Source organism: Pseudophryne corroboree, chromosome 5 (genome assembly GCF_028390025.1).
Source record: "Pseudophryne corroboree isolate aPseCor3 chromosome 5, aPseCor3.hap2, whole genome shotgun sequence".
In the NCBI taxonomy this organism is placed as follows: domain Eukaryota; kingdom Metazoa; phylum Chordata; class Amphibia; order Anura; family Myobatrachidae; genus Pseudophryne; species Pseudophryne corroboree.
The window spans coordinates 318818135-318890223 of record NC_086448.1 but is presented as its reverse complement, the minus strand read 5'-3'; the positions used below and the strand labels follow the sequence as shown (position 1 = coordinate 318890223).

Here is a 72089-nt window from a genome sequence, read left to right as displayed (position 1 = left end):
TATATGGCCCTTAGTTCCAGGATATTTATATGCAGACAAGTCTCCTGACTTGACCACAGCCCTTGGAAGTTTCTTCCCTGAGTGACTGCCCCCCATCCTCGGAGGCTTGCATCCGTGGTCACCAGGACCCAGTTCTGTATGCCGAACCTGCAGCCCTCGAGAAGGTGAGCACTCTGCAGCCACCACAGAAGAGACACCCTGGCCCTGGGGGATAGGGTGAGCAGCCGATGCATTTGAAGATGCGATCTGGACCACTTGTCCAACAGATCCCATTGAAAGATCCTCGCATGGAACCTGCCGAAGGGAATGGCCTCGTATGATGCCACCATCTTTCCCAGGACTCGCGTGCAGTGATGCACCGACACCTCTTTTGGTTTTAAGAGGTCTCTGACCAGAGTCACGAGCTCCTGAGCCTTCTCCGCCGGGAGAAACACCTTCTTCTGGTCTGTGTCCAGAATCATGCCCAGGAAGGGCAGACGCGTCGTAGGAATCAGCTGCGACTTTGGAATATTCAGAATCCATCCGTGCTGTTGCAACACTTCCTGAGAGTGTGCTACGCTGACCAGCAACTGCTCCCTGGACCTCGCCTTTATGAGGAGATCGTCCAAGTATGGGATAATTGTGACTCCTTGCTTTTAAAGGAGCACCATCATTTCCGCCATTACCTTGGTAAATGTTCTCGGAGCCGTGGACAGACCAAACGGCAACGTCTGGAATTGGTAATGACAGTCCTGTACCACAAATCTGAGGTACTCCTGATGAGGTGGATAAAAGGGATCATGCAGGTAAGCATCCTTTATGTCCAGAGACACCATAAAATCCCCCTCTTCCAGGCTTGCAATGACCGCTCAGAGCGATTCCATCTTGAACTTGAACCTTTTCAGGTAAATGTTCAGGGATTTTAAATTCAATATGGGTCTGACCGAACCGTCCGGTTTCGGTACCACAAACATTGTGGAATAGTAACCCCTTCCCTGTTGAAGGAGGGGAACCTTTACCACCACCTGCTGGAGATATAATTTTTGAATTGGCGCTAACACTACTTCCCTTTCTATGGGGGAAGCTGGCAGGGCCGATTTGAGGTAACGGTGAGGGGGCATCACTTCGAATTCCAGCTTGTATCCCTGAGACACAATCTGTATAGCCCAGGGATCCACCTGTGAGCGAACCCACTGGTGGCTGAAATGACGGACACGCGCCCCCACCGCTCCTGGCTCCACCCGTGGAGCCCCAGCGTCATGCGATGGATTTAGTGGAAGCCGGGGAGGACTTTTGTTCCTGGGAACTAGCTGTATTGTGCAGCTTCTTTCCTCTACCCCTGCCTCTGGCAAGAAAGGACGCACCTCTAACTTTCTTGCTTCTTTGTGATCGAAAGGACTGCATTTGGTAATACGGTGCTTTCTTAGGTTGTGAGGGAATATATGGCAAAAAACTTGACTTCCCAGCTGTAGCTGTGGAAACTAGGTCCGAGAGACCGTCCCCAAACAATTCCTCATTGCATTTATTCTAGAGCCCAGTAGGCAAATGTCTCTCTGGGCATCCCTCTTATATAGGACAGAGTCTTTTATATGCCCCAGGGTAGGTAAAATAGTATCTTTGTCCAAGGTATCCAGTTCCTCAGACAGAGTATCAGTCCATGCTGCTACAGCACTACACATCCAGGCCGACGCAATTGCCGGCCTCAGTAGAGTACCTGAATGTGTATACACAGACTTCAGGATACCTTCCTGCTTCCTATCCGCAGGATCCTTTAGGGAGGCCGTATCCTGTGACGGCAGGGCCACCTTCTTAGATAAGCGTGTCAAAGCTTTGTCTACCCTAGGGGAGGATTCCCAGCGTAACCTGTCCGTTGGTGGGAAAGGATACGCCATAAGTAACCTTTTGGAAATCAGCACTTTCCTATCAGGAGAATCCCACGCTTTTTCACATAACTCATTTAACTCATGTGAAGGGGGAAAAGTCACCTCTTGCTTTTTCTCCCCAAACATATAAACCCTCTTGTCAGGGACAGGGTTTACCTCTGATATGTGCAATACATCCTTCATTGTTATAATCATGTAGCGGATGGCTTTAGCCATTTTAGGCTGCAATTTTGCATCATCGCCATCGACACTGGAATCAGAATCCGTGTGGATATCTGTGTCAACAATTTGGGATAGTGGGCGCTTCTGAGACCCTGACGGCCTCTGCGCTGTAGGAACAGGCATGGGTTGAGACCCCGACTGTCCCAAGGCTTCAGCTTTATCCAACCTTTTATGCAAGGAGTTTACATTATCATTTAACACCTTCCACATATCCATCCAATCAGGTGTCGGCGCCGTCGGCGGAGACACCTCATTCAACTGCACCTGCTCTGCTTCCACATAGCCTTCCTCGTCAAACATGTCGACACAAGCGTACCGACACACCACACACACAGGGGATGCTCTCTATGAGGACAGGACCCCTACAAGGCCTTTTGGAGAGACAGAGAGAGAGTATGCCAGCACACACCTCAGCGCTATATGACCCAGGAATCACACAGTAACTTAGTGTTTACCCAGTAGCTGCTGTATATATTATTATTGCGCTAAATTTATGTGCCCCCCCTCTCTTTTTACCCTCTTTCTACCGTGAGTCTGCAGGGGAGAGCCTGGGGAGCTTCCTCTCAGCGGAGCTGTGGAGAGAAAATGGCGCTGGTGAGTGCTGAGGAAGAAGCCCCGCCCCCTCAGCGGCGGGCTTCTGTCCCACGATTTGGTGTAAAAAATGGAGGGGGCTCATGCATATATACAGTGCCCAGCTGTATATATGCCGCTTTTTGCCAAGAGGTACACAATTGCTGCCCAGGGCGCCCCTCCCTGCGCCCTGCACCCTACAGTGACCGGAGTGTGTGGGTTAGTGTGGGAGCAATGGCGCACAGCTGCAGTGCTGTGCGCTACCTCATATGAAGACGGGAGTCTTCTGCTGCCGATTTTGACGTCTTCTTGTTTTCTGTCTTCTGGCTCTGCGAGGGGGACGGCGGCGCGGCTCCGGGAACGGACGACCAAGGTTAAGATCCTGTGTTCGAACCCTCTGGAGCTAATGGTGTCCAGTAGCCTAAGAAGCGCAACCTAGCCGCAGTTAGTAGGTTTGCTTCTCTCCCCTCAGTCCCACGTAGCAGAGAGTCTGTTGCCAGCAGAAGCTCTCTGAAAATAAAAAACCTAACTAAAATACTTTCTTAATAGCAAGCTCAGGAGAGCTCACTAAAATGCACCCAGCTCCTTCCGGGCACAGATTCTAACTGAGGTCTGGAGGAGGCGCATAGAGGGAGGAGCCAGTGCACACCAGTAGTCCTAATTCTTTATTGGAGTCCCCAGTCTCCTGCGGAGCCCATCTATTCCCCATGGTCCTTACGGAGTCCCCAGCATCCACTAGGACGTTAGAGAAAAGAAAATATCCAAATTAAAGATCATGCAAGTGTTATGTAAGCCCGTATAACCTGCAGCTTTCTGATACAGTATGCCATGTTTAGCATAGATATCTGTTCTTTATGTTATGCAGTGAGGGCCAGTTTATTACGATCACTTACCTTTCCTATTTATTTGACTTCTTAAACAATGACAGTGATGGGGGGGGGGGGGGGGGGGCAGGTGATTGATGAATCGCTTTGTGCACTGTTCCCATACCCAGCTCTAGTGTACCCAATTCCTTTTTCCTTGTTAGCTCACCTCACCTAAAGTTGAAGTAATACCTAAATCATTCCACAGAAAATGTCCTGTCAGAGGTCACAGATACCCATACACATAGCATACACAGAACACACAAATCTGAGAATCTGAACATACAGTATGTTGTGCAAATGGGCAATGCGCCTGAAGTATCACACAGTTAAGAGGGCCTGCACGCATGTTTAAAAACATGGGGGTAAGTGTATCTGATGAATACATAGACCTGGCTCACATGCTACTGGTGCAGACCTGCATGCATCTTGTGATGTTTGTAAATTTCATGAGTTTACTGGTGGGGCCGGCATAGGATGCAGTGCTGTCTTGTTAAGGCACTAATTATTTTAGTAATGAATTTGAATGTAAATGCATTTAAAAACAACATTTGATTCTTTGTAAGACTATGGGGGTCAGACAGATGCGAACGCAGCTGTGCATCTGTACGCAGCGGCTGCATTTGGGTGGTCTGCGAACGTGCACTGGCCGTAGTGCATGTGCACGATCCTACACCTTGCGGCCGTAGGGTGATTGACAGTGGCGGCCATCGGGGGGAGGGCATCTATGCTGAATTTTGCAGGCAGGGCGGGCTGAGAGCATTTTGGGTGCATCTGCACGACATCACACGCAGCCGCTCCAATTAAAAAAAATGGTAGCAAATCCCCAGACAGTGCAGCCAGGCTGCACTGTCAGGTGTTAATTTTAAGTCGATGCGTCCACATTCAATTGGTGATGTGAGGAGATGGACGCAGATCTTGCTGCATATGTAGCGATTTGTGTCCATCTCTGAATCAGGTCATATGTCATTTAGATATTTTACTTGTTTTCATATTATCACATACAGTAGTTTTAGAAAGAAAAAGACACGGGCCCTCATTCCGAGTTGTTCGCTCGCAAGCTGCTTTTAGCAGCTTTGCACACGCTAAGCCGCCGCCTACTGGGAGTGAATCTTAGCTTATCAAAATAGCGAACGAAAGATTCGCAATATTGCGAAAAGACTTCTCTGTGCAGTTTCTGAGTAGCTCGAGACTTACTCTGCCAGTGCGATCAGTTCAGTGCTTGTCGTTCCTGGTTTGACGTCACAAACACACCCAGCGTTCGCCCAGACACTCCTCCGTTTCTCCAGCCACTCCCGCGTTTTTCCCAGAAACGGTAGCGTTTTTTCACACACTCCCATAAAACGGCCAGTTTCCGCCCAGAAACACCCACTTCCTGTCAATCACATTACAATCACCAGAACGAAGAAAAAACCTCGTAATGTCGTGAGTAAAATACCTAACTGCATAGCAAATTTACTTGGCGCAGACGCACTGCGGACATTGCGCATGAGCATTAGCGACTAATCGCTCCGTTGCGAGAAAAAAATAACGAGCGAACAACTCGGAATGACCACCACTGTTTTGTGATAGCTAATTCACTAATTACTAATTTGCATGGAAGTCGCATGTTAAATGCGACTTTGTACTCCAAATCGCGGCAAATCATCATCAGTGAGAACATTATCCAAATAATGGGCCTAATTCAGACCTGATCGCAAAAGCAAAATCTTTCTCTAATGGGCAAAACCATGTGTACTGCAGGGGGAGCAGATATAACATGTGCAGAGAGATTTAGATTTAGGTGGGATATATTGTTTCTGTGCAGGGTGAATACTGTCTGCTTTATTTTTACACTGCAATTTAGATTTGTTTGAACACACCACTCCCAAATCTAACTCTCTTTGCACATGTTATACCTGCCCCCCCCCCCCCCCCCCCCCTGCAGTGCACATGGTTTGACGATTAGAATTTTTTTTTTTAGCTGTTGCGATTAGGTCTGAATTAGGCCCAATATTGGAATTAGAGATGTGTGGCGGGCACTTTTCATATTTTGTGTTTTGGTTTTGGTTTTAGTTCATGTTTTGGATCTGGATTGGTTTTGCCAAAACCACCCTTTCGTGTTTGGTTTTGGATCTGGATGATTTAAAAAAAAAACATAAAAACAGCTAAAATCACAGAATTTGGGGGTAATTTTGATCCTACGGTATTATTAACCTCAATAACATTAATTTCCACTTATTTCCAGTCTATTCTGAACACCTCACAATATCCAAAAGGTTGCACCAAGGTGGCTGTATGACTAAGCTAAGCGACACAAGTGTGCGGCACAAACACCTGGCCCATCTAGGAGTGGCACTGCAGTGTCAGACAGGATGGCACTTAAAAAAAATTACTCCCCAAACAGCACATGATGCAAAGTAGTAAAAGAGGTGCTATGAGGTAGCTGTATGACTAAGTTAAGTGACACAAGTGTGCGGGACAAACACCTGGCCCATCTAGGGTTGGCACTGCAGTCCCACTGCACTAATGGCAGATACCGGATGGACATCTAACACCAACATAGCATCTAACACCAACATAGCTGTCAAGGCCTCAGTTATCAGCTTTGCAAAGGATGTCTGCTGTCATATTTCATCTTCCTCACAAAGGACTGTTTGACAGTCATTTGCTTAGTTAAAGTAGTACAAGTGGTCTTCCGACTTTCCCTCTGGGATGACGATCGACTCCCAGCAGCAACAACAGCAGCGGCAGCAGTAGGAGGAATTGGTTCTTGATCTTTCCCTATTTTATCCTCCTAATTTTTGTTCTCCATTATTTTTCTGGAGTTATACAACAAAATGCAGCAAAGGAGAGTGTACCTCTACACCACACACAGGGCAAACCATGTAAAAATTATTTGGATTAAATATTAATAACTCCTTTATTTGAAGTAAATAATATACAGCACAGGACAGCACCACTGAACTTATATGGCAGCACCACTGGACTGCACTTATACAGCAGTACCACGGGACATATATGACAGTATCACTGGACTTATACGGCAGTACCACTGGACTGGATTTGTATGCCAGTACCACTGGATTTATATGGCAGTACCACTGGACTTATACGGCAGTATCACCGGACACATACGGCAGTATCACTGGATTATATTGGCAGTACCACTGGACATTTAAGGCAGTATCACTGGACTGGACTTATACGGCAGTACCAATTGACATATACAGCAGTATCGCTGGATTTATATGGTAGTATCACTGGACTAATATGGTAGTATCACTGGACTGGATTTATACGCCAGTACCACTGGATTTATACGGCATTACCACAGGATTTATACAGCATTACCACTGGACATATACGGCAGTATCACTGGAATTATATGGCAGTACCACTGGACATATACGGCAGTATCACTGGACTGGACTTATACAGCAGTACCACTGGACATATACGGCAGTATCACTGGATTTATACGGCAGTAATACTGGACTTATATGGTAGTATCACTGGACTGGGTTTACCCGCTCACCTCTAATTGGAATAATTGTAAATTGCAGATTTACTAAGAGTTGTTTTTGTTACATTTATTTATTACCAGTTATTTATTAAGCGCACACACATTCCGCAGGGCTTTACAGAGAATATTTGGCCATTCACATCAAGTGGAGTTAAATCACTCCACTTCACACCAAAATCGCAACAAAGTCACACTTCAATGACCTAAATCAATGCCCTGATTTTTTTGAGCGTGTTGACATAGGAGATCCATTTTTATCATAAGTTCAATCAAAAGCCCCACCAAAATTGCTCATAAATTGCACATCAATGCACCACTTCCAAAAAGCAATATGTGAAAACCTTTATAATTAATGCTTAACCAATCAGAATGCAAACACAAAGCCCACCAAGTTATTTGCAGCACTCACTTTCTGCTCTCAACCATGGCACAGGCAGGTTAGGGTAACCAGTAACCAGGATGGAGGCAGTGATTTCATGTGGCCTGTACCTGCTGACTGACAGGCCCAGTAGCAAGATCCAGAACACAGGAACCAGCTGGTCGGAATGTATTTGGGGACTTTGCTGCTGTTCTGCGACTTGTAGTGCAAATTGAGGCGTGGTTAGCTGGGATGCAATCAATTTACCTCCAATCAAAATGCCGACGGTCGAAATCCCGACAGCAATTGACAGGCGGTCAAAATCCCGACAAGGTCAAAATCCCGACATGGACAAAATACCGACATTTAAAATACAGACAAGGGCAAAATACAGACATTTAAAATGCCGACAGGTCAAAATGCCGACATGATTTTTTTATGATTTTTTCATTGAAACCGACTTGTTCATACTTTACCATCCCAGTGGACCTGGAGGGGGAATATAATAGTGTGCCGAGCGCAACGAGGCACCGTGCCCGAAGCATGGCGAGCGCAGCGAGCCATGTGAGGGGACGCGGTACACTTATATGGTGTCCATGTCGACCTATGTCGACATACACACAAAAAACGATGAAAACGCATGTCGGTATTTTGACGTGTCCGCATTTTACATGTCGGTATTTTGACCTTGTCGGTATTTTAAATGTCGGGATTTTGACCTTGTCGGGAATTTGACCATTGGTCAATTGCTGTCGGGGTTTCGACCGTCGGGATTTTGATTGGAGGTATTTCATACCGATCCCGGTTAGCTTTGTGTTGGGATGTGTCTTCTATATAGGGGTAAGCTTCTGTGCGCTGCACTGCACTCTGCTGTTACTACTGTATTGGCTGAGCTGTGTTATATATAGTCAGTGTAACTGTATACAGGGGCAAGCTGCTACAGTATGTGCTGGACTGTACTCTGCTGTTACTGTATTGGCTTAACTGTGTTATATAGTCTGTATAATTGTATACAGGGGCACACTGCTGTGTAATGTACTCTGCTATTACTACTGTCTTGGCTGAGCTGTGTTATATAGTCTGTGTAATTATATACAGGGGCATACTGCTGTATGTACTCTGCTGTTACTACTGTATTGGCTGAGCTGTGTTATATATGTATATGTATATATATATATATTTATATATATATATATATATATATATATATATATACTAGAGATGTGCACCGGAAATTTTTCGGGTTTTGTGTTTTGGTTTTGGATTCGGTTCCGCGGCCGTGTTTTGGATTCGGACGCGTTTTGGCAAAACCTCCCTGAAATTTTTTTGTCAGATTCGGGTGATTTGGATGGTTCCAGTATGAATGGTCGACAGTCATTAGGTCAACCACTATTGGTCGACATTGACATGGTCGACATGGACACATGGTCGACACATGAAAATGGTCGACACATGAAAGGTCGACATATGAAAAGGTCGACATGAGGTTTTTTTTACTTTTTTTGGTGTCGTTTTTTGCGTAAAAGTGACTGTGAACCCCAATTAGTGCACCGCGTCCCCTCTACCGCTTCGCTCGGCACACTTTACCGTTACAATCGTAGTCCATGTGGATCGTAAAGTATGGAAAAGTTCCCCAAAAGAAAAAAAAGTTAAAAAACTCATGTCGACCTTTTCATGTGTCGACCAATAGTGGTCGACCTAATGACTGTTGACCATAACATGGTCGACCATGTGAACGGATACCGTTTTGGATTCGGGTGTTTTTTTACAAAAAACCCTCAAAAACATCTTAAATCATAGAATTTGGGGGTCATTTTGATCCCATAGTATTGTTAACCTCAATAACCATAATTTACACTCATTTTCAGTCTATTCTGAACACCTCACAATATTATTTTTAGTCCTAAAATTTGCACCGAATTCGCTGGATGGCTAAGCTAATAGACACAAGTGGCCGACACAAACACCTGGCCCATCTAGGAGTGGCACTGCAGTGTCAGGCAGGATGGCACTTCAAAAAAATAGTCCCCAAACAGCACATGATACAAAGAAAAAAAGAGGCGCACCAAGGTCACTGTGTGACTAAGCTAAGCGACACAAGTGGCCGACACAAACACCTGGCCCATCTAGGAGTGGCACTGCAGTGTCAGACAGGATGGCACTTCAAAAAAATAGTTCCCAAACAGCACATGATGCAAAGAAAAATGAAAGAAAAAAGAGGTGCAAGATGGAATTGTCCTTGGGCCCTCCCACCCACCCTTATGTTGTATAAACAGGACATGCACACTTTAACGAACCCATCATTTCAGCGACAGGGTCTGCCACACGACTGTGACTGAAATGACTGGTTGGTTTGGACCCCCACCAAAAAAGAAGCAATCAATCTCTCCTTGCACAAACTGGCTCTACAGAGGCAAGATGTCCACCTCATCATCATCCTCCGATTCCTCACCCCTTTCACTGTGTACATCCCCCTCCTCACAGATTATTAATTCGTCCCCACTGGAATCCACCATCTCAGATCCCTGTGTACTTTCTGGAGGCAATTGCTGGTGAATGTCTCCACGGAGGAATTGATTATAATTCATTTTGATGAACATCATCTTATCCACATTTTCTGGAAGTAACCTCGTACGCCGTCTGCTGACAAGGTGAGCGGCTGCACTAAACACTCTTTCGGAGTACACACTGGAGGGAGGGCAACTTAGGTAAAATAAAGCCAGTTTGTGCAAGGGACTCCAAATTGCCTCTTTTTCCTGCCAGTATACGTACGGACTGTCTGACGTGCCTACTTGGATGCGGTCACTCATATAATCCTCCACCATTCTTTCAATGGTGACAGAATCATATGCAGTGACAGTAGACGACATGTCAGTAATCGTTGGCAGGTCCTTCAGTCGGGACCAGATGTCAGCACTCGCTCCAGACTGCTCTGCATCACCGCCAGCGGATGGGCTCGGAATTCTTAGCCTTTTCCTCGCACCCCCAGTTGCGGGAGAATGTGAAGGAGGATGCATCGGAGGAATCCCGGGCAGGAGAGGACTCGTCAGACTTGCCAGTGACATGGCCTGCAGGACTATTGGCTTTCCTGTGTAAGGTGGAAATTGATACTGAGGGAGTTGGTGGTGTGGTTTGCAGGAGCTTGGTTACAAGAGGAACGGATTTAGTGGTCAGTGGACTGCTTCCGCTGTCATCCAAAGTTTTTGAACTTGTCACTGACTTCTGATGAATGCGCTCCAGGTGACGTATAAGGGAGGATGTTCCTAGGTGGTTAACGTCCTTACCCCTACTTATTACAGCTTGACAAAGGCAACACACGGCTTGACACCTGTTGTCCGCATTTGTGTTGAAATAATTCCACACCGAAGAGGTGATTTTTTTTGTATTTTGACCAGGCATGTCAATGGCCATATTCGTCCCACGGACAACAGGTGTCTCCCCAGGTGCCTGACTTAAACAAACCACCTCACCATCAGAATCCTCCTTGTCAATTTCCTCCCCAGCACCAGCAACACCCATATCCTCATCCTGGTGTACTTTAACAGTGACATCTTCAATTTGACTATCAGGAACTGGACTGCGGGTGCTCCTTCCAGCACTTGCAGGAGGCGTGCAAATGGTGGAAGGCGCAAGCTCTTCCCGTCCAGTGTTGGGAAGGTCAGGCATCGCAACCGACACAATTGGACTCTCCTTGGGCATTTGTGATTTAGAAGAACGCACAGTTCTTTGCTGTGCTTTTGCCAGCTTAAGTCTTTTCATTTTTCTAGCGAGAGGATGAGTGCTTCCATCCTCATGTGAATCTGAACCACTAGCCATGAACATAGGCCAGGGCCTCAGCCGTTCCTTGCCACTCCATGTCGTAAATGGCATATTGGCAAGTTTACGCTTCTCATCAGAAGCTTTCAATTTTGATTTTTGGGTCATTTTACTGAACTTTTGTTTTTTGGATTTTACATGCTCTCTACTATGACATTGGGCATCGGCCTTGGCAGACGACGTTGATGGCATTTCATCATCTTGGCCATGACTAGTGGCAGCAGCTTCAGCACGAGGTGGAAGTGGATCTTGATCTTTCCCTATTTTAACCTCCACATTTTTGTTCTCCATTTTTTAATGTGTGGAATTATATGCCAGTATCAATAGCAATGGCCTACTACTATATATACTGCGCACAACTGAAATGCACCACAGGTATGGATGGATAGTATACTTGACGACACAGAGGTAGGTAGAGCAGTGGCCTTCCGTACCGTACTGCTATATATACTGGTGGTCACTGTCAGCAAACTGCAAAACTAAAATGCACCGCAGGTATATAATCTAGATGGATAGTATACTTGACGACACAGAGGTAGGTAGAGCAGTAGCCTTCCGTACCGTACTGCTATATATACTGGTGGTCACTGTCAGCAAACTGCAAAACTAAAATGCACCACAGGTATAGAATCTAGATGGATAGTATACTTGACGACACAGAGGTAGGTAGAGCAGTGGCCTTCCGTACCGTACTGCTATATATACTGGTGGTCACTGTCAGCAAACTGCAAAACTAAAATGCACCACAGGTATAGAATCTAGATGGATAGTATACTTGATGACACAGAGGTAGGTAGAGCAGTGGCCTTCCGTACTGTACTGCTATATATATACTGGTGGTCACTGTCAGCAAACTGCAAACCTAAAATGCACCACAGGTATAGAATCTAGATGGATAGTATATTTGACGACACAGAGGTAGGTAGAGCAGTGGCCTTCCGTACCGTACTGCTATATATACTGGTAGTCACTGTCAGCAAAACTCTGCACTGTACTCCTCCTATATAATACTGCTGGTCCCCAGTCCCCACAATAAAGCAGTGTGAGCACAGATATATGCAGCACACTGAGCACAGATATGGAGCGTTTTTTCAGGCAGACAACGTATAATACTGGTGGTCACTGGTCAGCAAAACTCTGCACTGTACTCCTCCTATATAATACTGCTGGTCCCCAGTCCCCACAATAAAGCAGTGTGAGCACAGATATATGCAGCACACTGAGAACAGATATGGAGCGTTTTTCAGGCAGACAACGTATAATACTGGTGGTCACTGGTCAGCAAAACTCTGCACTGTACTCCTCCTATATAATACTGCTGGTCCCCAGTCCCCACAATAAAGCAGTGTGAGCACAGATATATGCAGCACACTGAGCACAGATATGGAGCGTTTTTCAGGCAGAGAACGGATAAAACTGGTGGTCACTGATCAGCAAAACTCTGCACTGTACTCCTCCTATATAATACAGCTGCTCCCCAGTCCCCACAATTAAGCAATAAGCACAAATATTTGCAGCAACATTAATAAACGGAGAGGACGCCAGCCACGTCCTCTCCCTAACATTTCCAATGCACGAGTGAAAATGGCGGCGACGCGCGGCTCCTTATAGAATTATAGAATCCGAATCTCGTGAGAATCCGACAGCGGGATGATGACGTTCGGGCGCGCTCGGATTAACCGAGCCATACGGGAGAATCCGAGTATGCCTCGGACCCGTGTAAAATGGGTGAAGTTCGGGGGGGTTCGGTTTCCGAGGAACCGAACCCGCTCATCACTAATATATACATATATATATATATGTCTGTGTAACTGTATACAGGTGCACGCTGCTGTGTGCTGTACTCTCCTGTTACTACTGTATTGGCTAAGCTGTGTTATATAGTCTGTGTAATTGTATAAAGGGGCACGCTGCTGTGTGCTGTGCTGTACTCTGCTGTTACTGTATTGGCTGAGCTATATTATATAGTCTGTGTAATTGTGTACATGGACGTGCTGCTGTGTGCTGTACTCCGCTGCTACTACTACTGTATTTGCTGAGCTGTGTTATATAGTCTGTGTTGTATACAGGGGCATGCTGCTGTGTGCTGTACTCTGCTGTTATTGTATTGGCTGAGCTGTGTTATATTTAGTCAGTGTAGCTCAGGCCTGGCCAACCTGTGGCTCTCCAGCTGTTGTAAAACGGCATGTCCCATCATGCTTTGCCACAGTTTTGCTATTAGGGAATGCTAGAACTGTGGCAGGGCATGCTGGGATGTGTAGTTTCACAACATCTGGAGAGCCACAGGTTGGCCAGGCCTGGTGTAGATCTATAAAGGGGCAAGCTGCTGTGGGCTGTATTCTGATGCTACTACTGTATTGGATGAGCTGTGTTATATAATCAGTGTAACTGTATACTGGGGCACACTGCTGTCTGCTGTACTGTACTCTGCTGTTACTATGGTATTGGCTGAGCTGTGGTATAAAGTCAGTGTAACTGTATGCAGGGGCACGTTGCTGTGTGCTGCCCTGTACGCTTCTGTAAATTGGTTGAGATGTGTGTATAGTCAGTGTATACAAGAGGCATGCTGCTGTGTGCTGCCCTGTACTCTGCTGGCTAAATTGGCTGTGCTGTGTCCATCTAAAGTGGCTGTGTATTCACAAGCAGCACTGCAATGTGTATTGTCATTGGGGGTCATTCCAAGTTGATCGCTAGCATCCGTTGTTCGCTGCGTAGCGATCATTGAAAAAAACGGCTAATCTGTGCATGCGTATGCACCACAATGTGCACGCGCGTCATACGGGCACGAAGCCCTTTGTGGTTTTGCACTGGTTCTAGCAACGATTCCAATGCGCACAGCCGAACGCAAGGAGATTGACAGGAACAGGGCATTTCTGGGTGTCAACTGGTGTCAACTGGTGTCAACCGTTATCTGGGAGTGTTTGGAAAAACGCAGGCGTGGCCGGGTATCTGACGTCATTACCGTGTCACTCGTCGCAGCAATCACCGCACAGGATAACTAACTACAGGGCTGGTCTTGTTTTGCACAAAATGTGTCTGCAGGCGCTCTGCTGCACAGGCGTTCGCACTCCTGCAAAGCGAAAATACATTCTCCCGTGAGCGGCGACTATGCATTTGCACGGCTGCTAAAAACTGCTAGCGAGCGATCAACTCGGAATGTCCGTTGCAAAAAAAAGTTACAAAATGTATTATTTTAAGTTTGCACAACCTGTGTGCGCTGTACCCCTTTTTGTTTATTATTCACGTACATAATGAAATAAAAGCCCTTTGAATTGCTGCAGTCTGAGTTGAGCTGGGCTTGAACATTCTTCCGTTTGTACTGTTTGGTGCACTTTATCCTAATGCGCTTTGTTCAAAGTCCTGTGGCTCCATGCAGTTTGAATTGAGCTGCAAGTAAAAAAAATAAAAATACATGAATAAATAAATATATATATATATATATATATATATATATATATATAAAACACATGTTTGCACACTCCTACTTTTTAAAAGACACAACTTGTGGGGTGCATCCTTAATCCCCTGCTGAATACAGGGATAGATAAGACCAAACACAAGCCGTACTCTCCACTATAGTATTCTTAAAACTCTTTAATCACATCACCTCTCCTTCATTGCAGAGGGCTTATTCATTGACTCACATAAATTTCAATATTATCTCAGCAATACAGATTCTTTTCACATATAAGTTACACTGAACATTGCATGGCTTTTACACATCATATGGCAACAACATGATTAATATGCCTCGCAAAGCAAAGCTTATGCTCATCCGGAACAAAGTCCTTAGTATCCACCCGGGTAACATGTGATATCTGTTGCTGTTTTACAAAAAGTATCCATCACAGTCCATAGTTATGGTGCCTTTAGTTTTATACACCAAGCGGTGTGTGTGTCGGTCGACTTCGGCTGCCATCCGCGCCATTCAAGACAAGATACCTATTCCCAAAAAGACACAAAGTATACATCTCAATGAACAACTTAAAGCCACCATGTCAGGATACAGCCCTCCTACACTACCTGCGCTGCCAGCAACATACCTGTTCAACCTGACCACTGGCGTGCGTTCCACACCACTGCGCATGTCTGTGCTGTCTCACTACAAGCTCCCGGAGTCTTTTAACTCCCCTCGGGACCGCGGGACCGCACTCGTCAACCTGTAGTTCACTTCCTGTCTCCACTAAACTACAATACCCAGTGTATCATGCGCCATCCGGCGCCATTTTACTTACTATTATATGCGTGTCACAGTACGTTCCACTCACTGTAACAACTTATTGATGTACTATCAGGATGTTATTGTGGCTGCGCAATTAGTGTATACTGGCTGGCTCTATCCTCCACAGTGTCCTTTACAAAGTGCATATCATACAAAACATACAATTCAGATAAAATCATTACATATATATTAAAATCCTCGGTAAACACAAAACAAATATATACAGGACTTGGACTAGAATACCCCTTTATTGTCACTGCGCAAGGAACATCAGATTATCCCACTTACAGGCAGCACCTAAAGTTGATATTCTCATTTAACCCTCTAGGGGACACAGTGTCCAATTAAAAAATCCACTGTGCCTCCTTCTTTAAGAGCATTTTGTCACGATCACCACCCCGCATTAACACAGGGATATGATCTATTAACATGCATCTCAACATGGTCACTGAATGCTTCTTCTGCAAAAAATGTCTCGCCACAGGCTTATCACTGGATCCCTCCTGTATTGCCTCCCTTATAGACCGTCTATGATTTGTCACACGCTCCAGAAAATTCCTAATAGTTTTACCTACATAATATAGTCCACAGGGACCTCTCTCAACAAACCGCTCCCTCATTTCTTCAATCTGAATTTGTGCCAGATCTGATTCTGAATTATTACGAATGACCCTAACAAATTGGGACACTGGAAGGCCCTCAATCAAAGCCCTTGGGTGGTGACTAGTCTCAAATAACAATGTATTCCTGTCAGTTAATTTTCTAAACAAGGTGGTACCAAGGGAATGACCCTTCTTGAAAAGTACTATATCCAAAAATTCTATTCTTTCACTTACTAGTGAATCTTATTGGACTATCAATAGAATTTAATTCACTAACCATTCATGAAACGCTTCAGGGTAACATCCCCAAAGGAGCAAAATATCATCAATAAAGCGAAAGTAGTGCAGGATGCTGGAACCATATCTGGGATATACGAACGTCCGTTCGTATCTACTCATAAACAGATTTGCATATGCTGGCACCAAATTTGAACCCATTGTGGTCCCAGCACCCTGCACGAAGTACGCATCACCATACTGAAAATTATTGTTTTCAAGTACACAAGAAATCAGATCACAAATAAACTCAATAGGCGGCCTAATAAAATCCATCTCCTCCAGGGCTCTCCTTATGGTCTCTACCCCCTGTACATGTGAGATCACTGTATACAGCGAGATCACATCTAATGTGGCAAAGTACACATTCTCAAAATTTAGCATTAATTCCTTAAGTTTTGACAAGTGGGGTGTATCCCTAATATAGCTCAAACTTTGTGTTACTATCCGCTGCAGCAGAAAATCAACATACTAAGCAATAGGTTGTAAAACAGTTTTTGGCTGACACTATCGGGCGTCCAGGCGGAGCCTCCAAAGACTTATGCATCTTAGGTATACTATAAAACACAGGGCATACCGGATTGTCCACAGTATATATATATATATATATATATATAGAGAGAGAGAGAGAGAGAGAGGGGGGGGGATCTATTGTTTCCACTGATTGGTGTACTTTTAAAAAAATAAAAAAAATAGATCTATTGTTTGTGTGCTTTGTTCACAGGCACATATAAGGCCTGTGACTCCATGCAGTGATCTGCAAATTATAAAATGGATAATGATCAGTTTGGAGAAGAGCAACCAAATACTAGGGCTGCAGCTGCTGCCACCTGCCATGATGACATGGGGCAGTACGGATGGTGTAATGGTTAGCATTTCTGCCTCACAACACTGAGGTCATGGGTTTGATTCCCTCCACGGCCCTGTGTGGAGTTTGTATATTCTCCTCATACTTGCTGGGTTTTCTCTGGGTAAACCGGTTTCCTCCCACAATCCAAAAATATCCTGGTAGGTTAATTGGCTCCAAACAAAAAATAACTCTAGCTTGAATGTGTCTGCATGTACATGTGATAGGGATTATATATTGTTAGCTCCACTGGGGCAGGGACTGATGTGAATGTCCAAATATTTTCTGTAAAAGCAATATGTGTGAGCTATATAAATAAAGGTAATAAATAAATAAAATAATGATGATAATGCTAGTTCTTTGACATCATCTACTACAGCCAATGCTCAAGGGCATAGAGGTTTTAAGTCAGGGCATCTAAAAAAAACAAAAAAAAACAATATACAGTGGTAAAGAAAAAAACACCTCTAATAAAGGGAAAGCTTGGTGCCAAAAAACATAAAATCACCAACATGCCATGCACCACACGCAGTGGCAAGGAAAGAATTTATTTATGAGTGGTGGCTCTGCAACCGTCAGTGAGGCATCATTTTCTGCCTCTCATGATGATGTAAAACCTTTTCACTCAGATTCTAGAAGGGGAGTATAAATTATTGAAAACCACTAATTCAGTAGAACAAACTGTTTGTTCAGAAACAGAAATATTACAGATCCCTGAGGAGAGTCTAAGTGTGTCCTCGAGTGCTATGTGTGAGACAAACTTTTTTTATACTGATTCTGATTTCTGATTCTGACAAAGAAATTGAGGATGTCAGTGTGGAAGTGAAAAATGATGAGGGGACTATTAGTGTAGCTGATGCTGGTACTAATGAGGATATTCAGAATGAGGATGCTGTTTATGTAAATCAGGCACACGTGGAAGTAGCCCTTGACCATGACAAGAAGAAGGACATTGTCATATCTGGGCATAGGAACAACAAATCCACCTCTTATGTGTGGAATTATTTTTACCCAAATCCTGACAACAATTGTCAAGCCATCTGTAGCATTTGTTAAACCACAGTAAATAGAGATAGGAATGTTAACCATCTTGGAAGCTCCTACCTGTTACGCAATTTGCAGCGAAGGCATGGAAAGTTTTTGACAACATCAGAAAATGGTGCTAAAAAACAAATAATCCAGCATCAGCTAGCTCCCTTCTCTCAACTAGATCCCAGCACCTACAATCTCCTTCATCCTCAATATTCTTAGTAATGATCATCCAATTTGGTCCTGCATCCAATTTGTTAAGGCTAGGTGACTCTTCTCCTATCCAGGATTTCTCAGAAGTATCCCTCAGTGCTAGGCCTGCTACTGCTGGGGATGGATCTTCATCCCAGAAGCAGACCAAGAAGACTACTAGTTAATATTGTAAAAAAAAAAAAAAAAAAATGACTGTGAAACAATCCTTTACAAGGGGAGGCAAGTATGACAGCTCTCACCTAGTTGCACAGCAGATCACGGATGGCATCATGGCTACAGTATGATAGTATTAGCTCTGCATCCATTATCTGCCAATATAATATAATGCAATGCAATCCAATATAATGCAGTGAGTTTTACACAGTTAACTGAGATCCTTTGTCCCCAGTACCAAATTCCATCTTGGTATGATTTTACCTGAAAATCAATTCCTCGCCTGTACAAGGATGTTAAAAAAATATCAACTAATTATTGGCCTACAAAATGCCATTGTAACCACTGTCCACTTAACCACAGACGTGGACACGTGGTTGTGAGCAAAATAAAGATCACATGACTGTGACAGCCCAATGGGTGGGTAAATCACTTTCAGCAGCAGCAGAATCTAACAAATAATGGGGGTAATTCTGAGTTGATCGCAGCAGCAAGTTTGTTAGCAATTGGGCAAAACCATGTGCACTGCAGGGGGGGGGGGCAGATATAACATTTGCAGAGAGAGTTAGATTTGAGTGGGTTATTTTGTTTCTGTGCAGGGTAAATACTGGCTGCTTTATTTTTACACTGCAATTTAGATTTCAGTTTGAACACACCACACCCAAATCTAACTCTCTCTGCACATGTTATATCTGCCCCTCCTGCAGTGCACATGGTTTTGCCCAACTGCAAACTAATTTGATGCTGCGATCAACTCAGAATTAGGCCCAATGCCAGCTCATTTAAATGCAGGCCACTTTGTTTAAAACTAAGAAAAAATAGAAAAACTAAGAGATGTTATACATAGCAAAATGGCTTATCCCACTTGAACTCTTCTCAGGATTTTTTTTATTTCTGATAACAGCACAAATATTGTGAAAGCATTACAGCTGAGTGATTCCCAACACATCCCATGTTTTCTCACACAATCAACTTGGTGGTACAGGTTTTTTTTTTTAAATGACAGGGGAGTGCAGGAGATGCTTTCTGTGGACCAAAAAGTTTGAGACTTCTTTGGCATTCAGCTACAGCATGCAGGTGATTACAGCACTTGTAAGAACAGTTCACTTTGCCCTGGCACTTATGAAGCAAGAGGTGGTAACCAGGTGAAACCCCACCCTTTTTATGATTCAGCAGATGGAGGAACAAAATAAAGCCAACCACAGCTATAAAACAAGCCATGACATTGGGAGAGGAGGAGGAGTGTACCTTAGTCCAGTTCAGTGGAGAATACTTTCTGTCTTCTGCAAGGTACTGAAACCCTTAGAAGTAGCCACCTGTGAAGTGAATTCAGAAACTGCTACTTGAGAAATTGAAGAAGGAGATAAAATGAAATGCTTTCGCTAAGTATGTCGGACTTGTAGATCAAGTCCTTTACTCACTTCACCAGGATACAAGGGTTGCCAATATTTTGAAATCGGATCACTCCAGTTCAGTGGAGAATACGTTCTGTCTACTGCAAGGTGCTGAAATCCTTTGAAGTGGCCAGCTGTGAAGTGAATTCAGAAACTACTAGCTTGAGTCAGGTGATTTCCCTAATTAGGCTTTTGGAAAATCAGCTTAAGAAATTGAAGGAGGAGATGAAATGAAATGCTTTTGCTAAGTATGATGGACTTGTAGATCAAGTCCTTTAGTCATTTCACCAGGATACAAGGGTTGCCAATATCTTGAAATCGAATCACTAAATTTTGGTAACAGTGCTTGATCCTAGTTTTAAGTTGCACGTTGTGTTTTTCTTACCTACTGACACAGATCTTAAGAGATGCAAAGAACTCCTGGTTAGCAAAGTTAGCAGCTCAAGTGGTACTCAACATAACGACATCTCCTCCATCAGTTTCTTTGGCAACTGCCAGGAAAAAACCTCAGCTTTCCTAAAAGACTCATTGGTGATGCAGAGGAGTCAAGACAACATTTTAACATCTTGTCGGGTCTAAAAGAATTGCCTAAAATTAGTGACACATCTACTGTAACCCCATCTGATATGGTCACCATCCAAGAAATGGTGGAGGAATATTTTCATGACACTGTATAAATAGTAAAGCTGCCCCTGGAAGACAGCGAAATGTGTAAGGACCTTCCCGTTGGACCTGTGGACATCATACTACCCAGAATATTTGGACGGTGGACTTCTAATAAGCCTGGAACTCTTTTTCACTACCATCCCATTGCTACAAGGAGGACTTACTTCCCACAACTGGTGCGTTAAAATCTGTACCTTGCTGGATCAGCGCCTAGGAATCTTGCATTGTTACCTCCAGGATTGGTAATTATTTGTGGAAAGACAGTCTCTTGCATTTGGCTTAGGAAAATTGAGGCCCACCAACCACTGGACATTAAATCATCTTGTGTCCATCATCAGGTCCCTATTTGGATACATTACAGTCAGCTATGTTTTTAAAGTATTTTAATTTGCACCATATAACACATTTGCTGTAGCAAATAGCAATTTTTATCATCATTACTTATTTTTATTTAATAAATTGTTGATTAATCTTTTCCACCTGTCTGCATAGATTCACTATTAGCGCTGTTAGTAGTACCTTTAGTACAATTGTTCTTTAGACATGTCACAGAGTCCCTTTGACTACTGAAAAAGAAAAAAAGGCAATTTGGAGGCCCTTGTACAAAATGGCTTTGCATTACTTAAGCTGCTCTCCCTCCAGTGTGTACTTAGAAAGAGTTTTCAGCACAGCCAGGAACTTTATCAGTGATTGGCATATGAACAGGGACATGCAGTCAGGGGAGACAGGGGAAGCAGTGCCTCCCCTGTCATACTACTCCAGTATTTTGACTTTAATAATTAATAGAATAATGCAAACAAGATATTTATAACTTACATATATCTTCTTTGTAGTATTCTAATTGTCATAGTTTCTGCAGGGTGATGAGGCAGGGAGAAGGCAGGCAGAGGCAGTGAGCAGCTCTGCCTCTTCTCCATATGTCAGGAAGTGCCTGGAGCTGGGGGTGGACCGCTGCAGCCAATAATGCTGCATAGACAACGGAGCCTGTGAGGCTCTATCAGATCTACCTCAGGACGGGGGCATGGCCTGTGCTCACACTTCCATGCCTAGCTGCACAGTCTCAGCAGCCTCTCTCCCGTGCTCCTCACCCCCTTCCTATGCTGCCGATGGAAGAGCTGGCCCTGTGGAAAACCCAGCACCACTGTCAGTGGGGGAGGACCAGGCAGTAGCATAGGACACAGAAGCAGCAGCAGCCTCCTGTGTCATGTTTAACCCTGTGCCCCTGTTGCCATGTGTTACCCTATGTTGCCCCATGCCAAAGCAAAACTTCTGCTGCTTACACTCACATGCTGGGGGTCGCTCATCACAGGGCAAGGCAGCCCAGCGATGTGATCGCAAATCAATTGCGGTTGCAAAAATTGTCAGCTTGAAGAAGCCCTCTGCACGTATGCGAGGGCACCGCTGCCATGTTTCTTATCACAGGAAATGTCATTGGGCCACCCCAAAAACGGCCATGACACGCCTGAGTTTCCTTCTCTCCTCCCTCCCAATGCTGCGTCGCCACCCACCAAACGCCCACCACCTGTCACTCAAATTGCGATCACATCCTTCTGGGATGCAGTTGCAATGTGAAAGTCCATGCGTGCTGTGGACTTTGCACATGCACAGATGGCCGAAAAGCATCCATCTGCAATTTTTGCAGTTTTATAACTGCTACTGAATTAGACCCTGTGATTGCTGCCCATTGCTGTGCTGCTTGCAGATTGGATGTACAATATACTGTATAGGGTGGTATATTGAGTAAATATGGCTCTGATACTAGCCAGTGCCTTCCCAGCCATTGACCTCAGCACACATCACTGCTTATGAGGCTACTTTCACAAAATGTGGAAAAGATTACAGTATGTCCATCAAAATTAACTACAAATTCCACGAGGAAGACCTTTACTGACAATCACTGTACATCAAAGTACAGACTTCTGTAATAATGGATTCCAGCAGGGATGGTATACACACTGATGAAGGTGAGGATAAGGTTGATAGTGACGATGATATATTACCACTGCCTTAAGCCCATTGGTTTAGCTGCCTTAAGCCCATTGGTAGCTTGTTTTGTGGGGGCCCAAACAAACCAAGCACTTTAGCCACAGCAGTGGCAGTCCCTGTGGCTGCAGTGCTTGGTTTGTTCGACTGTGCATGTCCTTTTTAATATACATCATAAGGGTGGGTGGGCCCAAGGACAATTCCTTCTTAGTGGGCCCAAGGACAATTCCATCTTGCACTACGATGAAAGGCGTATGCTAATAAACCATGGTGCACCTAGGAACAGCAGAAAAGCCAAGATGAGCGTGGCTCCATCTGTACTTTTCATTTCTGCCACTGCTGAGTGCCAATGTTTCTTAGATGAGCTGTAAACTGCCATGTGTTTGTGCCACTGCTCTGTCACTTAGTAACCAGCCAGCTCGCTGCAGCTTTTGGCCTAAAGCAGATGAAAACAATATTGTGAGCTGTGAGGTGGTCAAAATTGACTGGATATTGTTTTGTTCATAAGTTTGTAAATCCAGTCATCAGGACACAGAGACATGTGAGTTCACTGCTGTGCTGTTTATTCCCTCCAACTCCAGGCACACTGCACACTGGACCACCCACTTTCCAGCATCCCCCTGGTCCCAGGGACCATCACTGAAGATTCAGGCTTACACAGATCAGTAAGGGAGTGTCTACAAATATTAAGCATTCTAATACACTAATATCACATCCTCTTTTCTTTAAAGATAAGCCCTGTACGCTTCAATGCAACAATTAACAACGTCATATTAAGAACATCATCTAACACGTTTCAATGAGTCTCTCAGGTCTGCGTATTTCCCTTTTGGGTCTTTCATACACAGTCTGTGTTTCATCGACCATGTTGGACCTTTCTAGAACCGTGGTTTGTTCACCATTATCAGGATCATCATACATGTCAGATGAAGGGTATTCTTCAGTCATGTTGTCTTCATTATGGTTAGGTTGAGATCTTAAATCCACCCGATTTCTTCTTACTTCCGTTCCACACTCTGTACGTATAGTATAAGATCTTGGTGCTACTTGTGCTTGCACAATACCTTTCTGCACCCAAATACCTTTCTCGTGATCTCTGAGATGGACTTGGTCACCCGATTATAGATCAGATAAGCGTTTTGTTCGTCTGTCATGGAACAGTTTCTGTTTCGCCCTTTTGACGTTCCTTACTCAGTCTGACCAATGCTGAGTTATGTGTATTAAGCAGTTCATCATGTATCGGGAGATTTGCTCTAATCCTCCTTCCCATCAGCATTTGTGCAGGAGAAAGTCCATTCTGTAAAGGTGTACTGCGGTAGATTAAAAGACTTTTGTAGAAATCTTCTTTACCTTCTTGAGCTTTTTTCATGAGACTCTTTACAATTTTTACTGAACTTTCCACCAACCCATTTGAGCGTGGATAGTGGGGACTTGACGTAGTATGGACAAATTCCCACTCATCAGCAAATTGTCTAAATTCAGCACTGGAAAACTGAGGACCATTGTCAGTGAACACTTCAATAGGAACACCATGCCTTGCAAAGATTGACTTCATGCAATTGATTACGGCTTTACTAGTAGTTGTATGTAGTGTCTTCACCTCAGGGTAGTTAGAGTAATAATCAGTCACGACAATGTACGTTTTCCCATTACAATCAAACAAATCTGCGCCAACTTTCTGGTACGGTCTCTCTGGCACTGCATGAGAACTCAGTGGTTCGACTTGTTGTTTCGGTCTATACGCAAGACATAATTCACATGTAGCTGTAGTTTGTGCTATGTCTTGGTTCATTCTTGGCCAATACATAACTTCACGCGCTCTCCGCTTACATTTTTCTTCTCCTAAGTGGCCTTCATGTATCTTGCACAGCATAGTTTTTCTTAGTCGTGCAGGTATGACAAACCTATTGCCTTTGTAAATAATACCATCGACAACTGTAAGGTCACTGCGGTACATCCAATAATCATGGATAGACAGCGGGCACGCATGTTTTTCTGCTGGCCAACCTTTCAGAATGATATCTTTCAACACTTTCATTGTGTCATCTGTCTCAGTTTCTTTCCTAATCTGTTCTTTTTTTGCAAGAGACACTGGTAGAGAAGCTACGATCAAATTAACATAGGCTTCTATCTCTTCATCCATCAGACTTTTGGAACCTTCACCTTTGTCCACAGCACGAGAAAGTGTATCAGCAATGTATATGTATTTGCCGGGACAGTACAGCAAGTGTACATCATATTTCTGTAGTCTGATAAGCATTCGTTGAATTCTCATGGGACAGTCATGTAATGATTTTGTCATGATAGCTATCAATGGCTTGTGGTCAGTTTCCACTGTAAATGTTTGACCATACACAAACTGATGAAATCGCTCACATGCATATGTGATCGCTAGAAGTTCTTTTTCTATCTGAGCATACCTTGTTTCAGCACTTGTCAGTGCTCTTGATGCATAGATTACTGGTTGCCATGTATCCTCATGTTCTTGTAACAGCACTAAGCCTAGGCCAAATTGCGAAGCATCTGCTGAAATTCTTATTCTTTTCGCAGGATCAAAGAATTTTAGCACTGGTTGCTCTGTAATGATCTATTTCAAGTTTTGCCAACTTTCTTCTTGTTCATGTGACCACATCCACTCGTTATCTTTGTCCAACAACCATCTAAGAGAGGCTGTTCGTTCAGAGAGTTGAGAAATAAACTTTCCTAAGTAAGTAATCATTCCTAGGAATCTTCTGACGTCGTCTTTGTTGTTAGGACGTTCCATGTTCACTATGGCTGATATTTTCCTTGGGTCTGGTTGTACACCTTGATCCGAGACCACGTCGCCCATAAAGGTAAGTGTATTCACGCCAAATTCACATTTGTCCTTGTTTAGCTTTAGATTCACTTTCTTGACAAGTTCCATTACTTGTCTCAATCTAGAATCATGTTCTTCCTTTGTAGATCCCCAGACAATAATGTCATCCATCATTGTTTCAACACCTGGAATATGTTAAAAAATCATGTGTATCTTTTTGTGATATACTTCTGGAGCAGACAATATTCCATATGGTAGTCAAAGAAGTCTGAATCGACCTTCTGGTGTATTAAATGTACAAAGCTTTGAGCTGGCCTCATCTAGCTTCATTTGCCAGAATCCTGAAGATGCGTACAATTTACTGAACCATTTTGCTCCCGCAAATTGCGACATGATTTCATCTCTGGTTGGTAGTTTGAATGTTCTCGTTTAATAGCCTTGTTTAAATCTCTGGGGTCTAGACATATTCAGAGTTTTCCATTTTTATTTTCAACAATTACTAGGGAGCTTACCCATTCAGTAGGCTCATCAACTTTCTGTATCACACCCAAGGCTTCCATGCGATTTAACTCTTGTCTCAGTTTTTCTCTCAGCGCAAACAGCACTTTTCTACAGGGGTGTATCACTGAAGAAACTTGCGTGTCTATATTTATTTTATGCTCTCCAGGCAAACAACCTAGACCTTCAAACAAGTCTCTGTATTCTGTAAACATCGATTTGCAGTCATCTTCTACTTGTGATGTCACCATAAAAACTTTCTTTTTCAAGCTTAGTTTCTCACAGGAACTTAATCCAAGAATCGGTTGCACATTTTTATCCACAATCAGTAGAGATGTTTTAAACTGTTGTCCCTTATATTTCAGTGTCACTAAGCATGTACCTTTCACAGGAATTTCCTCCCCAGTGTACGCCGTAACTTTCACTTTGGCTGGGTGAATTTTAGGTTTTACTCTAAAAGTCTTAAAGTCTTGAAATTATATTAAATTCACCTGTGCACCAGTATCAAGCTTAAAGGGAATGACAATCTCGTTCACAGTTAAAGGGACAATCCATTCTTTTTTATCTGCACTGCAAAGTTCAATGCAATCCACAAATAATTCATCTGTTTGTTTAACAGCATGCACTTTGGTTGTTTTACTTTTAATTTTACAGCATTTGGCAAAGTGATTAAGTCTACCACATTTCATGCAGGTTTTACCATAAGCAGGGCACATTTTAGGATTGTGGGCATTTCCACATCTACTACACATTTCCTTATTAGACCGTGGCTTGGACTGCTTCATTCTTGAGAATGGAGGTTTGCATGGCTCTGTTTTCTGCACTACATGCACATCAGCTTCCTTGTGTAACTTTTTGGCTTGAAATCTAGTTATTTCTGCAGATCTACACATAGTCACTGCCTTTTCTAGTGTTAGGTCTTGCTCTCTCAGCAATCTCTCTCTGAGTCCATTATCAGGTATTCCACAGACAATACGATCGCTAATCAGTGAATCATTTAAATCACCAAACTCACAGGTTTTACTGAGTGATTGCAGCTCTGTAACATACTGATCAAATCCATCTACAGACTTCTGATCACATGTGAAAAACTAATATCTTTCATATGTCACATTTTTCCTTGGCACAAAGTAATCTTCCAACTTTTGCATTATAGAAGATAGCAACATATTCTGCCCCTCAGCAAACTGAAAACTATTATAAATGTCCAGCACATCCTCTCCTATCACATGGAGGAAAATGGATGCCTTCGTTTTGTCAGTCTCTGAATCAGCTCCACATGCAGCAAGATATATATTAAACCTTTGCTTAAATCTTTTCCAGTTTTCAGACAAGTTACCAGACATCAGCATGCCGGTTGGAGGAGCCAGTTTATCCATGGTTACTCACTGTTTGAAGATAGGAGCACACGGCAGGCTTTGCAGACACAGAGTGTCCCAGCCACAGACTTCTGCAAGATTCTTTCACACTCTGAGAGCACTAGCAGTCCAAGTTAAACTTCTTCTGACACCATGTTTTGTTCATAAGTTTGTAAATCCAGTCATCAGGACACAGAGACATGTGAGTTCACTGCTGTGCTGTTTATTCCCTCCAACTCCAGGCACACTGCACACCGGACCACCCACTTCCCAGCATCCCCCTGGTCCCAGGGACCATCACTGAAGATTCAGGCTTACACAGATCAGTAAGGGAGTGTCTCCAAATATTAAGCATTCTAATACACTAGCATCACAGATATTAGTGTAATGTTTAAAATCGGAATGAGCGCTAAAAATAATAGTGGCGCCTGCACTTATCATTAGTAATAAATGTTTACAGCTCTTTACGACAGTTTGTGTGGAGAGCCGGTAGAACGTACTCAAAAAGAGTGAAGGTCCAGGAAGTCCAATTTTAACTATCTCTGACTTTCACCTGGTGAATCTGGCCCATCCGCTTTGCACAGTGTGGTTTCTGTGGACCCGGGAGCGTTACAGATGGAAGTGCTATTACCTCAGGTCTCCGATGTATCTAGGCCTTAATCAGCTGCTATTGGCGATGTCACCGGAAGTAAAAGTCCATGTTCCCGGAAAGTCCCCTGGCATCCAAGGCATTTCGTGCCCCGCCTGGAAACTTCTTTACCATTTTATATGTTAATAAATTTTAATAGAGCTGCTTTTCCCTCTCAAGTGTAGGATTTCCATTTCTTAATATATGTAAATCAATATTATTGAGGTTAATAATACTCTAAGAACAAAAAAAAGGCCCAAGTTATGTGATTTTAGCTTTTATTGTACATTTTTTTTTTTAAATACAAAACCTAAACCAGTCACGGCCAAAATCCAAAACTAAACCCAAAACCAATCGACAAATTAGAACCAAAATCCGCAAAAATGGTCCAGCGCACATCTCTAATAGGTTCCTTCCCCTCCCTGTTCTCTCTTTCAGTCTTCTTGTTTGCTTTTTCCTTTTACTGCAATTCCCTGACTCTCATTCTTTCTGTACCTTGCAGGTGTTTATTATCACTATAGATCAACCTGAGTTGTTGACTATTCTTTTGTGTATTTGGCATCTGAGTCCCCTTCACCGCAGACACGGTTGCATCCATGGGTACTTCAGAGTTTGCTGGCTTGGATATAGGATGCACTGCTGGTGGCAGCCATTCTGTTTGGGGTAGATGAAGTTATCATGGTTCACATAGCGAATAATGACCTGGGTAGACTTGTGGACGGCTGTTGTCAGAGCCTTTGGATGGTTGCTAGAACTGTGGCCCTGGATTAGCTCTACAGTAGTGTGACATTGTTCTCAACAAATCTGGCATTGCTCCTGTGAGGGTGTTGCTGTGGACATGGCTCATCAAAAAATTAACCGCAATGTTGATATTTTCTTTTTTTTGTCCACAGGTGCTTTGGTTATTTCTCATAACATGCTTTATTTCTGTGAAACATCTTTTCAGACCTGAAGGTGTGCAGTTGACTGGTGTTGGCCTATCACTGTTTCTAGATGATATTTTTAGAGTGTTCTATGAGGTTGTGGTCTAGTTGGTTTATGGTGGCAGGACTGTGGCTCATGGACGGGGCCTTGCTGTTGCAGGGGTAGGCAGCAGTTCAGCAGATTAGTGGTGCTTAGCTGGTATGCTATGGTCAGTTGATATTACACCATCTGACTGGATGTAACCATTTGATCTGAGCTTCTTGAATAGGACATTGCCCCTTTGTATCATCGAGAAAGACCACTAAGGTGTTTATATATCATTTTGTATTTCATACTCATTTTTGCTGAGGCGACTGGAAAATTGATTACTGTTTTTTTATTTAATTACAATTTTACTCTTAATGCTTAATTTACTCACATCCTTAACCCCTGTTTGGAGCAGATCTCAGTTTTATACAATTACAATTGTAATGTAATGGAGGCTAGGCACAAAAAAGACATACAAGTTAGCATCTTGCAGTGCTTCACAGCTGTGACTAAAGAGACTATTTACTAAGCCTTGGACAAAGATAAAGTATGTGGTGCCAGCCAATCAGCTCCTAACTGCCATGTCACTGGCTGTGTTTGAAAAATGACAGTATGAGTTGGTTGGCTGGTACATTGTGGCTAATTCAGGTTGGATCGCAAATCGAGATCCAACCTGAATTTTTGCGCACATGTACTGCACATGCACACGCACTTTCTGCGGGGGCGCAGGAAATGTAATCGCCTTAGAAGAAGGCGGTCGCGGGGCGGGCGTCATCACTCCGTTTCCAGGGGCGGGCAATCCGAACGGTGGGCGGTGCGTTGCAAATGGGTGTGTATCGGGTGAGTAGTCGCGCCAGCTGCATGACATCACATACATCTGCCGCGACAGGTAAGAAGGCGCCGGGACTCCTGCGTCCGCAGCTAAGCTGCGCCGGCAGGAGTCATCTTTAGTTTCTGCTAACAAGCAGAAATTGCAATGCGATCGCAATTTCTGCTTGTTGAAGTGGGGGAGGTGCCGGTCAGTATGCTGGGCGGCCTTGCCCAGCAATGGGCAGCCCCCAGCAAGCGAGCAAAACGATAGCCAATTCTGCTGATTTGCTATCCTTACTGAATTAGCCCCTTTATCTCTGTCTACTTTATGTTGTTCCGAGGACAGCAGAACACCACACAGTCTTAGTAGACTTATCTGGTCTGCACAGAAAAATGTCTTCTCAAGGCTACTGTATGCTCCCGCCCTGTCTGCTGCACTCCACAAGGTCTTTCCTCTCCTCTCAGAACACTGGCTGTGTCATTTGAATTGGCACATGTATATTTACAAATTGCGATCCACAGACGTCTGTCCTTAGAGCTTTGTGCACACTCTTTGTAGTCAGGGAGATCTTCCAAATCTCATGGAGGCTCCCTTACATTGCAGGAGAGTTGACAACTCTCTGTTAAAGAAATAATAATAATAATAATAATAATAATAATAATAATAATAATAATAATAATTTTATTTATATAGCGCTCTTTCTCCAATAGGACTCAAGGCGCTTAACAGATACATAGCATAATATATTACAGAAAATAATGAAGTACATTTTCATAAAATACAGAAGCATGAAGATACTAAAATAAGATTTTACTTACCGATAAATCTATTTCTCGTAGTCCGTAGTGGATGCTGGGGACTCCGTCAGGACCATGGGGAATAGCGGCTCCGCAGGAGACAGGGCACAAAAGTAAAAGCTTTAGGATCAGGTGGTGTGCACTGGCTCCTCCCCCTATGACCCTCCTCCAAGCCTCAGTTAGGATACTGTGCCCGGACGAGCGTACACAATAAGGAAGGATTTTGAATCCCGGGTAAGACTCCTACCAGCCACACCAATCACACTGTACAACCTGTGATCTGAACCCAGTTAACAGCATGATAACAGCGGAGCCTCTGAAAAGATGGCTCACAACAATAATAACCCGATTTTTGTAACAATAACTATGTACAAGTATTGCAGACAATCCGCACTTGGGATGGGCGCCCAGCATCCACTACGGACTACGAGAAATAGATTTATCGGTAAGTAAAATCTTATTTTCTCTGACGTCCTAGTGGATGCTGGGGACTCCGTCAGGACCATGGGGATTATACCAAAGCTCCCAAACGGGCGGGAGAGTGCGGATGACTCTGCAGCACCGAATGAGAGAACTCCAGGTCCTCTTTAGCCAGGGTATCAAATTTGTAGAATTTTACAAACGTGTTCTCCCCCGACCACGTAGCTGCTCGGCAGAGTTGTAATGCCGAGACCCCTCGGGCAGCCGCCCAGGATGAGCCCACCTTCCTTGTGGAATGGGCCTTGACAGATTTAGGCTGTGGCAGGCCTGCCACAGAATGTGCAAGTTGAAATGTGCTACAAATCCAACGAGCAACCGTCTGCTTAGAAGCAAGAGCACCCAGTTTGTTGGGTGCATACAGGATAACAGCGAGTCAGTTTTCCTGACTCCAGCCGTCCTGGAAACCTATATTTTCAGGGCCCTGACAACATCTAGCAACTTGGAGTCCTCCAAGTCCCTAGTAGCCGCAGGTACCACAATAAGCTGGTTCAGGTGAAACGCTGACACCACCTTAGGAAGAAACTGTGGACGAGTCCGCAGTTCTGCCCTGTCCGAATGGACAATCAGATATGGCTTTTGTGAGACAAAGCCGCCAATTCTGACACTCGCCTGGCCTCGGCCAGGGCCAACAGCATGGTCACTTTCCATGTGAGATATTTCAAATCCACAGATTTGAGCGGTTTAAAATGTGATTTGAGGAATCCCAGAACTACGTTGAGATCCCACAGTGCCACTGGAGGCACAAAAAGGGGGTTGTATATGCAATACTCCCTTGACAAACTTCTGGACTTCAGGAACTGAAGCCAATTCTTTCTGGAAGAAAATTTACAGGGCCGAAATTTGAACCTTAATGGACCCCAATTTGAGGCCCATAGACACTCCTGTTTGCAGGAAATGCAGGAATCGACAGAGTTTAAATTTCTTCGTGGGGCCTTCCTGGCCTCACACCACGCAACATATTTTCGCCACATGTGGTGATAATGTTTTGCGGTCACCTCCTTCCTGGCTTTGACCAGGGTAGGAATGACCTCTTCCGGAATGCCTTTTTCCCTTAGGATCTGGCGTTCCACCGCCATGCCGTCAAACGCAGCCGCGGTAAGTCTTGGAACAGACCTGGTACTTGCTGAAGCAAGTCCCTTCTTAGCGGCAGAGGCCATGAGTCCTCTGTGAGCATTTCTTGAAGTTCCGGGTGCCACGTCCTTCTTGGCCAATCCGGAGCCACGAGTATAGTTCTTACTCCTCTACGTCTTATAATTCTCAGTACCTTGGTTATGAGAAGCAGAGGAGGGAACACATACACCGACTGGTACACCCACAGTGTTACCAGAACGTCCACAGATATTGCTTGAGGGTCTCTTGACCTGGCGCAATACCTGTCCAGTTTTTTGTTCAGGCGGGATGCCATCATGTCCACCTTTGGTCTTTCCCAACGGTTCACAATCATGTGGAATACTTCCCGATTAAGTCCCCACTCTCCCGGGTGGAGGTCGTGCCTGCTGAGGAAGTCTGCTTCCCAGTTGTCCACTCCCGGAATGAACACTGCTGACAGTGCTATCACATGATTTTTCGCCCAGTGAAGAATCCTTGCAGTTTCTGCCATTGCCCTCCTGCTTCTTGTGCCGCCCTGTCTGTTTACGTGGGTGACTGCCGTGATGTTTTCCCACTGGATCAATACCGGCTGACCTTGAAGCAGAGGTCTTGCTAAGCTTAGAACATTGTAAATTTCCCTTAGCTCCAGTATATTTATGTGGAGAGAAGTCTCCAGACTTGATCACACTCCCGGGAAATTTTTTCCCTGTGTGACTGCTCCCCAGCCTCTCAGGCTGGCATCCGTGGTCACCAGGACCCTGTCCTGAATGCCGAGTCTGCGGCCCTTTAGTAGATGAGCACTCTGCAGCCACCGCAGAAGAAACACCCTTGTCCTTGGAGACAGGGTTATCCGCTGATGCATATGAAGATGCGATCCGGACCATTTTTCCAGCAGATCCCACTGAAAAGTTCTTGCGTGAAATCTACCGAATGGAATCGCTTCGTAAGAAGCCACCATTTTTCCCAGGACCCTTGTGCAATGATGCACTGACACTTTTCCTGGTTTTAGGAGGTTCCTGACTAGCTCGGATAACTCCCTGGCTTTCTTCTCCGGGAGAAACACCTTTTCCTGGACTGTGTCCAGAATCATCTCTAGGAACAGCAGACGTGTCGTCGGAAACAGCTGCGGTTTTGGAATATTTAGAATCCACCCGTGCTGTCGTAGAACTACTTGAGATAGTGCTACTCCGACCTCCAACTGTTCTCTGGACCTTGCCCCTATCAGGAGATCGTCCATTTTCTTTGAAGAAGAATCATCATTTCGGCCATTACCTTGGTAAGGACCCGGGGTGCCGTGGACAATCCAACCGGCAGCGTCTGAAACTGATAGTGACAGTTCTGTACCACGAACCTGAGGTACCCTTGGTGAGAAGGGCAAATTGGGACATGGAGGTAAGCATCCCTGATGTCCCGGGACACCATATAGTCCCCTTCTTCCTGGTTCGCTATCACTGCTCTGAGTGACTCCATCTTGATTTGAACCTTTTTATGTAAGTGTTCAACTATTTCAGATTTAGAATAGGTCTCACCGAGCCGTCTGGCTTCAGTACCACAATATAGTGTGGAATAATACCCCTTTCCTTGTTGTAGGAGGGGTACTTTGATTATCACCTGCTGGGAATACAGCTTGTGAATTGTTTCCACTACTGCCTCCCTGTCGGAGGGAGACGTTGGTAAAGCAGACTTCAGGAACCTGCGAGGGGGAGACGTCTCGAATTTCCAATCTGTACCCCTGGGATACTACTTGTAGGATCCTGGGGTCCACTTGCGAGTGAGCCCACTGCGTGCTGAAACTCTTGAGACGACCCCCCCCCCCCACCGCACCTGAGTCCGCTTGTACGGCCCCAGCGTCATGCTGAGGACTTGGCAGAAGCGGTGGAGGGCTTCTGTTTCTGGGAATGGGCTGCCTGCTGCAGTCTTCTTCCCTTTCCTCTATCCCATGGCAGATATGACTGGCCTTTTGCCCGCTTGCCCTTATGGGGACGAAAGGACTGAGGCTGAAAAGACGTTGTCTTTTTCTCCTTTATACGGCAATACTTCCATGTGCCGTTTGGAATCTGCATCACCTGACCACTGTCGTGTCCATAAACAACTTCTGGCAGATATGGACATCGCACTTACTCTTGATGCCAGAGTGCAAATATCCCTCTGTGCATCTCGCATATATAGAAATGCATCCTTTAAATGCTCTATAGTCAATAAAATACTGTCCCTGTCAAGGGTATCAATATTTTCAGTCAGGGAATCCGACCAAGCCACCCCAGCGCTGCACATCCAGGCTGAGGCGATCGCTGGTCGCAGTATAACACCAGTATGTGTGTATATACTTTTTAGGATATTTTCCAGCCTCCTATCAGCTGGCTCCTTGAGGGCGGCCCTATCTGGAGACGGTACCGCCACTTGTTTTGATAAGCGTGTGAGCGCCTTATCCACCCTAAGGGGTGTTTCCCAACGCGCCCTAACTTCTGGCGGGAAAGGGTATACCGCCAATAATTTTCTATCGGGGGAAACCCACGCATCATCACACACTTCATTTAATTTATCTGATTCAGGAAAAACTACAGGTAGTTTTTTCACCCTCCACATAATACCCTTTTTTGTGGTACTTGTAGTATCAGAAATATGTAACACCTCCTTCATTGCCCTTAACAAGTAACGTGTGGCCCTAAAGGAAAATACGTTTGTTTCTTCACCGTCGACACTGGAGTCAGTGTCCGTGTCTGTGTCTGTGTCGACCGACTGAGGTAAAAGGACGTTTTAACTAGAGATGAGCGCCTGAAATTTTTCGGGTTTTGTGTTTTGGTTTTGGGTTCGGTTCCGCGGCCGTGTTTTGGGTTCGAACGCGTTTTGGCAAAACCTCACCGAATTTTTTTTGTCGGATTCGGGTGTGTTTTGGATTCGGGTGTTTTTTTCAAAAAACACTAAAAAACAGCTTAAATCATAGAATTTGGGGGTCATTTTGATCCCAAAGTATTATTAACCTCAAAAACCATAATTTACACTCATTTTCAGTCTATTCTGAATACCTCACACCTCACAATATTATTTTTAGTCCTAAAATTTGCACCGAGGTCGCTGTGTGAGTAAGATAAGCGACCCTAGTGGCCGACACAAACACCGGGCCCATCTAGGAGTGGCACTGCAGTGTCACGCAGGATGTCCCTTCCAAAAAACCCTCCCCAAACAGCACATGACGCAAAGAAAAAAAGAGGCGCAATGAGGTAGCTGTGTGAGTAAGATTAGCGACCCTAGTGGCCGACACAAACACCGGGCCCATCTAGGAGTGGCACTGCAGTGTCACGCAGGATGGCCCTTCCAAAAAACCCTCCCCAAACAGCACATGACGCAAAGAAAAAAAGAGGCGCAATGAGGTAGCTGTGTGAGTAAGATTAGCGACCCTAGTGGCCGACACAAACACCGGGCCCATTTAGGAGTGGCACTGCAGTGTCACGCAGGATGTCCCTTCCAAAAAACCCTCCCCAAACAGCACATGACGCAAAGAAAAAAAGAGGCGCAATGAGGTAGCTGTGTGAGTAAGATTAGCGACCCTAGTGGCCGACACAAACACCGGGCCCATCTAGGAGTGGCACTGCAGTGTCACGCAGGATGTCCCTTCCAAAAAACCCTCCCCAAACAGCACATGACGCAAAGAAAAAAAGAGGCGCAATGAGGTAGCTGACTGTGTGAGTAAGATTAGCGACCCTAGTGGCCGACACAAACACCGGGCCCATTTAGGAGTGGCACTGCAGTGTCACGCAGGATGTCCCTTCCAAAAAACCCTCCCCAATCAGCACATGATGCAAAGAAAAAGAAAAGAAAAAAGAGGTGCAAGATGGAATTGTCCTTGGGCCCTCCCACCCACCCTTATGTTGTATAAACAAAACAGGACATGCACACTTTAACCAACCCATCATTTCAGTGAGAGGGTCTGCCACACGACTGTGACTGATATGACGGGTTGGTTTGGACCCCCCCAAAAAAGAAGCAATTAATCTCTCCTTGCACAAACTGGCTCTACAGAGGCAAGATGTCCACCTCATCATCACCCTCCGATATATCACCGTGTACATCCCCCTCCTCACAGATTATCAATTCGTCCCCACTGGAATCCACCATCTCAGCTCCCTGTGTACTTTGTGGAGGCAATTGCTGCTGGTCAATGTCTCCGCGGAGGAATTGATTATAATTCATTTTAATGAACATCATCTTCTCCACATTTTCTGGATGTAACCTCGTACGCCGATTGCTGACAAGGTGAGCGGCGGCACTAAACACTCTTTCGGAGTACACACTTGTGGGAGGGCAACTTAGGTAGAATAAAGCCAGTTTGTGCAAGGGCCTCCAAATTGCCTCTTTTTCCTGCCAGTATAAGTACGGACTGTGTGACGTGCCTACTTGGATGCGGTCACTCATATAATCCTCCACCATTCTATCAATGTTGAGAGAATCATATGCAGTGACAGTAGACGACATGTCCGTAATCGTTGTCAGGTCCTTCAGTCCGGACCAGATGTCAGCATCAGCAGTCGCTCCAGACTGCCCTGCATCACCGCCAGCGGGTGGGCTCGGAATTCTGAGCCTTTTCCTCGCACCCCCAGTTGCGGGAGAATGTGAAGGAGGAGATGTTGACAGGTCGCGTTCCGCTTGACTTGACAATTTTGTCACCAGCAGGTCTTTCAACCCCAGCAGACTTGTGTCTGCCGGAAAGAGAGATCCAAGGTAGGCTTTAAATCTAGGATCGAGCACGGTGGCCAAAATGTAGTGCTCTGATTTCAACAGATTGACCACCCGTGAATCCTTGTTAAGCGAATTAAGGGCTCCATCCACAAGTCCCACATGCCTAGCGGAATCGCTCCGTGTTAGCTCCTCCTTCAATGTCTCCAGCTTCTTCTGCAAAAGCCTGATGAGGGGAATGACCTGACTCAGGCTGGCAGTGTCTGAACTGACTTCACGTGTGGCAAGTTCAAAGGGCATCAGAACCTTGCACAACATTGAAATCATTCTCCACTGCGCTTGAGACAGGTGCATTCCACCTACTATATCGTGCTCAATTGTATAGGCTTGAATGGCCTTTTGCTGCTCCTCCAACCTCTGAAGCATATAGAGGGTTGAATTCCACCTCGTTACCACTTCTTGCTTCAGATGATGGCAGGGCAGGTTCAGTAGTTTTTGGTGGTGCTCCAGTCTTCTGTACGTGGTGCCTGTACGCCGAAAGTGTCCCGCAATTCTTCTGGCCACCGACAGCATCTCTTGCACGCCCCTGTCGTTTTTTAAAAAATTCTGCACCACCAAATTCAAGGTATGTGCAAAACATGGGACGTGCTGGAATTTGCCCATATTTAATGCACACACAATATTGCTGGCGTTGTCCGATGCCACAAATCCACAGGAGAGTCCAATTGGGGTAAGCCATTCCGCGATGATCTTCCTCAGTTGCCGTAAGAGGTTTTCAGCTGTGTGCGTATTCTGGAAAGCGGTGATACAAAGCGTAGCCTGCCTAGGAAAGAGTTGGCGTTTGCGAGATGCTGCTACTGGTGCCGCCGCTGCTGTTCTTGCGGCGGGAGTCCATACATCTACCCAGTGGGCTGTCACAGTCATATAGTCCTGACCCTGCCCTGCTCCACTTGTCCACATGTCCGTGGTTAAGTGGACATTGGGTACAACTGCATTTTTTAGGACACTGGTGAGTCTTTTTCTGACGTCCGTGTACATTCTCGGTATCGCCTGCCTAGAGAAGTGGAACCTAGATGGTATTTGGTAACGGGGGCACACTGCCTCAATAAATTGTCTAGTTCCCTGTGAACTAACGGCGGATACCGGACGCACGTCTAACACCAACATAGTTGTCAAGGCCTCAGTTATCCGCTTTGCAGCAGGATGACTGCTGTGATATTTCATCTTCCTCGCAAAGGACTGTTGAACAGTCAATTGCTTACTGGAAGTAGTACAAGTGGGCTTACGACTTCCCCTCTGGGATGACCATCGACTCCCAGCAGCAACAACAGCAGCGCCAGCAGCAGTAGGCGTTACACGCAAGGATGCATCGGAGGAATCCCAGGCAGGAGAGGACTCGTCAGAATTGCCAGTGACATGGCCTGCAGGACTATTGGCATTCCTGGGGAAGGAGGAAATTGACACTGAGGGAGTTGGTGGGGTGGTTTGCGTGAGCTTGGTTACAAGAGGAAGGGATTTACTGGTCAGTGGACTGCTTCCGCTGTCACCCAAAGTTTTTGAACTTGTCACTGACTTATTATGAATGCGCTGCAGGTGACGTATAAGGGAGGATGTTCCGAGGTGGTTAACGTCCTTACCCCTACTTATTACAGCTTGACAAAGGGAACACACGGCTTGACACCTGTTGTCCGCATTTCTGGTGAAATACCTCCACACCGAAGAGCTGATTTTTTTGGTATTTTCACCTGGCATGTCAACGGCCATATTCCTCCCACGGACAACAGGTGTCTCCCCGGGTGCCTGACTTAAACAAACCACCTCACCATCAGAATCCTCCTGGTCAATTTCCTCCCCAGCGCCAGCAACACCCATATCCTCCTCATCCTGGTGTACTTCAACACTGACATCTTCAATCTGACTATCAGGAACTGGACTGCGGGTGCTCCTTCCAGCACTTGCAGGGGGCGTGCAAATGGTGGAAGGCGCATGCTCTTCACGTCCAGTGTTGGGAAGGTCAGGCATCGCAACCGACACAATTGGACTCTCCTTGTGGATTTGGGATTTCGAAGAATGCACAGTTCTTTGCTGTGCTGCTTTTGCCAGCTTGAGTCTTTTCATTTTTCTAGCGAGAGGCTGAGTGCTTCCATCCTCATGTGAAGCTGAACCACTAGCCATGAACATAGGTCAGGGCCTCAGCCGTTCCTTGCCACTCCGTGTCGTAAATGGCATATTGGCAAGTTTACGCTTCTCCTCCGACAATTTTATTTTAGGTTTTGGAGTCCTTTTTTTTCTGATATTTGGTGTTTTGGATTTGACATGCTCTGTACTATGACATTGGGCATCGGCCTTGGCAGACGACGTTGCTGGCATTTCATCGTCTCGGCCATGACTAGTGGCAGCAGCTTCAGCACGAGGTGGAAGTGGATCTTGATCTTTCCCTAATTTTGGAACCTCAACATTTTTGTTCTCCATATTTTAATAGGCACAACTAAAATGCACCTCAGGTAAACAATGGAGATGGATACTAGTATACAATTATGGACTGCCTGCCGAGTGCAGACACAGAGGTAGCCACAGCCGTGAACTACCGTACTGTACTGTGTCTGCTGCTAATATAGACTGGTTGATAAAGAGATGTCTATGTAACTATGTATGTATAAAGAAGAAAGAAAAAAAAACCACGGTTAGGTGGTATACAATTATGGACGGACTGCCTGCCGAGTGCAGACACAGAGGTAGCCACAGCCGTGAACTACCGTACTGTACTGTGTCTGCTGCTAATAATATAGACTGGTTGATAAAGAGATGTCGTAGTAGTATGTATGTATAAAGAAGAAAGAAAAAAAAACCACGGTTAGGTGGTATACAATTATGGACGGACTGCCTGCCGAGTGCAGACACAGAGGTAGCCACAGCCGTGAACTACCGTACTGTACTGTGTCTGCTGCTAATATAGACTGGTTGATAAAGAGATGTCTATGTAACTATGTATGTATAAAGAAGAAAGAAAAAAAAACCACGGTTAGGTGGTATACAATTATGGACGGACTGCCTGCCGAGTGCAGACACAGAGGTAGCCACAGCCGTGAACTACCGTACTGTACTGTGTCTGCTGCTAATATAGACTGGTTGATAAAGAGATGTCTATGTAACTATGTATGTATAAAGAAGAAAGAAAAAAAAACCACGGTTAGGTGGTATACAATTATGGACGGACTGCCTGCCGAGTGCAGACACAGAGGTAGCCACAGCCGTGAACTACCGTACTGTACTGTGTCTGCTGCTAATATAGACTGGTTGATAAAGAGATGTCTATGTAACTATGTATGTATAAAGAAGAAAGAAAAAAAAACCACGGTTAGGTGGTATACAATTATGGACGGACTGCCTGCCGAGTGCAGACACAGAGGTAGCCACAGCCGTGAACTACCGTACTGTACTGTGTCTGCTGCTAATATAGACTGGTTGATAAAGAGATGTCGTAGTAGTATGTATGTATAAAGAAGAAAAAAAAACCACGGTTAGGTGGTATACAATTATGGACGGACTGCCTGCCGAGTGCAGACACAGAGGTAGCCACAGCCGTGAACTACCGTACTGTGTCTGCTGCGACTGGATGATAAATGATATAAAAAATATATATATATCACTACTGCAGCCGGACAGGTATATATTATATATTATATAATGACGGACCTGCTGGACACTGTCTGTCAGCAGAATGAGTTTTATTTTTATAGAATAAAAAAAACAACAACACACAAGTGAAGTCACACGACGAGTGTTTAACTTTTTCAGGCAATCACAATATAAGTATACTACTAACTATACTGGTGGTCAGTGTGGTCAGGTCACTGGTCAGTCACACTGGCAGTGGCACTCCTGCAGCAAAAGTGTGCACTGTTTAATTTTAATATAATATTATGTACTGCTGGCTCCTGCTATAACCTATAACTGGCACTGCAGTGCTCCCCAGTCTCCCCCACAATTATAAGCTGTGTGAGCTGAGCAGTCAGACAGATATATAATATATATAGATGATGCAGCACACTGGGCTGAGCCTGAGCAGTGCACACAGATATGGTATGTGACTGAGTCACTGTGTGTATCGCTTTTTTCAGGCAGAGAACGGATATATTAAATAAACTGCACTGTCTGGTGGTCACTCACTATATAATATTATGTACTCCTGGCTCCTGCTATAACCTATAACTGGCACTGCAGTGCTCCCCAGTCTCCCCCACAATTATAAGCTGTGTGAGCTGAGCAGTCAGACAGATATATAATATATATAGATGATGCAGCACACTGGGCTGAGCCTGAGCAGTGCACACAGATATGGTATGTGACTGAGTCACTGTGTGTATCGCTTTTTTCAGGCAGAGAACGGATATATTAAATAAACTGCACTGTCTGGTGGTCACTCACTAGTAAACTCTCTGCACTCTCTACACTTCTACAGTACTCCTCCTAGTCCTAAGCTCCAGTAAATCTCTCTCTCTTATAATCTAAATGGAGAGGACGCCAGCCACGTCCTCTCCCTATCAATCTCAATGCACGTGTGAAAATGGCGGCGACGCGCGGCTCCTTATATAGAATCCGAGTCTCGCGATAGAATCCGAGCCTCGCGAGAATCCGACAGCGTCATGATGACGTTCGGGCGCGCTCGGGTTAACCGAGCAAGGCGGGAAGATCCGAGTCGCTCGGATCCGTGTAAAAAAAGCTGAAGTTCGGGCGGGTTCGGATTCCGAGGAACCGAACCCGCTCATCTCTAGTTTTAACGCCCCTGACGGTGTTTGAGACGCCTGGACAGGTACTAATTGGTTTGCCGGCCGTCTCATGTCGTCAACCGACCTTGCAGCGTGTTGACATTATCACGTAATTCCTTAAATAAGCCATCCATTCCGGTGTCGACTCCCTAGAGAGTGACATCACCATTACAGGCAATTGCTCCGCCTCCTCACCAACATCGTCCTCATACATGTCGACACACACGTACCGACACACAGCACACACACAGGGAATGCTCTGATAGAGGACAGGACCCCACTAGCCCTTTGGGGAGACAGAGGGAGAGTTTGCCAGCACACACCAAAAACGCTATAATTATACAGGGACAACCTTTATATAAGTGTTTTTCCCTTATAGCATTTTAATATATATATAGTCATATCGCCAAATAAGTGCCCCCCCTCTCTGTTTTAACCCTGTTTCTGTAGTGCAGTGCAGGGGAGAGCCTGGGAGCCTTCCCACCAGCATTTCTGTGAGGGAAAATGGCGCTGTGTGCTGAGGAGAATAGGCCCCGCCCCCTTTTCGGCGGGCTTCTTCTCCCGTTTTTCTGAGACCTGGCAGGGGTTAAATACATCCATATAGCCCCCAGGGGCTATATGTGATGTATTTTTAGCCAGAATAAGGTACTATCATTGCTGCCCAGGGCGCCCCCCCCCAGCGCCCTGCACCCTCAGTGACCGCTGCTATGAAGTGTGCTGACAATAATGGCGCACAGCTGCAGTGCTGTGCGCTACCTTATGAAGACTGAAAAGTCTTCTGCCGCCGGTTTCTGGACCTCTTCACTTTTCGGCATCTGCAAGGGGGTCGGCGGCGCGGCTCCGGGACGAACCCCAGGGTGAGACCTGTGTTCCGACTCCCTCTGGAGCTAATGGTGTCCAGTAGCCTAAGAAGCCAATCCATCCTGCACGCAGGTGAGTTCACTTCTCTCCCCTAAGTCCCTCGATGCAGTGAGCCTGTTGCCAGCAGGACTCACTGAAAATAAAAAACCTAACAAAACTTTTACTCTAAGCAGCTCTTTAGGAGAGCCACCTAGATTGCACCCTTCTCGGCCGGGCACAAAAATCTAACTGAGGCTTGGAGGAGGGTCATAGGGGGAGGAGCCAGTGCACACCACCTGATCCTAAAGCTTTTACTTTTGTGCCCTGTCTCCTGCGGAGCCGCTATTCCCCATGGTCCTGACGGAGTCCCCAGCATCCACTAGGACGTCAGAGAAAAGGGACATTATGGAAATGCTTGAGTAAACAGGAAAGTGTTGAGTCTACTTTTGAAGGATTCTATAGTTGGGGCCTCTCGCACTGTGCGGGGAAGTGAGTTCCATAGAGTCGGAGCTGCATGACTAAAAGCTCGACCCCCAGATGAATTACGGGAGATTCTAGGTACTGCTAAAAGTCCTTCATCCACAGTTCGCAGTAATCGAGTGGGGCAGTATGGGGTCAGAAGCTGCTTCAGGTACCTTGGGAAGAAATTAAATGTAGCGGTTCAATATATGAGAATAAAATGCGGACTGTCATATTTGTAGATGCATTTAGTACAATTTCCACACATGGAAAGTGTTCTACTTGCTTTGTCAATGGTTAAAGCCTCTAAACTTTATAAATCAACAATCTGCCAATATGCTCCCAAATTTTGAAATATAACAGACCAACACACAACACAGGGCTGGCCTGACCGAAATGCCAGTAGAGTAGAGTGCTACACTGTGGAAGGCACCGTCATGCTCCCCAGCCAGAGTTGCCGTGCAATGTAATTGGCGTACTGTGTGATACATCCTCATATGCGGATTGTAGCTGTGGTTGGAGAAGTGGCCAATCAAAGTGCGTTTTATCACTAAAAGGGCAGGGATTTGCTGGTAGAGGAATAACCTGCTACACCGCAAGGCTTTGAATGCAACCATGTGCAGGGCACAGTAGGGATGGCCATTGGTGGGTTATCCATCTATGGTTATCCATGCCTGTGGGCCAGTCAGTGATTGGAGGCAGGGCTTTGCAGGTATTAGGGGGCGGAGCTATGCTCCATGTCCAGACACATTGTAAAGGGGAAAAAATACTATTTGGTCTTTACTATTGATGGCAGGAAACCATGTGGTTCTCAACCATCAATGGTTAAAGTATTCAATATCATCCATAGACCATCGATTATTTAGAACCATGATCGATGGCCATCCCTAGGTCACAGTGTAAGTAACTCTGGGGACACTGCTGCTGAGGGGCGGTCTCAGGAAGGGGAACTATGATATAGGCTGTAGAAGCTAGGGGCTATAGCAGGGGTACAGGCTCTGTATAGGGTACATTTCTGAATGGTCACATGTCCTGTGACCCTGGAGACACCGCTGGGTGACAGGTTATGAATGGGGTATCTGTCACATGTCATGGTGATACCCTGGAGATGCTGCTAAGTGACAGGCTCTGTATGAGGTACCTGTGTCACATGATGTCCTATCTCCCTGGAGACAGCACACAGTAGAAGGGAAGGGAAGGGAAAATCTATATTCACTTACCAAAAAAATTAAGCTCGGGACGACCGTGACACAGCAGCATCAGATAACAGAAGTCACTACTGTCTCAAGGTAAATATACTAATATACCAGCGAATTACATTTAACCTAATGCCTTGAATTCAAGGGCACACTACATTAGGAAAACCAGGCGCAGAATAATAAAAGCTTTGTTACTTACTAGATGACAATGATTTGCTGTTGTTTTTGCAAGGTACTGTAGCAGGTTTGTTATGAGCAGAAAGTTACACTTAAAAGTGCTTAAAACCAAAACCTAAAAATGTTTATTGCAACGACTTTTTTCTATTTTCTCTAACGTCCTAGAGGATGCTGGGGTCCATTTAGTACCATGGGGATATAGACAGGTCCGCAGGATGAACTGGCTCCTCCCTCTATGCCCCTCCTCCAGACCTCAGTTTAGAAAATGTGCCCGGTGAGACTGGACGCCCGTTAGTGGAGCTCTACAGAGTTCTACTGGAAAAGACTTTATTAGGTTTTTTATTTTACAGGGAAGCTGCTGGCAACAGCTTCCCTGCTTTGTGGGACTTAGGGGAGGAAGTAGGAACCAACTTCTCATTAAGTTTCATGGCTTTGCTTCCGCTGACAGGACACCAGTAGCTCCTGAAGGGTACTGAACATAGCCCAAGCCTGGCTAGCGCTCACTCCCACAGCACTGCCGCCATCCCCTAACACAGTCAGAAGAGTGGTGAGTATATCACTGGAGACCTACAAGAGAGGGGCCCTTCGGTTATCGTTGGCGGCAAAAAGGTACAGCACAGCGGCGGGATGCTGTGTGAGCATGCATCTCAAAACACACAGCCCTTCACAACAGGGTGCAGGGCGGGGGGGGGGGGGTGGCACCCTAAACTGCATGGAAAATACTTACTCTCACTGGCAAAACGGTAAATACATGCATAGCCTCTGATTTACAAACCCCAGCCAGTATAAAAATCATTGTTGCTGAGGCAGGATCGCGCCATTACAGGGGGCGGGGCTTCTCCTCAGACTTGCCATACACTCACTCAGCGCCATTTTCTCCTGCAGATCACAGAAAGAAGCTGACAGATGCTATTTTCCTCCTCATAACAATGCTGAAACAAGTACCAGGGTGTATTAGAGAGGGGTGGGGAGTGTTTATTACATTAGGTGAGCGTGCCTAATATTGAAATAAAGTGCTGAAGGTTTTGTATAATAAATACTGTATACATATACAATTCTCTTCGTATAGGGCGCAGTGTGTGAGCTGGCAAATCTCTCTGCGTTTCTCTGACAGATTTTAGTGTGGGTCTGTCAACGATAGCTCCCCTGGGTGATTGTGGTGTGAAAGTGCACATTTGTGACATGTCAGACAATGGAGAGAGCTCTTCCCCTGAGGAAGCCATTTTAGATACTCAGGAGTGTAATGTGGTGTCCCTTCCCTCACAGAAGGAGCCACAGTGGGTGAGAAAATTACAAAGTAATATGTCAAAGCTTTCTAGAAAATTCTCTGAGTCTGAACAACAGACAAAATACTGGAGAAAGTCAGTGGAGGATGTACTATTTGCTGATCCCTCCACGTCATCCACACGGGACCACACAAGTTCCCAAAAGAGGTCCCTTGCGCAGATTATGCAAGGTGACACAGATACAGATTCCGACACAGGTGTCGACACTGGGGATGTGAGAGGGGTGGACCCCAAGTTAGCAAAAAGCATTCAATGTATGATAATTGATATTAGGGAGGTGTTAGAGATTACAGAAACAACACCTGAACCTGAGGAAAATGCTTATTTTAATTTAAATAAGAAACCGGTGATAACTTTTCCTCCTTCAAAGGAATTGAATAAAAATTTTTAAAAATCCTGGTTTAACCCAGAAAAGAAATTTCATATTCCTAGAAGAATACGTTTAGCGTACCCCTTTCCTGAAGAAGACAGGAAAAGATGGGAGTCACCCCCCATGGTAGACACCTCAGTTTCTAGGTTGTCTAAGAAAATAATTTTACCTGCCCCAGGGTCGGCTTCATTAAGGAACCTGCTGACCATAAGTTAGAGACTTACAGAGGTGTATCAGGAAAGTCCAACTGTATGGCATACAGAGGTGTATCAGGAAAGTCCAACTGCAGCTTCGTATTTTTTAACGATTTATCCATTGGTTTGAAAAATGCACATTAAATGTTGCACTTTGTATTTTTCAAGTACAAAAAATCATGATGGTGATTTGTAAAGTGGAGCATTATAAAACTGTGATATTCCAGCGGTTTTTCTGCATTTTTATGTTTGATAAAGTTAGCAGTTTCAAAACCACAAAGAAAAAAAATCAACAAAAAATTGCAAGTTTACCAAAAAGCACACTAATACATTTTGATAAATGTCCGTCTAGGGCTAGTTAAACAGGAGCTTGGTGGTAGAATTATGCTTAATAATAATAATAATAATAATAATAATAATAATAGTAATAATAAGTTTAATTTAATCTAATTTTTACATGTTTACAAGATAGTGGTGGCTGATAAAAAAAAATGGACAGACTAGATGGGCCAAGTGGTTCTTATCTGCTGTCAAATTCTATGTTTCTATGTTTATATGAGCTGCTCCAATAGGCTCCTACATTCAATTTTATATATTACTTTTCCAAAAATGGATAATGGCAGAAACCTTATTTAAACTAAAACAGAAAGTTCAACTTAAAAGTTGCACCCATGTTCTTAGATCATTTTTCTGCCAGTCTTTAGGTATAAAGTTACAAAGTTTAAACTTTCAAAAAATAGTTAAACAAATTACCTGTAACTTTTATGAAACAAATCTCCTTTAAAATATTTCATTTCAATTTTCATAGTTTGTATTAATGAAACTTAATTAGCTGAATAAAATAAAACTACAATTGCACAATTTTCTTTTATAGTATTTTGAAAACAAAAATATATTGTTAATCTTTGCAATTGTTTTAATTAAATGAATGTTGATATTTATATTTTATTTACTGTTGTTATTATCATGTTTGCTCTTTTAATACTGTATTTTGGTTAGAATTTATTATAATTTGCTTGTCTTACTATAGTTACTGGTGTAAACCTATAAAGCAAAATAATACCAAATATAATTAATATTGCCAAATTATGCATTTATCTACTGAAATAGAATGTAAAGCTGAATAATATTTAATTATTAAAATCTATAATACTAATAATAATAATAATTAGCTAATTATAATTATGTGAGAATTCACTTCTTTGTTTTATTTAGCATGTTACAATATAAATAAATGTTGATAATACAATGGCAAATGTAGCATAAATAAGTTTTACATGACAAGAGTGGCAGCCAGGTGTATTAATTAATTATGTTTATTATTTCACAAATCTTCTATACTAATCAAATTCTACATAACTCCTGTGCTGATCTCTATACTTCAGACATATTAAAGGGATTTTAAACCATAGTGTTTATCACATACATTAAACAGGAACTTTCTTGCAGCAGAGTTTCTAAGTTTGTGTGACTATTATTTGTTTGAAGAGATCCTGTCTTTACACTTGGGCTGCCCACAGACTAAGCAGACTAATAGGTTCTTTCAACACCCCAGCACAGAGCATGCTGTGGTAATCATTCAACAAGCTCTGTCTCTATGCAAACAGCAGCAGTGAACTCAACTTTCAATTACCAGTTTATTATTACAAGATGCTCAGGGGCCTAAGTGGTGAATACTACATGCCAATGCAACTATGGGCTTCTTGTGAAGTGCTAGTGGTGGAGACATGGATAGCAATGAAATATGATTGTGGACCACTCTAGTGATGACAAATGGTCTTTCACAGTGGTCTAAATCGACCACCACACTTGAGAACATGTGTTCTTGTCCTCTAAAAATTCAAAATACCATATGATAGACTGGTTCACACTCAAGGTGTAAATTTGTTGTTTCTACAGGAGATACTAAGAAGATGTATCGGTGCCATAAAATATTTCCATAAATACTTCCTATACATACTGTTTTATATACTTATTTTTTTATAGTTTTATTAGGAATAATGTTGTGCATTTTAAATAACAGGTTTAAAAAATACCGTTATAAACTATGCCTACAAAAAATATGTCTAGCGAACATGTCCATTAAAATGAAATGGTGAAGGGCAGTGGTTTTCTTTTCTTTTTTTCCTAAACCATCCTTATATTTTGCTATTTGGCAAAACCAGGATGGTGTTTGGTTTTGCTACAATAATGTAATTTTTAGCTTTATTTTGTTTTTACTTACAGTAACATATACAGTGGCGTAAGTTCGTCCCAGTCGCCCGGAGGCATGATAAATGATGGTGCCCCCCTACATATACACACACATACCATATATTACTATCCGGCACTAAGGGTGAACAGTAGCAGCGTGCTCAGGTACCTTTCCCAATAGTAATATAGATACACATACAAAGGGGACGCACTCCAAGTCAGTCATTACAATAAAATAGACACCAGCATACCTTTATAGTACACCTACACAAAGCAGTTTAACACCTGGAGGTGGGCGGAAACGGAGCGTCAACGCAAACGCAGCGGCCCAAAACACGGTGGGTAGCTGTCTGCCTTTGCAGGCTGCATAGGCAGAGGACTACTCAAACCATGCAAAAGCACCACCGCTGTGTGATGCTTTCGCATGTCTGCGTGCAGGGAAGGGCCGGAGGGGGGGTGGCAGGACCCGGCATGCAGGGTAGACTTGCCCTGTGCTTGGCGTCCTTCCGCATGTCAGAGAAAATGATCGTAGATGTGTGTTTTTTCGCACATCTACTATCAGGTCTGAATTACCCCCTTGTGTACATATTGCCAACGTAATGAGCAACTGTATTGGCCATCAATAACAAAATAAAAATAAAAACTAATTGCAGCCAATACTTACTAATAAAAATGGATGCTGCCAATGTAATTGCTATTAATTTCCCATGAAGGCATGTATGCAATAGTGATCCTTTTTACCATGCGTCCTGCCCCCCCCCCTCTGTGTCCTCTTACCTTCCTGGATGGGACCTTTCCTGCTTAACTTGCAGACAGTGTTCAGCAAGGCACAGTACACCTTCCACCTGCCCCCATACTATCCAATCAGATCGTCTTCCATCTTCAGACAATCCTCATCTCCCAGCACACTGTCTGAAGCAGATGAAGGGGGAAGTTAACCCTGCAGTGCCAGGCCCAGCTACAGCAGCCCTTTAATTACTGTGTGTGTGTATGCAGAACATGCGGGGGTCTGGTGTGTTACATAAATAAATCAGGTGCACTGACACAATCCTTAGGACTGACGACTCCCACCACATACAGTATCAGTTCCTGTGCTCCCACCCTGGGCCCTGGCTATAGGAATGGCAGTAAACAAACAGTTAACAGCAGGAGCTGCAGGAGGGGGAGATGAATAGGCAGTGGGCTGCACACAACACGGATGGACTGTGGCCGCGCAGATCAGATGTCAGTGAGTGTGCACTGTGCAGATGTCCCGAGACAGTGAATTACCTTACGCTGGTGATTAAGCAGCTTCACCTCTGACCACCCTGGCAGCTCTGTCCGGCAATACACAGCAAATGGCAGTGGAAACAGGTGTGCCTGTCACATCGTTTCCACTAACACACAGCTCGAGCCCAGCAGCCGCACACACTGCTCTCGGCTAACGGCACCCGGAAGTGGCAGCAGGACGGAGCAGGTAATAAGTTCTGTGTTGTGTTCCAGCTTCTGGAACGCAAACCCGAAAGCGTGGAGGCCAGCAGCAAGCTGCAGGGACTCGCATGGTGTCCTGCTGGACCAATCCGCCCGGCCCCCTCCGTCTGCAAGAATGATTTACAAAAAAAAAAAAAAAGTAGCAGCGGGAGACAGTGGAGAAGCGCCCCCTTGAGGCCAGGAGCCCGGCGGCAGCCGACTCCACTGCCTCCCACAGTTCCGCCCCTGAACATATATATCATTTGGATTCATTTAAACTCATTTATAGGGGGAGATTCAAATGTTTGAAAAGTTGGTTGAGTGTCTGTTTTTTCCTGTCTATTAGATAGGAAAAAACAGACTCCCAGCTGACTTTTCAAGCATTTGAATCTCACCCATAGAGTATAATCCCAAAAAATGCTTCTGGCCGTTGGTTCTAGCTTCATACACTAAGTACATCTAGGGGAGACACCAGGGAGGATAAGGTTAAGTGTATGTGTGTGGGTTTGGGAACTGGGGGGGAGGAGGGGGGGGGCAGTGGCAATTGGTGAGTTTTATAGAAGTGGCGATGAGAGCTCGGGGGGAGGCGGTTATAGAAATGTCAGAAGGGCTGGAGGCTGTGTTAATTTTGTTGATGAAAATTTAGACTAAAAGTGTTTGCCAATGACCAAATGTTTATTTCATGACTAAAATTAGACTAAATTAGACGAAAATGAAAACTGAGATCCAGACTAAATCTTGACTAAAACAAAGCAAAAAAAAACAAAAAAAAAACGACTCAGACTATTTAAAATCCTTTTAAAAATTGACACTGGAAGTAGGGTTTTAAATTTTTAATGAAAAATTACGTGTTCTATATATTGCAGAAAATAAATATGACCTGCTGTGAAGGAAATATGATTGTGTATTGCACTTGTTTGTTCTAATAAACTTAAGACATTAATTTGCATATGATATATGGGAGTACCACGTTAAGTCGGACTCAGTAGGTAACACATTCTCAGCCTACTGAACCTAGATTACTAAACACAGGGCCGGTGCTAGGGTGTTCGGCGCCCCCCTGCAAACTATAAATTTGCACCCTCCCATATTCCTTTGGCGCACACCGGGAGAAGGAGTGTGGGGCATGGCTACACAATAGTACCCCCATTTAAAATGATGCTACAATGTAGCACAATCTTATTCATCTTATACGTAATGCCCCACCTGTAGTAGTAGCGTCCTTATATGTAATGCACCCCAGTAGTAGTAGCATCCTTATACATAATGCCCCCCGGGTAGTAGTAGCATCCTTATACATAATGCCCCCCCAGTAGTAGTAGCATCCTTATACATAATGCCCCCCTAGTAGTAGTAGTGTCCTTATACGTAATTCCCTCCTAATAGTAGTAGTAGCAGCGTCCTTATACGTAATGTGCCCCCAGTAGTAGTACCATCCTTATATGTAATGCCCCCCCAGTAGAAGTAGCTTCCTTATATGTAATGTGCCCCCAGTAGTAGTACCGGCCTTATACATAATGCCCTCCCAGTAGTAGTAGCGTCCTTATATGTAATACCCCCCAGTAGTAGTAGAATCCTTACACATAATGCCCCCCCCAGTAGTAGTAGCGTCCTTACACATAATGCCCCCCCCAGTAGTAGTAGCGTCCTTACACGTAATGACCCCCCCAGGTGTGGTAGCATCCTTACATGTAATGCCCCCAGTAGTAGTAGCGTCCTTATACGTAATGCCCCCCCAGTAGTAGTAGCGTCCTTATGCGTAATGCCCCCCAGTAGTAGTAGCATCCTTATACGTAAAGCCCCCCAGTAGTAATAGCGTCCTTACACATAATGCCCCCACCAGTAGTAGTAGCATCCTTAATGTAATGGCCCCTCCAGAAGTAGCGTCGTTATACGTAAGGACCCCCCAGTAGTAGTAGTGTCCTTATACGTAATGCCCCCCCCAGTAGTAATAGCGTCCTTACATGTAATGCCCACCCAGTAGTAGCGTCGTTATATGTAATGCCCACCCAGTAGTAGCATCCATAAAGTGTGCGCACACACACACACACACACACACACACACACACACACAATTCACACATATAGACACACACATACACACCTACCATATACACACACCACACACACACACACACACACACACACACACACACACACACACATTTCTCTCTCACCCTCCACTTACCTAAGCCACTGCCCCCTTCTGTCCCATTTAGCTCTGCCCATTCTGGTCTGTGTAGCTCCACCCCCTCCTCTGATATGTACCCAGCCGCTGTCACACAAGTGAGGGGAGTCGGCTTTGCATGCTGCCGGCGCCGCTGCCAGTGCCTGTCATACAGTGACAGGCACAGCCGCTGGCAGCAGCAGCAGGGGGGACAGGACGGCGCAGCAGGAAAGGGATGCAGAGCAAGGACAGCGCCTCTCCCTCCCAGCGCCTCATTGCACTGCATCACTTCGCTGAGCGGGTAGCGCCGGGCCTGACTAAACACATAGTTAAAGGTATGCAATCTTCTCAAGGGAATTTTAGAGAAATGTTCTTCAGTAAAATCCATTACAGTATCATTAAATTATTTGCAAAAGTGATGACTAAAACACTGACTAAAATGAAAACTGATATCCACTGACTAAGGGTCTAATTCAGCAAGGATTGCAAATCAGCAGAATTAGAAAAAAAAAGCGTAAAAACGCTAATTCTGTAACTTAAATAGCAAAATCTAAGAAAAAAAAACAATTTCTGAGACTTAGTAAAAACTTTGTATGCACTACGAAAAGTAGGCGTGTAGGGGGCGTACTAAATGGCTGGACTCGCAAAAACTACAATCAGGGGCGTGTTGCGGGGCATGTTGTGGGCGTATGCTGAAGGTCGGTGGGCAGTGCATTCCATACTTGCCTACCTGACCCTCTCCATGATGGAGAAAATGCTCTGTTCCTGGACTTTCCTGGTAATGTATGATTGCCATCACCTGTGGTGGGCTAGTTAATTGATAAGAAAGGTTTTCACAGTTTTTACAACAGATCGCACATTTCTGATGTGCAGTTTCAGTGACTACAGGTCTACCATAAAAATTGCACAAGCTGACCTCAGTTGTAGACTGCATGTATACTGCAATCATTGCTACATTACACCCAGCTGAAGAAGCTCACACCTCAGACCACAAATCACTTCATTCAGCTGTATTGGAACTTAGAAACATGTAAGGTATTGTTTAACTCTGTAACACATGTTGATTGTGAAAATATATGTTACTAACCGATTTGTGTTTACAATCGAGGTTTCACAACCACACTATTTGATAGAAGCAAATGTAAAATAACCTTTACAAGCATTTTGCTTAGTAGTATCTGCTGAATGACATTTAGCTTCCTAACATTTTTTTTTAAACAACCAACATTTTTTTCTTAAACAAAACATACCCACATACATTTTTTTTTATTTTTTTTATTTTACTTGTGCGCTACACACATAAACGTATGTTGAAGAATAGCAACACCATCTTTTTATTTTCAAGTTTTGCTAATTCTGCTCCATTTGTATAATTATTGAAACAAATATTTACACATAATTCCTAAAGGTGTGTACACACGGTGAGATAAATCTGTAAGATTTTGACTATATAGTCAAAATCTTATGAAAAGTTAGTGCATATTTCAAGGTGTTAGGCAGCTTGCGAAACTGATTCGGTCCCAATGCACGCTCCCATGGGGTCGGTATCGTAAGGCTAGATAGACTGTGCAGGCAAGTCAATCTTGACTATATAGTGTACTATCTAGTACAAAGTATAGTGAAAATTGGCACTTAGACAAAATCTCAAGCACAGATAGTCAAAGGGGTATATGCAATAGCGGGCGAATTCGCGGCAATTATCGCCGTTTTTTCAATTCGACCAAATTCGCCAGGTGAATTCCGGAAGGTGGCTTCCGGAATTCACCATATGCAATGAAAAACGGATTCGCCAGGGTCGCGGGCGAAAATCGGCCGATTTGGCGGATTTTGACGCGATTTTTAAAAACGGGAAAAAACGGGGAAAAACCCGAAAAAAAAATGGCGTGGGGTCCCCCCTCCAAAGCATAACCAGCCTCGGGCTCATCGAGCTGGTCCTGGTTCTAAAAATGCAGGGGAAAAATCGGCCAGGGATCCCCCGTATTTTTAAAACCAGCACCGGGCTCTGCGCCTGATGCTGGTGCCAAAAATACGGGGGACAAAACGAGTAGGGGTCCCCCGTATTTTAAACACCAGCATCGGGCTCCACTAGCTGGACAGATAATGCCACAGCCGGGGGTCACTTTTATGCCGTGCCCTGCGGCCGTGGCATCAAATATCCAACTAGTCACCCCTGGCCGGGGTACCCTGGGGGAGTGGGGACCCCTTCAATCAAGGGGTCCCCCCCCCCAGCCACCCAAGGGCCAGGGGTGAAGCCCGAGGCTGTCCCCCCCCATCCAATGGGCTGCGGATGGGGGGGCTGATAGCCTTTGTGATAAAAAAAAAGATATTGTTTTTTCCATTAGTACTACAAGTCCCAGCAAGCCTCCCCCGCAAGCTGGTACTTGGAGAACCACAAGTACCAGCATGCAGGAGAAAAACGGGCCCGCTGGTACCTGTAGTACTACTGGGAAAAAAATACCCAAATAAAAACAGGACACACACACCTTGATAGTAAAACTTTATTTCATACGCCGACACACACATACTTACCTGTGTTGACACGCCGACTGCAACGATCTCCGACGATCCGAGGGTACCTGTCAAAAAATTATACTCACCTTCCAGCGTCCGTCCAGAGGTCCAGGTCCAGAGGTAAATCCACGTACTTTGTAAAATAAAAAAACGATCACCGAGCCATACCGGACTAGAAAGGGGTCCAATGTTTTCACATTACACTCCTTTCTCCCGAATGCCGGGACATCACGTGACTCCTGTCACTGATGTCCCTTCAGCCAATCAGGAAGCGCTACTGCCGTGGCGCTCACCTGATTGGCTGGACGCCGTCTGTACTCTGACAGCGCCTCGCAAAGCCGCTCCATTACTTTCAATGGTGGGAACTTAGCGGCTAGCGGTGGGGTCACCCGCCGGTCAGCCGCTGACCGGCGGGTGACCTCACCGCTAGCCGCTAAGTTCCCACCATTGAATATAATGGAGGGAGCTGTGCGATGCGCTGTCACAGCGAGCAGCCAATCAGGTGAGCGCAACGAAGTTGCGCTTCCTGATTGGCTTAGAGACCTGTCAGTGACAACTGTCACTGACAGATCTTAATCGTGGAAAGGTGTCCCATGTGTCAGCATGGGACACCTTTCAGTCCGTTTTTGGTGCGGGTAAATGCGTTTTCTTTTTTTGCCAAGTCCGTGGATTTATCTCTGGAGCCTGGTTAAGGTGAGTATATTGAACTTTGCTTTTCAGGTACCCCGGGATTCTACATGGAGAAGAGGACCGATGTCGGCGTGTGAACATAGGTAAGTATGTGTGTGTCGGCAGTGTCTAATAAAGTTTTACTGTCGACGGTGTCTGTGTCCTGTTTTTATTTGGGTATTTTTTTTCCATTAGAACTACAGGTACCAGCGGGCCCGTTTTTCTCCCGCATGCTGGTACTTGTGGTTCTCCAAGTACCAGCTTGCGGGGGAGGCTTGCTGGGACTTGTAGTACTAATGGAAAAAACAATATCTTTTTTTTGAACACAAAGGCTATCAGCCCCCCCATCCGCAGCCCATTGGATGGGGGGGGGACAGCCTCGGGCTTCACCCCTGGCCCTTGGGTGGCTGGGGGGGGGGGACCCCTTGATTGAAGGGGTCCCCACTCCCCCAGGGTACCCCGGCCAGGGGTGACTAGTTGGATATTTGATGCCACGGCCGCAGGGCACGGCATAAAAGTGACCCCCGGCTGTGGCATTATCTGTCCAGCTAGTGGAGCCCGATGCTGGTGTTTAAAATACGGGGGACCCCTACTCGTTTTGTCCCCCGTATTTTTGGCACCAGCATCAGGCGCAGAGCCCGGTGCTGGTTTTAAAAATACGGGGGATCCCCTGTCAATTTTTTCCCCGCATTTTTAGAACCAGGACCAGCTCAATGAGCCCGAGGCTGGTTATGCTTTGGAGGGGGGACCCCACGCCATTTTTTTTTCTGATTTTACCGTTCCAGCAATAAAAAAATAAAAAAAAATAAAAAAATATTTTAAAAAATATATAAATAATATTTGTGCCTCCCCCCCCAAAAAAAAAAAAAACCTAATCCCTTCTAATATAAATAGATCTGCTATTCCCAAAAAAAAAAAACACAAAAAAATCCATGTTTAAAATTTTTTTATTTGTTTTCACCCTCCAAAGTGTGGCGGATTGAAAATCGCGAATTTGCTGTCTAAAAGCACTGCAGGCGAATTTCCAAACTTGAATTGAATATGCTGGAGGCGAATTGCAGCATCTGTACCATTGCAGAAAAGGCGAATGCGGAAAAAGGCGAATTGAGAAAAGGCGAATTTTGACGGCCCGTTTTTTTGCGAAAAAGTACTGCACTGCATAGGCGAATTGATTTTTGGAGGCGAAAACGTCCCGGAATTCGCCTTTTTCTGCAATTCGCCCGCTATTGCATATACCCCATAATCTGTACAATCTGTGCTATCTGGGCTCTGGGGGAGTTCCAGGGAAATCTCATAGTCAAAATGAACATAGCAGGGATCTCACCGTGTGTACACACCTTTAAAGTAAGGTATGTAAATAAAAACAAAGAAACAATAATATGTAATATTTGACCACTTCACAATATAAAAACACTTTATTTTTTTGGGGATAAAAATATTACTGTTGTTTCCGAATTTAAATATTTTGACTCCAAAAAACGTGTGTTTGTTAAAACATATACCAATAATTGCTGTTGTGTCGGGTTTGGAGGCTAGAATTCACACTCTCTAGTTGAATATATTTGAACACAGTTATGGGCATTAGTTAATGTTTGAAGAAAAACACTATGGTGTCTTCAAGATAATAATTGCTAAATTACCACAAGATCATTTGACCAATTAAGTGATGATTGAATTGATTTACAATTGTTGAGTAGTTTCTTTAATTTGGGTGTAGGAAAGTAGGTCGTGCAATTTTTAAGGGAAAAACACTGTTGTTAGCAAAAAATGCAACATCAGAAACATGTACGCAAAAATTGCGTACATTTGTAATATGTACGCAAAAATTGCGATTATTAGGATAGTTTTCACAATATTTGCACATTTCACAAGGCCACCTTTTTTTTGTTAAATTAAATTAGTGTTGCAGTTTTTCCATTTGGGCGTGCTTTCGCAATTTTGCTTTTGCCTGCAATTTTTGCTAATTTGTAATTTTTGCAATCCTTACTGAATTTGCCCCTAAATCTTGACTAAAACAAAGCAAAAAAAGAGACTAAAATGTGACTTTAAACAAACAACAATTTTAAGTAAGCCACTAAGATTAAAACTAAATTTAAAAGCCTAGTCAAAATTAGCACTGGGCGGAGGGTGCAGGAGGGTGTGCTTACAAGCCTGTCTGTAGCACTAAATTGTCCAGGCATGGAATGGCAAGATGTTACCCTCTAAATGAAAGAATATCTGCCATCTACACCTATCATGTCGAAGTCAAAAATATTACATACAGACAACATACAAACGCCAAACAGAGAGGTCTCTGTTTGTGCGCATACACGCAGTATGCACAGGATATATGGTAGCCTATGCACTCACACAGACAAGCCACAAAGATATAGTTAACACATATTTCATACAGCACTTAAATTAAACATGTCAAGCACCAGACATTATAATGTATTTATATAATAGAGTATAACATCATATATATGTATTATTGGAACGGAACAAGATAAACATGTCATGCTTGGTGTCAAAATGATCAGGGGAATGAGTGTGTTGGTTTGATAGCTGTAGTTAGGTTGTAGCACATTGCAACGATTAGTTATGATTAAATGTATGAAATCTAAAGTCACTTTTATTAGAACAAAGAACATTCCTGAGAAAGCATGTGGGCAGAAACCAGTGGCTAACCCCTATGATGTCATCTTCAAGGCTGGATGTTGCTTGCATATGAACTGACCAATGACACATCATGAATGAGATATCTTCCTCCCCTGGACCAATAACAGAAGACTCAGTCCCAGACATGTATTTCTCCCCCAATACAGAGTATATAGGCATTTCCACTCACCCAAGAAGTTCTGTTTTGCTAGGTGCTGTTTGTTTGCTGAGAGGGAGAGATGGAACGGAGTGTGCTTTGAGGGACAGGGTAAAGTATGCTGGCTGTAGCTGTAACGGATTATTTTTTTGTAACTATCTGCTTCTTGTGTAATTGTAACACTGTAACCATATATATACTGTACATGTGTTATATTGTATGCATACCCTTTTAATATCAAATATATACATCTCTGAGCATTGGACCTCAGACAATGTGTGCGAGTGCTTGTTTTCTCTTAAGGGATGTAGTGTTTGCGACATACAGTGCACTTTTATCGTATATATTAATAATATGCATTGAGCGTCCACAGCATATATTAATGCTGGTATTTTAAAAATTTATTAGAAATAATCTGAACTTCTCAATCAGTACATTAAACCTACTGTATACCTGACAGCACATAAGCAACATATTTCATTTAATATGTCTTCCTGCATTTTTTCTTTTTGAATTTTTAGTTTTTATACAGCAGCATGAAGTTACCCATCTTCTGGATAGCAATGGATATTAAACATCTTGTGACATCATCCACCTACCTGCTTTTTGCACATGTGTGTTTTTAACCGTAGATTGCAATTATGCTTTTAATAATAAGGTTGTACTAAAAGTTCTTAAAGTTGTATGACAGGTACACTTTAAGTAGCATGAAAGGGGATTGCAGACAGGTCCCATATTTAATCACTAGATGAGTTAAGATTATTTTACATAAATTAAATGGATTAGAAACCATCATGACTTTTTACCATGTGTGGTAAAATTTGCTACAATACCTTATTTAATAGAGCTTCTAATGCTGATCTCTTGAGACTGCTTATCATTTTCTATACAATTAAAAATGTAATGACAATGGGGGTAATTCTGAGTTGATCGCAGCAGGACCTTTGTTAGCAGTTGGGCAAAACCATGTGCACTGCAGGGGAGGCAGATATAACATGTGCAGAGAGAGTTAGATTTGGGTGGGTTATTTTGTTTCTGTGCAGGGTAAATACTGGCTGCTTTATTTTTACACTGCAAGTTAGATTTCAGTTTGAACACACCACACCCAAATCTAACTCTCTCTGCACATGTTATATCTGCCTCTACTGCAGTGCACATGGTTTTGCCCAACTGCTAACAAAGGCCCTCATTCCGAGTTGTTCGCTCGCAAGCTGCTTTTAGCAGCATTGCACACGCTAAGCCGCCGCCCTCTGGGAGTGAATCTTAGCTTAGCAGAATTGCGAATGAAAGATTCTCAAAATTGCGAATAGAAATGTCTTAGCAGTTTCTGAGTAGCTCGACACTTACTCTGCCACTGCGATCAGTTCAGTCAGTTTCGTTCCTGGTTTGACGTCACAAACACACCCAGCGTTCGCCCAGACACTCCCCCGTTTCTCCAGCCACTCCCGTGTTTTTCCCAGAAACGGCAGCGTTTTTTCACACACACCCATAAAACGGTCAGTTTCCGCCCAGAAACACCCACTTCCTGTCAATCACACTCCGATCACCAGAACAAAGAAAATTCCTCGTAATGCCGTGAGTAAAATACCTAACCGTTGAGTAAAATAACTAAGCGCATGCGCTCTGCGAACATTGCGCATGCGCAGTAAGCGACTAATCGCAAAATAGAGAAAATCGGCAACGAGCGAACAACTCGGAATGACCCCCAAAGTTCCTGCTGCGATCAACTCAGAATTACCCCCAATAATATAATTAGGCCTTTCACAGTGTTTTCCCTTCTGAAGTTAAAAAAGCCTTGTTTTAATTAGCTTAAAATATAGTTTGAGTCATAAAACATTATATTGAACTGCAGTAGTTGTGTAGTTGTATAATGATTGATGCTGTTAGATAAGATACGTTTAGAAGTTTTGTTACATGCAACCAATGCTTGAAATCTCAGCAAATGTCAGATTGCAAATCTGTCTGCTTACAATGGCACTGCCTTAGTGAAGGTATAATTGCTGAGCATCCAATTTGTATAATTGCTTTGTTTTTCTAAATAGTAGTGAATTGCCATCTAATTATGAACAGTTTTAGTGGGGGAAGTGCCACTACCAATGTCTGACTGATATTCTCACTTGAGTAACACCAATCATTTTATATGGCAGCAATTATGCATTTAACATCACAGGAGCTGATGCAGGGTTAGACGCAAAGCAACACATTAAAGAGCAAATTTGCACCATGCGAAAAACATGTTGTACTGCAGGTGGGACAAAATGAAAATGTGCAGGAAGATTTACAGATGAAAAGGGTGTGTTCTGGCTAAACTCTAAATTGCAGTGTAAATATAAAGTTGTCCAGTGTTTGTAAGCTACATGCAATAGCAGCGAGTGTTTTAAAAAATAAATGTATTCACCCCTTACATTGCTACATGGTTTGTACAGGAGGAAAGTGACTTCTTTGCTTTGCCCAGGACTTGCATCAGCCCCATAGTATGAGCTGTAAAGGACCTAGGGCCTAATTCAGACCTGATTGCTAGGCTGCATTTTAGTACAGCCTGCGATCGGGTCTGAACTGCGCATGCGTATGCACCGCAATGCGCAGGCTTGTCGGTCCGCAGTGACGGGGATCGGCCGGCAGCGACGGGATGGTGCGAGAAAAGCGATCGCATGGGCGATCGCAAAGTGACTGACAGGAAGAGGCCGTTTGTGGGTGACAACTGACCATTTTTAAGGAGTGTCTAGAGAAACGCAGGAGGGACCAGGCGTTTGAAAGGAGGGTTTCTGACGTCAACTCCGGCCCCGATCATCGCACTGGAAGAGTAAGTTCTGGACTGCGCAGAGACTGCACAAACTTCTGTTTGTGCAGCTCTCCTGCACATGCCATCGCACCCCTGCACAGCAAATTCCCCCTCCCCCTGTAGGCAGCGACTTCCTGATCGCCGGGATGCAAAAATGCACCTTAGCGATCAGGTCTGAATTAGGCCCCTAGTGCAGAATAAGAAATGTCTATCCTTCTTCTCCCCTAGTCCCTGCCCTCTACTCTCCTCTACACTGGTCTATCAACATCCTCCTTCTGTAACGCAACTTGTCATGGGAGTGGAGTGTGCATAAATATTATAGAGGTCCTTTAGTGTTATTAGGGAGGTATATCAGAATGTGTTTTTTTAGGGATGTAGGATTGTTATGTGGGAGTATATTAATATTTTATACACAAAAACATTCACACACAACCACTCCGTCCTACTTTTCGACGCTGTCCCACAGTTACACCTGGGTTCTGCAGTGTCCTGCGGGGGAAAGGTCAGACGTGTGTGTGTGTGTGGGGGGGGGGGGGGAGAGGTTGTGTGTGTGTGGTACTCCCTTGCTCATACTCTGCATACAATGAATACAGAAGTGTCCTTCTAAGTTGATGCCCGCGATGCATTTGCATCATGGTCTGACTGCCACAAGGTCTGACGCATGCTCCCGCTACTCATATGCTATAAATCGGGAAGCTGGCAGCTTCAGGAGGCTGTGGGACGTAGCGCTATGCTGCAATGTAAAAACCTCACATCAGTGGCGGGATAAGCTGCCTCCCACAGCAACAATGTAAGATGCACATCTGTAGATGCCATATATATGTACACAGTGGCGTAACTTAAACTTTTCCCCATAGCAAATCTTGAAAGGGCACCCCTCCCCAATGCCATTGTCACTACAGGGGCACAGGAGATAGAGTGAGGGGAGTGAGAGAGAGAGACGACGGTATCGGGGTAGAGAGAGAAAGGAGCAAGAAAGGAAGGGAGAGAGAGAGGGGTCAGAGAGAGAGAGAGAAAGGAGTGAGAGCAAAAGAGAGAGGGCATCAGAGAGATAGAGAGAGTGTCAGAGGGAGAGAGAGAGAGAAGAGCAAGAAAGAGAGGGAAAGCGAAAGGTCAGGGCAAGAGAGAAAAAGGGGTGAGGGGAAGAGCAAGACAGAGAGGGCATCAGGGAACGAGAGAGGGTGTCAGAGAGAGAGAGAGAGAGAGAGAGAGAGAGAGAGAGTGTCAGAGAGGGAGGGAGAGCAAAAGAGGGGAGCAAGAGAGATAGTGAGAGTGTCAGGAAGAGAGAGGATGAGAGAGAGGGTGTCAGGGAGAGAGACACATTATCAGGGAGGGAGTGAGACAGTTCCAGGGAGAGAAACAGTATCAGGGAAAGAGAGAGAGAGAGAGAGATATTGCCAGAGAGAGAGACAGTGTCAGGGAGGCAGACAGTGTCAGAGAGAGAGTTTGTAGACAGACTGTGACAGTGGGAGACAGTGTCAGAGAGAGAGAGAGAGAGGGTACAGACAGTGTCAGTGGAGAGAGAGAGAGAGAGAGAGAGAGAGAGAGAGAGAGAGAGAAAGTGTCAGGAAGAGACAGATAGTGTCAGAGAAAGAGGAAGAGAGAGAGAGAGACAGTATCAGGGAGAGAAAGTGTCAGGGGAGAGATAGATAGTGTCATGGAGAAAGAGAAGGAGGAAGAGAGACAGTGCCGGGGAGAGAGACAGTGTAAGGGCATGAGAGGGAAAGACAGTGAGAGAGAGAGAGAAAGAGAGGGAGATAGACAGTGTCAGAGAGAGGAAGAGAGAGACAGTGTCAGGGAGAGAGAGAGGGAGACACAGTGTAAGAGAGAGAGATTGTCAGGGAGAGTGTCAGGAAGGGGGTGAGGGAGAAAGAGACAGTGTGAAAGATAGAAAGAGTAGCAAGAGAGAGCGGGGTAGAGACAGAGAGGAGAGCGAGCAGGAGATATACATTATTTGCTGCTACAGCAGACTTGCAGAGGTCTCTGTGGGGGCTGGGCTTCACTGCATTAGGCCCCACCCCTGAAATTACTGGGAATCGCTGCACTGCTGATCTGTTGGTGCACGGAGCCTGCCCTTGCCAGGTAGGGCCCCCCCACCCCCTGCCACATCCTCCACGTTGCTGCAGGGGGGTGCTATCGGCGGCAGACATTCAACAGTGGTCGGGGTTGAAGGGGGAGCAGTGGGCCTCAGAGGCAGCCTGCACCCCTTGCGCTCACGTTAGTTATGCCACTGTATGCAGACAGCATCTTAACAATGAGGAGCGACCTTGTAGGTAGCTCAGCAGCTTGTGGAGGGCTGGGCATGCCTCAAGAGTACTCTAATTCTGAATTTCAACATACAGTAGTAAATGTCAAACTCGTACACCACATCCTTTCAAATGGCCTGTTCAAAAGCCTTGTGGTCTCTTCTATAATAACAAAGCAGTATTTCAGATCAAACGAAAAGTTTAAACACATATCCAGATGTAAGTTGAATCTGACGCCGGGTACACACTGGAGCACTATTGGCCCAATTTGATGTTTCTGGCCGAATCAGAATGACATATGCCCAAAATTAAGGTGCCCATGGTTGCTAGCGATGTCATCCAGTGGACCCTGCTATACGGCCAACTGGGCAATCATGCCAGTGACCTAGGGGCTAATTTAGACCTGATCGCTGCTGTGCATTTTCGCACAGCAGCGATCAGGTCTGAACTGCGCATGCCGATGGCTGTCTTAGCCCTGCGATCGCCTCTGCCTGATTTGACAGGCAAAGGCGGTCGCTGGTCGGAAGGTGGTGGACCGGCGGAGTTTGGCCGCCGTTTTAGGGGCACGGTCCGGGCATCGCAGGCGTGCCCAGACCCTGCAGGGGGTGAGCCACGGCGGCTGCATGACATTACACGCAGCTGCTGCGACCCTCACATCGACAAGTAGCTCCCGCTGGCTGGGAGCTACTCTTCAAGTACAAAAGCATCGCCGCTGTGCGATGCATTTGTACTTGTGCGGCGGGGTAGGGCCTGACATGCGGGGCAGACTAGACCTGTGCTGGACGTCCCCCCGCATGTCAAGGAAGCTGATCATAGATGTGCTAAATTTAGCACATCTACAATCAGGTCTGAATCACCCCCCTAGTTCTATGTAAATGAAGGGCAGAACAATGTCTAATACAGTGGTTCTCAAACTCGGTCCTCAGTACCCCACACAGTACATGTTTTGCAGGTAACCCAGCAACTGCACAAATGTATTAAGTACTCACTGACACATTTTAAAAGGTCCACAGGTGGAGATAATTATTTCACTTGTGATTCTGTGAGGTGACCAGCAAAACATGCACTGTGTGGGGTCCTGAGGACCGAGTTTGAGAAACTGTGGTCTAATATATTCTAATGATGGAGTGATATGTTTTAATGTGTACCCAAGACCTGATATCATATTTTTTTGCCAGATATATGCCTGTCAGTGAGGCACGGATGTGCTGCTGTCAGTGATGGGAGTGAGGCAGGGATGTGCTGCTGTCAGTGAGGCAGTGATGTGCTGTTGTCATTGAAAGCGCTTCTGTGCTGCTGTCAATGAGACAGTGATAGGAGTAAGGCAGGGATGATCTGCTGTCAGTGAGGCAGGGAAGCACTGCTGTCCGTGAGGCAGGTATGTGTTTCTGTCAGTGAGGCAGTGATGTGCTGCTGACAGTGTGGCAGTGATGTGCTGCTGTCAGTGAGGCTGGGATGTGCTGCTGTTAGTGTGGCAGGGATGCACTGCTTTCAGTGAGGCAGGGATGTGCCGCTGCCAGTGAGGCAGTTATGCACTGCTGCCAGTGAGGCAGGGATGTGCTGCTGTCAGTGAGGCAGTGAAGTGCTGCTGTCAGTAAGGCAGTGATGTGCTGCTGTCAGTGAGGCAGGGATGTGTTGCTGTCAGTGAGGACGCTGCTGCTGTAAGCGAGGCAGGTATTTGCTGCTGTCAGTGTGGCAGGGATGCACTACTGTCAGTGAGGCAGTGATGTGCTGCTGTCAGTGAGGGCACTGCTGTCAGTGTGGCAGGTATGCGCTCCTGTCAGTGAGGCAGGGATGTGGTGCTGTCATTGAGGCAGGGATGTGGTGCTGTCATTGAGGCAGGGATGTGCCGCTGCCAGTGAGGCAGGGATGTGCTGCTATCAGTGAGGCAGGGATGTCCTGCTGTCAGTGAGGCAGGGATGTGCTGCTGTTAGTGAGGGCGCTGCTGTCCTGCTGTCAGTGAGGCAGGTATGTGCTGCTGTCAGTGTGGCAGGGATGCGCTACTGTCAGTGAGGCAGTGATGTGCTGCTGTCAGTGAGGCAGGTATGTGCTGCTGTCAGTGTGGCAGGGATGCGCTACTGTCAGTGAGGCAGGGATGGGCTGTTGTCATTGAGGCAGTGATGTGCTGCTGCCAGTGAGACAGGGATGTGTTGCTGTCAGTGAGGCAGTGATGTGCTGCTGTCAATGAGGCAGGGATGTGCTTCTGTCAGTGAGGGCACTGCTGTTAGTGAGGCAGGTATGTGCTGCTGTCAGTGAGGCAAGGATGTGCTGCTGTCAGTGAGGCAGGGATGTGCTGCTGTCAGTGAGGCAGAGATGTGCAGCTGCCAGTGAGGCAGGGATGTGCTGCTGTGAGGCAGGGATGTGCTGCTGTCAGTGAGGCAGGCATGTTCTGCTGTCAGTGAGGCAGGCATGTTCTGCTGTCAGTGAGGCAGTGATGTGCTGCTGTCAGTGAGGCAGGGATATGCTGCTGTCAGTGAGGGCGCTGCTGTGCTGCTGTCAGTGAGGCAGGTATGTGCTGCTGTCCGTGTGGCAGAGATGCGCTACTGTCGGTGAGGCAGTGATGTGCTGCTGTCAGTGAGGGTGCTGCTGTCAGTGTGGCAGGTATGCAATACTGTCAGTGAGGCAGGGATGTGCTAGTGTTATTGAGGCAGTGATGTGCTGCTGTCAGTGAGGTAGGGATGTGCTACTGCCAGTGAGGCAAGGATGTGCTGCTGTCAGTGAGGCAGGGATGTGCTACTGTCAGTGAGGCAGGGATGTGCTACTGTCATTGAGGCAGTGATGTGCTGCTGTCAGTGAGGGCGCTGCTGTGCTGCTGTCAGTGAGGCAGGGATGTGCTGCTGTCAGTGAGGGCGCTGATGTGCTGCTGTCAGTGAGGTAGGGATGTGCTGTTTTCAGTAATGCAGTATTGTGCTGCTCTCAGTGAGGCAGGGGTGTGCTGCTGCCATTGAGGCAATTATGTGCCGCTGCTAGTGAGGCAGGAATGTGCCGCTGTAAGTGAGGGAGGGATGTGCTGCTGTCAGTGAGGCAGGGATGTGCTGCTGTCAGTGAGGCAGGGATGTGCTGCTGTCAGTGAGGCAGGGATGTGCTGCTGTTAGTAAGTCAGTGATGTGCTGCTGTCAGTGAGGCAGGGATGTGCTGCTGTCAGTGATGCAGTATTGTGCTGCTGTCAGTGAGGCAAGGATGTGCTGCTCTCAGTAAAGCAGGGATGTGCTGCTGTCAGTGAGGCAGGGATGCACTGCTTTCTGTGAGTAGTGCCTCTGTAAATGATGCTGTTGGTTACATGTGGGTTTGTTAGCTGGAAGTAGTTCAAGTATCAATATGAATACCACTTGCTTTAAATATATAAGAGCCAACACTGCTATATATTGTAAATAATATTTACAGTGCCTGTAAATTTATTAACAGTTTCTTGTATAACGCAGCAAATTCCATTGTGCTTTACAACTGAAAACAACAGTGATAAAACAAATCTGGGTAATAACAGACAGACATAGAGGTAGGAAAGCCCTGCACGCAAGCTTACAATCTACAATTTGCCTTGTAAATGATTGCTGCTTTAAAAAATCAGAGAGACCCGCAGAATGTCCTACATCGCCAGCATTTCTGATGCTATTACATTTAGCGCTATGACAATAGTGATTTAGGCTCCCCCCATAGGCAAACGCAGGAGGGGGGTTTCTGGGCAACCAGAAACCCCCCTTCTCTTGGCAAGTGGCTCAAATTATGACAACAAAAGCAATGGTATATAATACAATTACTAGAGCTGCAGCCACATCATGCAGCTTAAGGGACAGAGCATAGCTGCTGCACATGCTTAATGGTAGCAGCTTCTTCTACCAAGTTTGCTGTGTGGGTGAATCGGAGTCCTCAATCAGTGCACTGGGCCAGAGAGTTGCCACTAGGAAGAAGAGACGGGAGCCTTACCATGAGGTGGGAGAATGTGTGCTTAGAAAGTGCAGTACTGGTTCTTTTATGTTTTTGTATTCATTTATTATGGTATGTTTAACCTTTTCCTGACCACTTATTTATATTATTTAAATGTTTGATACAGCTTATAGTAGAGACCATCTATAGCTAGAGTCCATCTATAGTGTTAAATATTAATACTGTATTACATACAGTTACAGTATCCAGTGTATAAAATTACCAATGTTTAAATTTATGTTGAGTGTTGTAACTAGGGGGGTCATTCCGAGTTGATCGCCCGCTAGCAACTTTTTGCAGCGCTGCGATCAGGTTAAAACTTGGCAAAACTGCGCATGCGTATGCACTGCAATGCGCAGGCACATCGTACGGGTACAAAGAGGATCAGTGCTGGGCGATGGATTTAACAAAGAAACCATTCGCACAGCTGATCGCAAGGTGATTGACAGAAACAGGGTGTTTATGGGTGTCAACTGTTTGTTTTCTGGTAGTGTTTGGAAAAATGCAGGCGTGTCCAAGCGTTTGCAGGGCGGGTGTCTGACGTCAATTCCGGGACCAAAAAGTCTGAAGTGATCGCAGTGGCTGAGTAAGTCCAGAGCTACTCAGAAACTGCAACAAACTTTTTTGTGCCGTCGGCTGCAAAAGCGTTCGCACACTTGCAAAGCAAAAATACAATCCCCCATAGGTGGCGACTATCTGATCGTAGCACAGCAAAAAGTTGCTAGCGAGCGATCAACTCGGAATGACCCCATAGGTTCTCCTACAGCTCCTAAAGTCTCCCACATTTATTTCAATGTTCCGCAGAGTGGGAGATTGTCGACTTCATTTGTAGACCCCCCCTCTAGAAATTTTGAGTTTGCCACTGTCTCCCTAACTCAATGCTCTTGGCAACCACCTAATGATACCAGCCATGATAAGGGGTCAGCTCTGCAAATATTTACATCTCTACTGTACAGTCCACACATATCCTCACATATTGGGGTATATTTACTAAGGTCCCGATTTTGACCGAGATGACGTTTTTTCTTCAAAGTGTCATGTCGGGAATTTACTAAGCAAAAATCTCGGCAGTGATGAGGGCATTCGTAATATTTTGGAAGTCCTAGGAAAAAATCACGAATCAATACACTATCGGTCAAATACGCCTGCAATTTGGTAGACATTGGTAATTTACTAAAAAGTGCAAATCACAAACACTGCCGACAATAGCCAAACACTGCCGTGCTGAAATACAATTCGTGAAAAAGTGCTAAAAAAAAACAGACCTGATTTTTTCCCCCGTGTTTGGATAGGCATGCACGGATCCATGAGATCCGTGCATGTTTATCAGTGGGAAGGGGATGGGAAAGTGTTATTTAAAAAAAAAAAATGCGTGGGGTCCCCCCTCCTAAGCAAAACCAGCCTCGGGCTCTTTGAGCCGGCCCTGGTTGTAAAAATATGGGGAAAAAAATGATAGGGGTTCCCCATAGTTAAACAACCAGCACCGGGCTCTGCGCCTGGTCCTGGTTCCAAAAATATGGGGGACAAAAAGCGTAGGGGTCCCCCGTATTTCTGAAACCAGCACCGGGCTCCACTAGCCAGATACATAATGCCACAGCCGGGGGACACTTTTATATAGGTCCCGGCGGCCCTGGCATTACATAACCAACTAGTCACCCCTGGCCGGGGTACCCTGGAGGAGTGGGGACCCCTTCAATCAAGGGGTCCCCCCCCCCAGCCACCCAAGGGCCAGGGGTGAAGCCCGAGGCTGTCCCCCCCATCCAAGGGCTGCGGATGGGAGGCTGATAGCCTTTTTGTCAAAAAATGAATATTGTTTTTAGTAGCAGTACTACAAGTCCCAGCAAACCTCCCCCGCAAGCTGGTACTTGGAGAACCACAAGTACCAGCATGCGGAGGAAAACCGGGCCCGCTGGTACCTGTAGTACTACTACTAAAAAAATACCCCAATAAAAACAGAAGACACACACCTTGAAAGTAAAACTTTAATACATACATCCACACCTCCATATACACATACTTACCTATGTTCACACGAGGGTCGGTCCTCTTCTCCATGTAGAATCCATGGTGTACCTGTTGAAAAAATTATACTCACAAAATCCAGTGTAGATGGCTCCTCTTTTAATCCATTTGTAATCCAGGTACTTGGCAAAATAACAAAACGGACACCCGACCTCGCACTGAAAGGGGCCCCATGTTTTCACATGGGACCCCTTTCCCCGAATGCCAGAAACCCCCTCTGACTTATGTCTAAGAGGGTTCCATCAGCCAATCAGGGAGCGCCACATTGTGGCACCCTCCTGATTGGCTGTGTGCTCCTGTAGTGTATGACAGGCAGCACACGGCAGTGTTACAATGTAGCGCCTATGCGCTCCATTGTAACCAATGGTGGGAACTTTGCGGTCAGCGGTGAGGTCACTTTCGGTCAACCGCTGACCACAAAGTTCCCACCATTGGTCACAATGGAGCGCATAGGCGCTACATTGTAACACTGCCGTGTGCTGCCTGTCATACAGTACAGGAGCACACAGCCAATCAGGAGGATGCCACAACGTGGCGTTCCCTGATTGGCTGATGGAACCCTCTTAGACATAAGTCAGAGGGGGTTTCTGGCATTCGGGGAAAGGGGTCCCATGTGAAAACATGGGGCCCCTTTCAGTGCGAGGTCGGGTGTCCATTTTGTTATTTTGCCAAGTACCTGGATTACAAATGGATTAAAAGAGGAGCCATCTACACTGGATTTTGTGAGTATAATTTTTTCAACAGGTACACCATGGATTCTACATGGAGAAGAGGACCGACCCTCATGTGAACATAGGTAAGTATGTGTATATGGAGGTGTGGATGTATGTATTAAAGTTTTACTTTCAAGGTGTGTGTCTTCTGTTTTTATTGGGGTATTTTTTTAGTAGTAGTACTACAGGTACCAGCGGGCCCGGTTTTCCTCCGCATGCTGGTACTTGTGGTTCTCCAAGTACCAGCTTGCGGGGGAGGTTTGCTGGGACTTGTAGTACTGCTACTAAAAACAATATTCATTTTTTGACAAAAAGGCTATCAGCCTCCCATCCGCAGCCCTTGGATGGGGGGGACAGCCTCGGGCTTCACCCCTGGCCCTTGGGTGGCTGGAGGGGGGGGACCCCTTGATTGAAGGGGTCCCCACTCCTCCAGGGTACCCCGGCCAGGGGTGACTAGTTGGTTATGTAATGCCAGGGCCGCAGGGACCTAGATAAAAGTGTCCCCCGGCTGTGGCATTATGTATCTGGCTAGTGGAGCCCGGTGCTGGTTTCAGAAATACGGTGGACCCCTATGCTTTTTGTCCCCCGTATTTTTGGAACCAGGACCAGGCGCAGAGCCCGGTGCTGGTTGCTTAAATATGGGGGAACCCCTATCATTTTTCCCCCCATATTTTTTCAACCAGGACCGGCTCAAAGAGCCCGAGGCTGGTTTGGCTTAGGAGGGGGGACCCCACGCAATTTTTTTATTTATTTTAACACTGATTAAATTTTTTTAAAAGGTGCACTATGAAGCCCAGCACGGATCTCTCAGATCCGGCCGAGATTCATTGTATTAAAGTCGGCAGTGTTTTGCAAGTCACTCACGTAAAACACTGCCAAAAAACCCGAATGACATCGACATCGGTAAATCCGAAAATGCAGAATACGACAGCTTAGTAAATTAGTCGTACTAAATTCAAAAAGTTGCAACTTTACACTTTCGATGTCATTCGTGATTGAACTTTGACCTCAAACGGAAAAATACGAATTTTAGTAAATATACCCCATTATCTCTTTCTTCACTTTCCCATCCTCTTGACCCCAGAAGAACATTGCTGTGTGACCTCATCATACAGCCCACCAAGAACCTTTGCAATCTGGCGGACCATTTTGCAATAGCTAACTTCTATCCTTGTGTATCAAGGCTTACTTCCTATAGATTGTGAGCAGGGCCTTCCTACCTCTATGTCTGTCTGTTGTTACCTAGTTTTGTGTTATCACTGTTGTTTCCAGTTGTAAAGCACAATGGAATTTGTTGCATTATATAAGAAACTGTTAATAAATAAATAAATAATGTTGTGTAACCCAGTGGTTCCAAACATTTTTTGAATCATGTCGCCCTAGAGCATCAAAATCTTTTCACGGCACCCGAGGCCAAAAGTTTCTTATTGAGAATTTTAGAAAACAATAAGTATTTTATGTTTATGTGTCATCCTTAGTTTCTTTAGTGTGGTGCGGGACAATATTTTCTTCTGTTTGGCCTCACATTTTATCATTAGCAGCCACAAGCACTGGTTTTGTCTATTACTTTGACCAGAAATAGTCTGAATTGGTCCTGGACCACCAATCCAAGGCATCCCTGCTAGTGTCCTGAGGCACCCCAGGATGCCTAGGCACACAGTTTGGGAACCACTGGTATAACCACATGTCTGACACTCACAGTCTGTAGGGGGCCATAAGACGGGTGTAGTTCAATAGCATATGAAGAGCCTCAAGAACAGAACTCTTGAGCATTGTGGGAAATACAGAATTTCTACATGTAATTTTTGTATTATTAATAAAAACTTTACAGGATCGGGTACAAATTTGCTAGAGTTCAATAACTTATAACAAGCAATCAGGCGTATGCTTTAATTAGTACTTGCAGTAGACCTGATTTCTACTATGAGCTACTGCTACACTATGGGCCTAATTCAGACCTGTTCGCTCGCTCAGGGTTTTTTGCTGTCCTGCGTCCGCATAGTCACCGCCCATAGGGGAGTATAATTTAGCTTTGCATGTGTGCGAACGCATGTGAACAGATCTTGTGCAGTCTCTGAGTAGCCCAGGACTTACTCAGCCGCTGCGACCGCTTCAGCCTGTTCAGGACCGGAATTGACGTCAGACACTCGCCCTGCAAACGCAGGGACACGCCTGCGTTTTTCCAACCACTCCCAGAAAACGGTCAGTTGATACCCACAAACGCCTTCTTCCTGTCAATCTCCTTGACTCCTTGAATGGATTCTTCGCACAAACCCATTGCTGAGCGGCGATCCGCTTTGTTCCCGGTGCGACGCGCCTGCGCATTTCAGTGCATGCGCAGTTTAGACCTGATCGCCTGCTGTACGAAAACACAGCCTAGTGATCAGGTCTGAATTAGGCCCTATGTACATCTACAATATTACAAGCATATCACCCCATGGAATGCTACAACCCATAATAACATGTGACCTTAGGATATGGTGTCATGATCAATATATAGAACAGAATTTTGTATTGAAATGTAGTAAATCTTAACTTGTACATCCGCAAGATAAGAGCAGGTTCAGAGAATGCATTTAGGGACACTGAAGGGTTAAGTGATGCACAGTTTGTCATTTAGTTTGTTTATACTGACAGATTTTTTTAAAACCGGGTCTGTTC

General features: G+C 45.0%; 1 long non-coding RNA gene across 1 annotated transcript; it reads right to left on the bottom strand.

Annotated features, from left to right (window-relative positions):
* Positions 1–14775: 14775 nt before the first annotated feature.
* LOC134929017 (uncharacterized) lies at positions 14776–49686 on the bottom strand. Its single transcript, XR_010178209.1, has 3 exons — positions 49421–49686; positions 48929–49063; positions 14776–15138 (listed from the first exon to the last, which is right to left on the bottom strand). It is a non-coding gene; the product is annotated as an uncharacterized LOC134929017 (long non-coding RNA).
* Positions 49687–72089: the final 22403 nt, after the last annotated feature.